We start from the raw sequence: 70,000 nt of genomic DNA on the forward strand, positions 1-70,000 counted from the left end.
ATTGGAACATAAGTGTGAGCCACAACCTGTATCTAATACCCAAGAAGTTGAATTAGCAAGTATACAGTCTATAACGAAAATACCTGAAGATGGAACGACTGTTCCGTTCTTCTGATCTTCCTTTAGCTTCAAGCAATCTCTCTTCCAATGCCCCTTCTTCTTGCAGTAGAAGCATTCGGATTCAGAAGTGGGTTGACTGACCTTCCTCTTTGCAGATTTGGCGCCAGTTTGCTTAGTTGGGCTGGCCTTGTTGCCACCTTTCTTAGCATTCCTCTTCTTTCCAGATTTCTTGAACTTGCCCCCACGCACCATAAGCACATCCTGCTTATCACTTTTGAGCGTCTTTTCAGCGGTCTTCAGCATACCGTTAAGCTCAGTGAGCGTTTTGTCCAGACTATTCATACTGTAGTTCAGTTTGAACTGATCATACCCGCTATGAAGAGAATGGAGGATGGTGTCTATAGCCATTTCCTGAGAAAATTGCTGATCCAGCCGACTCATATTCTCAATGAGTCCAATCATTTTGAGAACATGTGGACTTACGGGCTCGCCTTTCTTAAGCTTGGTCTCAAGAATTTGCCTATGAGTCTCGAATCTTTCGACTCGAGCCAGATCTTGGAACATGTTCTTCAACTCACTGATGATTGTGAAAGCATCTGAGTTGATGAACGTTTTCTGCAGATCCGCACTCATGGTGGCGAGCATTAGACATTTCACATCCTTGTTGGCATCAATCCAACGATTGAGGGCAGCCTGAGTGACCCCGTCGCCAGGAGCTTCGGGCATCGCCTCATCTAGGACATACTCCTTTTCTTCCTGCATAAGAACTATTTGCAAGTTCCTTTGCCAGTCAAGGAAGTTTTTCCCGTTCAACTTCTCCTTTTCGAGAATTGATCGAATGTTGAATGAATTGTTGTTTGCCATATTAAAACTACAATTGAAAAGAATAAACAAATAAATAACCATTCACAGTTTCTCTTAATAAACTTAAATTCTAGCATACATGCATAATTCAATGTTTATTAAGCATTTTATTCAAGTTATGTGTTCCGGCAGGTGTGAATAAAATGATACCAAGATCCTAAAATCATTGAAGAACTAAGCACAGTTTGTCGACTTAATCCTAGAACATTTTAGGTAAGCAAAAGCCTTTTGCTAATAGTCTAGAAACTATTCTTGGTTGATAGGTACGTCTAAGAACTTATTAGGTAAACCTATCGAATTTGCCACGACATAAAAGGACTCCTTACTTATATCGTTGAGTTTCACCAAAACTAACATGTACTCACAATTATTTGTGTACCTTGCCCCTTTAGGACCAATAAGTAACACCTCGCTGAGCGAAAACTATTACTAGATTGATGTAAAGGATATCCAAGCAAGTGTATATTTTGGAATGGCACCTTTTAACTCAATTTTTAAGTTTGGAACTTAAGGCTCTTACTATGTTGGTTAGATTTTAAGTGAACTAAAATCCTTAATCATGCAACATAATCAAGCTTTTGATCTCATGCATTTTAAGACATATTTAAAGCAATAAATAACTTAAAACATGCATAAGATATTTGTGATCTAGTATGGCCCGACTTCATCTTGAAGCTTTGACTTCAAAGTCCGTCTTGAAAATCTCCGTGGGAGGCACCATTTTCTTCAAATAGGATAAGCTATAACTAATTACAACTATTTGATGGTACGCAGACCATTTTGAATTGAAAAATAACTTTGGTGCTTTAGACCAATTACATTCAAATTAATGGTACGCAGACCATATTTTCTATCCTATTTGGGCCATACTAGTCACTTCATAACCTGCAAAACAGTACATATACAATATATACCATTCACCCATTCATTATCATGAATGGCCCACATAGCTGGTTAGTAAAACACATTATGCATCACGTAAACATTTGCAGCAATTAATCAAGGGCACCAATAATCTACCAATTATTCAGTCCTTATTAATTCTAATCGAGTTGTTTTAACCTTAAGGATTTGTAGACCTAATCAAGAGTTTATGACTAAAAAGCGCTCCCACTCAAACCAATAAATTCATATGCTTTACTAATTTTAAACATAAAATTGTATTTCTAGTCTAACCGGAAACATACAAATTTAATTAAAATTTAAAGCTCATATAAATTTATAATTGAATCCAAAAATTTAATTTAATTTCAGTCGCATTTAAATTAATTCATGATTTTAATTTTAGTAAAATAATTAGAATAAATTCCATTTATTATAATTATAATATTCAAAATTAAAATCCAAGAAATTAATTCAAATTATTAATTTTAAAATTAATTAAAATTACGTGAACTGAAATTTTCAAATTAAACATTCAAAACGATCTAATCGTAACGCAAACACCCTACGCGTTGCACGCCCATGGGCCGCACGCACACAGCCATTGCTGGCCATGTGCGCGCAGCCCATGCGCTCGTCGCATAGCTGCTGCTGTCCTATCGCAAGCCTCCGCACAGCGCCCCATCGCACGCGAGCTATCGCTCGCAGTGCGCGCGCGCGAGATCGCTCGCTGGGCGCGCTGGCTCGCTCGCTGTGCGCGCGAGCCATCGCTCGCTGGGGCGAGCGACATCGCGCGCTGCGCGCGCGAGCCATCGCTCGCTGGGGCGCGACATCGCTCGCTGGGCGAGCGACATCGCGCGCTGCGCGCGCGAGCCATCGCTCGCTGGGGCGCGACATCGCTCGCTGGGCGAGCGACATCGCGCGCTGCGCGCGCGAGCAGTGCTGGGCGCAGCGCTCGTGGCACGCGAGCTTGCGCTCGCTGCGCGCGAGGCTGCGCGCACTTGTGCGAGGCAGCGCGCGTTGTGGCGCAGCTCGCTTGCTGCCCACACGCGACTGCCTTGGCTCGCCCTTCGCCCATGCCCATTCGTTCATTGCTCGTGGCACACGACACAAGGCAGGGCTGCTGCCTTGTGCTCGTGCACTACGCCCTTGCTCATTGCATTCGTGCCGCACGGGCGACGAGCTCCCTTGCTCGTCGTCGCATGCCCGCATTATACAACACCCCTTAAGGGTAACACGAAGCGTCCATTGCTTCGTGCGTGCAAGTTATTTGAACGAATCGCATAAAATTTTAAAATTTATATTTAAAATTAATGACAAATTAATAAATATTATTAATTTCATAATTTTAGGGCGAAAAAATCGAAAATTTATTATCCAATTGATTTCCGATTGTTATGGATTCAAGTCTAGGTCATAAAAATTTAAAATTTATCGTAAATTTACAATTTTTATGGTGGTTTTTAATCATAGGTTTCTAATTAAATTACAATTAATTATGAAAATCAAATTAATTCTAAATTATTCTAATTTTCAACAAATTAATCATAATTACAAATTAGATTGCATAATTAACAAGACTAGGCATTCAAACTTGTTAAACATATGCAGTAGGTCAATCAAAAATTCAAGATTTATCAACAGGAATCGCAAATATTTAATTTAACATCTTAAATTTACGAAATTTTGCATTCGAAAAACTAAAACCTTCGAAAAGTCATAGTTAGGCTTCGAATTTGAGAATTCTGGGTTCGGCAGAAAAAAACTATTTTTGTCAAAATTTTAGAATGCCTTTTACATGCGGAATTGACACAAAAATCACTCAATTCGGATGAGTAATGAAGAAACTGCCGAAAAACTGCGTACATATAATTAAATAAACGCAATTTGCAATTAATTAACAATTACGAAAATTAATCACCCCTTTTAATTCTTGCAAATTTGTAATATTTAACCATGTTCATGCAATTTAGATTATGAAAATAATAAGGGGCTCGTGATACCACTGTTAGGTTATGATACATATGACATTACATAGATCATGCGGAAACAACCATTAACCCAGGACAACATATTATTTACACATAATCATATAGCATAATTTAGATGCATACTCTTTGTTGCGTGCCCTCCCTAGCTGCGCCCGAACCGAACAAGAACAAGTCTTTAGGACTCCAAGTGTCGTCCCTCCGTAGATAGTCCACAGCACGTCCGGATCCGCCTTAAGATTGACCAACTAGAATCGCCCTTAAGGTACTAGAAAATTTCGGCACTTTATGAGCAAGATGTGTGTTTTAATTTTCTCTCAAAAACTCACTTTTGAATACTTTGAAACTTGTGTATAAATTATGACCCCTAGGCTTTTATTTATAGAGTTATGGAAAAGGAATCGTAATCCTAGTAGGATACGAATTAATTGAAATTAGAATCCTACATGAATTCTATTTAATTAATTTATCCAATTAGGAATAGAAATTTAATCATACACTGACTCTTGTAGATTCAGGAATCACGCATGAGCACAAACTCACACACACACGGCAGCCACAAGGGCTGCCCATGCGCGTGCGAGCAGCAGCCCGCGCAGCACGGCCCACGCAGCCGTGGCCCTTGGCGCGCGCTGGGCCTGCCTTGCGGTAGGCCTGGGCGCTGCCTTGGCTGGGCTTGTGGCGCGCATGCTTGCTGGGCGATGGCCCCGGCTTCGTGCTGGGCCTTCGTCCGGCAAGCCTCGTTCGATGCTAATTCGTACGATACGCTTCCGATTAAATTTCCATTTCCGGAATCCATTTCCGATACGAACAATATTTAATATTTCCGATTCCGGAATTAATTTCCGTTTCGAACAAATATTTAATATTTCCGTTTCCGGAATTATTTTCCGATTCCGGCAATATTTCCTGATTCTGACAATATTTCCGTTTCCGGCAATATTTCCGATTCTGGTAATATTTCCATTTCCAATAATATTTTCCGATACGTACCATGTTTCCGTTTCCGGCAACATCTACGACTTGGATAATATTCATATTTCCGATACGATCCATATTTCCGTTTCCGGCAATATCATCGTTTCCGGAGTATTCATTTCTTGCCTGTGACGATCTTAGCTCCCACTGAAACCAAGATCCGTCGGTTCCGAATATTCATAGATGGAGTATTTAATGCCATTAAATACTTGATCCGTTTACGTGCTATTTGTGTGACCCTACGGGTTCAGTCAAGAGTAAGCTGTGGATTAATATCATTAATTCCACTTGAACTGAAGCGGCCTCTAGCTAGGCATTCAGCTCACTTGATCTCACTGAATTATTAACTTGTTAATTAATACTGAACCGCATTTATTAGACTTAACATAGAATGCATACTTGGACCAAGGGCATTATTTCCTTCACCTAGAATTTGGCTCCCCTTTTAGGGGTGGGATTGAGAAGATCAAGTCAAATATAGTCGATCACACACTTGAAAAATTGAACAAGTTAGAGACATTGGTGAGTCTTAAACAAGATTCATTAAACTCTCATAACTTACATACAAAATTCAATGTACAAGCTATACGAAATACGAAAAATACCATTATAAAAAGATAGAAAAAAAACCCCTACAACAGTGGACCTAAACTAAAACAAATTGACATAAATGAAAAAATATAACTAAAGCACCCTATTTCATAACTAAATGCAACAAAAGTTTAACTAAAGAGCCCCAAATCACCGCTGGAATCGCAAAAGTAAATAAAAATATTTAACTATTAAAGACTTTATCATAACTAAAAAAACTTAATCCTAACTAAAACAAACTTTATCATAATTAACTAGCATGTTTATTTTACAATAGCACTAACAATAAGCCAAATGAATAGAAGTACAATCACTTGCAACCAGAATCAAGCAAACACTGCAACGGTCAAAAGGACTCAAAAGCTAATCATCAAATACAATAAACACCATCAAAATCACAATACAAATTTGAAACCAAAATTAATAAAACCACATAAGCATACATTATCAATATAGTACGGATATTGAACAGTAATTCAAGTGACAGTTTCAAACAACATATGAATGCTAACGAACCAGTAAGTAACGCCTCGTCCTCCTCGGTACAATAAGCAAGGAACGCCTCAATGGAACAATCTCCTTGAACCAGAGGTGTTGCTATGCTTCTGCACCTGTTCTTCCTACGCTCGCAGCTTTCAGTCGGTGTTTGCAATCTAGATCTGGCTTGTGCAACTATTCTTCCATAGCCAACCATCTGTTCGATCTACAAAAGAGGATCTTCTCCTCGCGTCTCCTCGACGATCGCCGCCAATGTCCCTTCGTGCCTCCTCAAGGAGAACCACCACCTATATTCCTTCGTCTCTGTTCAGCAACCTCGTCGGAAAACCAACAAAAAAATAAATAAAACTCAAAAACCTAAGAGCAATAAAACTTGAAGTAGAAGAAAGAGGAGTGAGGCAGCCAAAAACCTGGATCCATGTCTCTCATCCCTCCGCCTCGACCCGCGCAACGCCGCCAACAACCTCACCACCACCGCATCCAAATCCGTACAAAATCGAAAACCTGTGAAAATTTTCTTCTTCGGCGCCATGGGAGAAATCTTAGGGTCTCAAAAGCATAGTGTTGGAGGAGAGAGAGGTAGATAAGAGTATAACCAATGGATGACCCATATTTTTTGGTCATCAAATAAACAACTATTATCTACTCTTCTACTCGCCCATGACCAAACTGTATGACAAACAATGCCCAAACCTCCCCAATGGTTGCCCAATTTATTTTTGTCACCATTTTATCTCTCTTACTTTTAGCCATCCCTGCCATAAATTATCTATCGTCTATTCCATCATTTAACTTAAAATAATTATTAATAAATGCATAAAATATCTAAAACCTTATTCTTAATTAAATTAATGACTTGTATTTAAACACTAATCGACATTAGATACATATTTAATTAAAAGTTAATAAAGAAAAGTTTTGTAAAAGTACTTCAATTTTGGTCTCATTTTATAGAGGAAGAAAAAATAAAGCCGTTGGTATAAATTTTTTAATTTTTTACTTTGTATTTTTTGAGATATTGTTGTTTAAAATATTTGTAACCTTAATATTATTGAAAAAATAAAAATAGTTTACAACCATTGATCTTTGAGATTATAGCCGTTGAAATTTGCAAAAAATTTGGGAGCAATTTTGATGTGTGAGATTGTTGGATTTTTGCTGCATTGTAAGTTACACGCGGCAGCCTCAAAATTCATGCTATGAATTTTATTTGGGTCGTAAGGACGAGATCATCACCTATTTTCTCCATACTTCATCTCTCTCTTTATTTTTTATTATTTTTTCCCTTGTCTCTTACCTCACGCCACGTCATAGACTACCGCTGGCTTCACTCTAAGGAGGTAAAGGAGGGGCTTCTCTAACGCCGTCATCGCCATGGATGAGAACTCGAAGGACGCCGAGGAGGGCGACGTGCTTGAGGAGAGGCGGGGAGTTTGAGGGGAAGGGAGAGAAAGCCCCTCTACATTTGATGGGAGAGAAATGAAATGTTGAAAAAAATAAGTTTTATATAACCCGAACATAAAACCCGTGACCCATATCTCCGTTAATTGACCAGCGAATATTAGAAATCCAACCCGTGGTCTGACAGGTCAGGCGGACTTTTTTAAAATCTTGTACTTTGCATTAATTAATTAATTAAACAAAAATTATAACGACTTTTTTTTATTTTTGATAAACAAATTATAACGACTTTAAACAACTCAAAGAGACGAAAACAAACTTAAAAAGCGCGTTTTTAATCCAACTCAAAGCAAATAATTATTTAAAGATAACGTAAAAGCCTATTTTGGACTTTTTCCTGACATTACCAATTCATAGTAGAGCTGGAGATCAAATCATGGATAAGATTTCAACCATGGTTTATCATCTAATTAAGCTTAATTATACGGAGTAGTTAAATTTATCAATGGCCCCACGTATCATGGCCCCATTAAATCCGGAAACATTCACTATATAAACCATGCATTTGTGCTACTTCAACACTCATCTTTCTCATTTTTTCATAATACTCATCCGTAAACTCTTTATTCATTAATTTCTTTTTATTTTTCTCCTTTGAGGAAATTTAAATTCACCCATTATTACCCGGTAAGTATTAATTAGCCCTGGTTTTTTTTAGTATACGTATTACATTCCGTTCGAAATGTAGTTGTCAAATTACTACTTATTCAAAATAATATAATGGTGTATTCTTTCTCATTCTCTTTCTAAAATGCATTCCTCATTTATGATTATAATGTTATTGGGTGTTTTTATTGTTCAGAAATGGAAAACAGAAACGGAAATGCGGGAAAGCCGGGGAATGGGCTAACGAAAATACAAACAAATGGGAATGAGATATGTCATGATGATAGTTCGGGGTCGGTGAAGGCGCAAACAATCGACGAACTTCATTCCCTACAGAAGAAGAAATCAGCGCCTACAACTCCTAGTACAGGTTATCAATTCGGTGCATCTTTTGCTAATTTGTCCGAAGAGGATCGCCAACGACAACAACTCCAATCCATTAGGTATTTATTTTGGACCCTTTTTCAATTTCCTCGTTACTTGATTGCATTTTGCCACGTTAAGCAAATTTGTTATCTTTTGAATTGTGATGATCCTTAAATTTTGGAATCTAATTTTAAGAGTTGAACGGATTTGGGACTTTGCCGCTATTTGTATCTAATAGTTTTAATGACGGTATGTCGAATTCTTATTTGTTATACAAATGGCCGAATTAAATGAGAATTGACGTAGTTGCCCCTAGCAAAATACTCCAAAATTAGTCCAGCTTTGGCATTTTGCGTAGTTTCGGTGATGATAAAGGTAGCAAATTGCGACAACATTTAGTTGTCGCAATCTTAGGTGTCGGAGTTTAATTGGTACATATAGGCGCCACGTAGGCTATGAGTCATCATAATATTTTACTATCAATGCAAAATTTTTACTATGAAAATATGTAAATAAGGTAATCGATATAAAAAAAGAAACAAATTAGAATATTAAGATTTTCCTACCTTTATTTTAAACATGTATAATAGGATATATAAGTTAAATATTTTAGATTCCAATTTAAATCATGATACATAAGTTTGTCATGTCATCATTGTTGACCTTTATCATTTTCGTTTTGCGTAAATTTAGTTGTACAAGTTTGATAAATTTGCAATGCGAATGGATCTTCCTTCAAACAAGCCGAAAAATGAGGAATCAAAGGTTTACAACTATTATCATTGAATACATTATACAAAGGTTACCGTATTATACTTCTTTCATAGAAGACGGAGTATGATCAAGTTAACGTAAACTCATTTTTAATGTATTAAGTGTCGTCAAATTTCTTTGCTATATAATGTATATTCGAGTTAAATAACTTTCATTTTCATTTTTATTACTCCTATCAAATCTCAATACGGGAGCTGGTTTCCTATCTGACAGACGACATTCAATTGGTCTAAGCAAACAATTTAAGTTTTGCACGCATTTGTGTAGAATATATTTATCATTTTTTTTTGCTAAATTCATTTTTCTAACATTTTATTTTATGAAATAATTTTTTATTCATAAACTTTTTGAAGGGTTATATGATTATCTTTATATATTTTAAGCGATTTTAAATAGATACTTTTTATAAAAAGAAAAACTTTGTCACTAAAAATAACTTTTAGTTGAATAATGGTAATTTTTAAGCATTTTAAGGTAATTTTTTAATATTTTTTTGGATGTAAGATAACTTTATAACATTTACCTGGGTAAATAATTTTTAAAACAAGATCACACATGAATATATTTTGAAATACGTATCGAAAAGAAATTAGAAGATTTTATTTAATTATAAATAGTGTCAAGATACCTAAAATGACTAATATTCGAAAATGGAGCAAGGGTTGAGTAGGTATAAAAATCTTTTAATTCGGCAAAATATATGTAAATATGCCAGAAATGACCGAACCACCAAGAAAAAGAAGTTGTTGAGCAGCCCATATGGACGTGGCGCCAGCAAAAAAGATGGAGAGTTTGTTTTATTTGATGGGTGCGGAAACTGAAAACTGTATTGACATGTAACCAATGTGGGCCCAACAAAGAAAGGGCCACAAATCTTGGATTTTGTATGGTCCATGGACCTAGATTTATCATTTGATTTAACAAAAAGGGAAATGATTTGATAAATTAGCAAGGGAGAATTTTGACAATTGTTACTTTTTAGCATTTTTTTAAAATAACACGTTATTATTCTTTTCGTGTCTTTTTAAGAGATACACTTTGATTATTACGTAATTTTTGAAGGGTGAGTAGAATTTATTAAATAGGATGAAAGTGGACTAATTTTTCTTTTTAAGCCTCCGTTTGGTAGGGCGTAAAACGTTTTCATGAAAAACGATTTTTCTCTTTTCAATCATTTTACGTTGTTTGATTGGGTAAGGGATGGAAAACCATTTTCCATGTCTCCCTCAAAAGTGGAAAAAACTTTTTCTATTTGAAAGGGAGGGAAACCACTTTTCCTTCTTTACTCCTTTCCTCCCTCTCATTTCTTCCCCTCAATCTTCACCATCTTCTCCCATTTTCCTTTAAGATACCAAATAAAGGAAAATTATTTTTGAATTGTGTTTTCCCTTGAAAAATATTTTCCATAGAAAATCATTTTACAATGAAAACATTTTACGCCCTACCAAACAAAGCCTTAACGTTTTACCCTCATCCTACGTTGTGTGCTTTTATGTCATTCAACCCGTTTCGTCTAGTTAAATGGCTCTAATACCAACTAATTTCGACATATTTTAGATTTCACCTAAAAAATTTCATATTCCAACTAATTTCACTTTTCAGCTATTTTTGTTTTGAAATTTAATCTCATATAATTGACTAGGGGTGTGTAAAAATTGGTCCGGACCGACCCAGACCAGTTCGGACCGAACCGAAGGCAATCGGTCCGGTCTTCGGATCGAGAAATTTAAATTTTCGGTCTTCGGTCCAATCTGGTCCAAAATTCGATTTTGGACCGGATCGATTTTTCCTTAATAAAATAATAGAACCTATTTAAAAAATTTATTCTCTCCTGTTGTAAATATTACTATATTGTGATATACGGAGTATTTTATTTTAGCTTCCAAAAAAAACCTTAAACAATTAGTTTTTTTTAATATATATATTTTTTCTTTTTTACCATAATTTTCATAAAAAATAAAAAATATATAGAAATAGGTCTATAACCGGTCCAAACCGGTCCGGTCCGGATTTTGGACCTGATCCTGGTTCGGTCCAAGCATAACCGGTCCGGTCTTCGGGTCTTGAATTATCAAAATTTTAGTCTTCAGTCCGATCCGAGTCGGTCCAGTCTGGTCAGGGTTTGGACCAATGAACACCAATGCACCATTGTTATGTTGACTTTATAAATTGCAGCAATAAAAATAATAATTATATTATGATTGACTTGTTTATGTTTAATTGACTTGGAAAAAACAAAATAGTGCGTCATTGGCGTCTTCAGCAAGAGAGACAGGGCCGAAGGTGGTGAAAGGAGACCCAGGAAAAGCTCACAAGCACGTGCATCATCACCCAGTTGTTCCAACGATTAGCGTTAGTGACAGCGCTCTCAAATTTACTCATGTATTCTACAATCTCTCCCCTGCTGGTACACTTTTCCAACTCAAATCTTCCTATACTTTTTGCCTACATCATAATTTATAAATCTAGTTTCTTGTACGAGCAATTGATTAGGGTACGTGATTGTTGCAGAATTGTACGAGCAAGCAATCAAACATGAAAAAGGGTCGTTTATTACATCAACTGGTGCAATGGCAACATTGTCAGGAGCAAAGACAGGGAGAGCTCCAAGGGATAAGCGTGTTGTAAGGGATGAAACTACTGAGGATGACCTTTGGTGGGGCAAGTAAGATTGCCATCTCTTCGTTTACCTCTTACTTTTGTGACTTCAGTACTTCTTTTATATTTTTATCATAACTTTGGTGCAATCATATTGTTGCAGAGGTTCGCCCAACATTGAGATGGATGAACATACCTTTATGGTTAACAGAGAAAGGGCTGTTGATTATTTGAATTCTCTGGACAAGGTTAATTGCTTTCCAATTTTCCACTTTTTTTTTTTTTTTTTTTTGCAAATTTTCAGTATTCATGTGGAGGATTTGTCAGACAGCATGAAAAATGAATTATTTTTGTCACTTATAACCAAGATGATGATGACAGGATAACACATAATTTTGTCCACCTTCTAAATTGTGACATTATTGTGTGAAGGGAGGTGTGGAGCGTGGGAGGAAAACAAATTGGTGATGTAGTTGGAGGGTTGGATTTTGTGTGATAAATGGGGAAATGAGGCATGCAATTTAACGGTAGTTTTAAAATTATGTTTTGTCATATTTAAGCAGAGGTGCTTCTTCTCCAGAGTCCCATCCTTAAGAATATCATCCTTCTTTTGTCCACTTTTGTCTAGTATTGTGCTAAATTTCTTGGAAACTGAAATATGGTTGTATCAAACGACTTCTATGTCGTGTCAGATGCAGGCTAATTCGCTTTGTGGGATAGTTGGACTGCCTTTGTCCGAATTCAATAATTTTGCATGCTTTTAATTCTCTTGTAATTAAGAGTTATTCTCCATGGAACCGGTTTTTTAATAATCAAGCTTACTATACAAGTGTAGAATGAACCATCTCTGAATTCCTAGCATATGAAGCATAACAAGTTAATGTATTCTGGATGAATGTTTTCCAGGTATTTGTGAACGATCAGTTCCTCAACTGGGATCCACAGAACAAAATTAAAGTCAGGATTGTATCTGCTAGAGCTTACCATTCTTTATTCATGCACAACATGTAAGTATCCATTCAGTAGTCAGATTCACATACATTTGTTATTTTCCTCTATTCGTTTGTTTTCTATTAAGGTGTTTATATATTTTGACCCTTTGTATAGTTGGTAAGGTCAATAGAAGTATATCATTAATGTTGGGGTTTTTTTCATTAGTTAGTTTTATAAAAAGCGTAAATATGTGGAATAATGGTGAAAGTGGGTGTATTTAGCCCATAGTATTTGTTCAAATTCAATAACTGGATGGGTGGCAGGTGCATCCGACCTACACCCGAAGAGCTGGAGGATTTTGGTAGTCCAGACTTCACTATATACAATGCTGGACAGTTCCCGTGTAATCGTTACACCCATTACATGACATCCTCAACTAGCATAGACCTTAATCTTGCTAGAAGAGAGATGGTCATCCTTGGCACTCAGTATGCCGGGGAGATGAAGAAAGGCCTTTTCAGTGTAATGCATTACCTCATGCCTAAGCGTCAAATTCTATCCCTCCATTCTGGCTGCAATATGGGCAAAGATGGTGATGTGGCCCTCTTCTTTGGTTTGTCAGGTATAGTAATAGTACTACTTTGTATTCGTTGATTGTTTGATCAATGGACATTAGAGATCTGAGCTATCTTGTCACACTGTCATATGTCAAATATTCTGCTATAAAATGTAGTTGAATATGATGCCATGTTTTCTGCTCTCAGGTACTGGGAAAACTACTCTGTCAACAGATCATAACCGATACTTGATTGGTGATGACGAGCATTGCTGGAGTGATAATGGTGTGTCAAATATCGAAGGTGGTTGTTATGCTAAGTGTATTGATCTCTCAAGGGAAAAAGAGCCTGATATTTGGAATGCCATCAAATTTGGAACTGGTATTTTTTTTTTCCAACTTAAATTCCAACTAGTATTGTCAATTTCCTAAATGAAAAAACTTGCTAATTATTTTTGTTCAAAATGGATCAGTGCTTGAGAACGTGGTGTTCGATGAGCACACTCGTGAAGTGGATTACACTGACAAATCCGTTACAGGTTAGGAAAAAAACTTAGGGAACTCTACGTAGCCACTCATATTTTGGTAGAGTTGGTTTGATTCAAACCTTTGTTTGTGTGTTTCAGAGAATACTAGAGCAGCTTATCCTATAGAGTACATTCCAAACGCAAGGATACCATGTGTTGGACCACACCCGAAGAATGTCATACTTTTAGCTTGTGATGCTTTCGGTGTGCTCCCACCTGTGAGCAAGCTGAATCTTCCTCAAACCATGTACCATTTCATCAGTGGCTATACCGCTCTGGTAAGATTAAAGAAAAAACAGTCTACAAAAAATGCAGGAATATGCAGTAACTGAATCGGTAATTTGATGATCTTAAAACTTCAGGTGGCTGGTACAGTAGATGGCATAAAGGAGCCAACAGCGACATTCTCAGCCTGCTTTGGTGCAGCTTTCATAATGATGCATCCAACAAAGTATGCAGCTATGCTTGCTGATAAGATGCAGAAGTATGGTGCCACTGGGTGGCTCGTCAACACGGGTTGGTCTGGTGGAAGGTATTGTCTTAAGATTATTTATTATTTGGTTACAGTACATATATAGATTAGAAGATTTTAATCCTTTCTGGGTTTTGCAGATATGGTGTGGGAAGTCGTATTAAGCTGCAATACACACGTAAGATTATCGATGCCATACACTCAGGCACCCTTCTGAATGCAAACTACAAGAAGACAGAAGTCTTTGGACTCGAGATCCCAACTGAAATCGAGGGAGTACCTTCGGAAATCCTTGATCCTGTTAACGCTGTAAGTTTGCTTATCCTCAGTAATTATCTTCTTCTATGCATTTGTATAGCTAATAATATATACTGATGATTGCTTATTTTGTTGGTGTTAAGTGGCCGGATAAGGATGCGCACAAGGAGACACTGTTAAAATTGGCTGGGCTATTCAGGGACAACTTTGACGTGTTCACCAACTACCAGATAGGCAAGGATAACAAGCTCACACAGGAGATAGTTTCAGCTGGTCCAATCTTCTAATTTGGTACAATTACTAAGAGAAAATCCGTTGAGGGATTGAGGTTTATGTATTGGGATAAGATTTTATGCTTTAGACCATTGATGCATATCATCATGTTGTGTCTGCTATAGAGTTGTTTGTCATTGTATGTAACATTGAAATGTATTTTCCAATTAACACGGAGTAGTAACTTTAGTAGTTCATCAGTTGATCATATTCATTTATTCATCAATATTTATTGATATCATATGACTTTTTTTTATCGGAAATGATAAAGGTCGCAACATGCGACCTTTAAGCCGTGTCACAGTGGTGACATGGCACGCCTACGTGTCATAAATATATTTGGAAACTAAAATATTTAGATTATATAACCTATTATTCACGTTACAAAAAAGGTAGGAAAATCTTAATATTCCACTTTACAAATTGAGTAATGTAATTTTTTATTTCAGAAAAATAATTCTAATTTGTATAGGAAATTAGAAAAAAAAATACTTTTAATTATTTATATGATATAGGAAATTAAAATAAAAAATACCTTTACTAATTTGTACTTAGAAAAAAAAATACAGGTATTGCTAAATGCAGGATTTATTTATTAGGGAAATTCCCATTAGTACACTCTTACTATTGACTTTTGCCAATAGTACACTCACTTCTAATTATATTGCCAATGGTACACTTAAACTATTTAGTTTCTTATTATCCTTACTATTTTCATTAAGTAGCTTAACCATAGTTAATTATTAGGATTAAATATAAAAAGATAAAAATAAATAACTTCATTATTTGAAATGCCGCATCACAAAAATAAAATGGCACCTGAATCCTTCCTTTAAAATTGCTTGTACAAACCGAAAATAGTGCGCCCAAATACTTTAACAAAGTTGTAAATAAAATTCATAGATCACTTGCAGCTAGGAATTTCTCATAGTTGATATTACAACCAGCAAATAGAAATGCAGTGTATAACAAAAGAAAACTACAAATATGTGTTAGTCATTAATCTGTATAACTACTTGTAAAAATAATTGTCTCATAAAATTGTCAAAATCAGTTTTGTGGTTGGGATAGTGAAGCTTGAGTGCTTGACTGAGAGTTGGGTTGTCGTGATTCTCTTGTTGGTGTCTTCCCCCTCCTAGAACCAGTAGATGATGTTCTTGCTGCAATTTCTGCTGCTCTGGCTATTGATGCTGCAACTTCAGCACTTTTTGCTGCTTTCGCTGCCTTTTCAGCAGCTTTAGCCGCCTTTTCAGCAGCTTTTGCCGCCTTTGCTGCATTTGATTGATCTCTAACTCTAGGATTTTTTGTCACAATTGGCTCATCTGTTTCTCTCATTTCCTTTCCAGTCAGACCTCCCTTACAAGTCCTAGAATTGTGCCCAAAACAACCACACCTCTGACATTTCACAGTTTTTGATCTTTTCCCTGGCTGCTCTTCTCCTTCTTCTCTCCTTCTGTTTCTGCTAGGTCTTCCAACTCCCCTTTTCATTCTGGGTGGCTTGATTGATGGTAAGTTGTCATACACTGGCCATTGATCTCTGTTAGGCACCGGATTAATGCTAAAGTTGTAGATTCTCCTGTAAGTTTTTACAGAAAACCAAGAGCTAACAAATTTGTGTGGATCCAACTTTGCATCAATCATTGCCCTTATGGCATGCCTACATGGGACACTAGAAATTTGCCATGCTCCACAAGAACAAATTTTGTCATTTAAACTTAAAGGGAACTGATATTTACCCTCGTGTATCTCATACTCTCCCGGCCTAGACATGTATGCCCTACAACTACTAGCTTCCTTGCCAATTTGTTTAAGCATCTTCACAATTTTAGGGCAAGGTCCATCATCATCCCAGTCCATTGAATTATGATATCTTGTTGATAATCTAACCATACATACCCTTCTAATTCCTATAATTTTCAGATAAAATCCTAAATTAATAAGATATAAAACAATAATGTAAACGCATATAATAAATCAGTAATAATTTAACATTTGATTTCCTTGTAAAGTGAAATGCATTATATATAAGAGATATATTACCTTCAAGCAACGTCAAAACAGGTCTGCATCTATCTACTCCAAGAGTGGAATTGAAACTTTCAACAAAGTTTGAAGTGTTTGAATCACAACACACATTTGGGTCAAATTTGTGTTTGCTCCATTTCTCCTGTTTGCCTAAATTTGCAAACCAAGTCATCACGGGTTTACCCCCCACCTTTTGCAACCTTTCCATTGCTTTTCTAAAGCTGTATGCAGAAGTAGCATTGCAAGCTCTCCAAAACATAATATACATTGCAGGCCCAGGAAATTCTCTTTTGTAGTTCCTGCTTAGATGCCTACAACAATATCTTCTTTTTGCATTTGGCCACACATCCTTCAAAGCAAGGTCAACTCCCTAAAATACACATATTGCATGTCCGAAAATATCATAATTTAGATACGAAAATTCAACCAAGATAAAATTATAAATGATTAAAATAATACAACTTATACCTTCTGTCTATCTGATATAACCGTCCAGTCTAATCTGTTTGAGTCCTTCAGTATGTTGTACAGTTGCCAAAAGAAAAAACTCCAAGTGTTGTCTTCGATACTCACAATAGCAAAGGCCAAAGGGAATATTTCATTGTTGCTGTCTAAGGCAACTGCAGACAACAGAATACCACCATAATTTCCCTTTAAATGACATCCATCGACACCTATCAAAGGTCTGCAACCACCCAGAAAACCCTTCCACTGAGCACTAAATGAAATGAATATATTGCTGAACAAAAGCTCCTTTGGCAAGCTTTCAGACTCCACAATTGTACACCATGCCTTTGATTCCGGGTTAGTCTCTCTTATAACCTCAACATATGCAGGTAAATGTCCATAAGACTCATCATGACCTCCAAACAAAATCTCAATCACATACCTCTTCATTCTGTATAAAGTTGTTTGCTTCATGAACAAACTAAACCTCTTGAAGAGCAATTCATTCAATGACAACCCAGGAATATCAGGGTTTGCCCTAATATCTTCCATTAGCTTGGAAGCAGCCCACTTCACACTACAAACAGGATTATGAGTCTCTAATCCTCTGCAAGTGTGTTCATTGGGCATAATTTTCTTAATAGCCCATGTTCTGCAATCTGGTAACCTACTAGCATGTAATCTCCAGTCACATTTCTCTTGAGCACAAGTGACAGTATATCTTTTCTTGTCTGCATACAACACATTGATGGCAAATTTTTCTTGGATACAGTAATCCTTCAAAGTGTCCTTCAAATGATCCTTGTCAATGAATATCATCCATGGCCTAAGTGAAATCCTTCCAAATTCTTTCTCTTCATACATTTCACCATTTTTATACAACTTTTGGAAGTAATCATCGTCATCATCTTCATCAATAAACCCAAACCACTTACTAGGCTTCCAGTTATCTTTTATTTTGCTTACTGTAACAATGTCCTCCAGTTCATCATCAGGGATGTCACCATCTGGTATAATCTCACCATCAGAGTCATCGATCTTCATCCTCAAAAATAACCTTTCTTCTAACAGTAGCTTCCCTTTCGCTAGATTCACCCCTAATTGGTCCACTTGCGGTTATAGGTGGGTTTTTTACAGACTTCCTAACCTCTCCTGTCCAAACACCTTTCTTAATTAATGTGGTCCTAGGCATTTTTCTAGCAAACACTGCTGGGTTAGTGTCTTGTACCTCAGGTGCAGTGTTAATGTTATGACTGGCTTGAGGGGAAAACCTAGGACTCCTCCTACATTGTAAGGTCTTGAATACAGAGTTAGGTGATTTTGGAGATGGTGGATATATGCCTTTTGCTGCCTGATCACTCTCACTCACAAGGGATTTTCTTTGTGTAGCCAACTTCATTTTTTCATAAGCTTTTCTACGCTTAGTGTACTCCTCCTGTGACTGATGGACCTCCCCAACTAACTCTATCATTTCATTCCAATTGTACTCATTATCAATGTTAAATTCATTCTCATTGTGTATGTCAATGTCATCAAGTGAAGGGTTGACAACTTGTTCATGTTCTGGTTCAAGCTGAATGAACTTACCATTGGCTACATCAATGGGTGCTACTACCGTCACACCAATGGGAGACAATCTGGCACTTCTTCTAGGAACGAGTTTTCCCTTTTTTGGAGTGTCTTTTGAGTGAGTTGGTTGAAGCGGGGCTACATTTTCATTGGTTTTGGATCTCCTGAAGTTACTCACCAACAAGTTCAATGGAGTAGGTTCTAAAACTGTGCCAACCCGTATATAAATAAGTCTGTCACCACAAAACCTTTGGAACATGGTCATTAAATCAACATCTGTTAGCAGCTTCCATTGTTGCGTCTTCCACACATAGGAAAATGTAGGGTAATGCAAATCTGAAACAGGTCCTAAATTATTCCTAGATATATCTTCAAAATCCATAACTAGATCTAGTAAGTTACACTTGTCCTCATCAACCTTGATGTCACAGGTCAACTCTAAATTAGAATTCCAATTTCTTTGTTTACTATATGGCAAAGTAATTGAGAGTTTGTATTGGTGGGATAGTTCGGATAAGGGGTTTGCATCCTATCTTTCCTGAAATAGGTACTATCACACATATAGTCAAACACCAGATTTTTTTTCCTGAATTTGGGACTTTATCTCAAGCATAAATTCACTTACCTAAGAGATACTGCTGCAGAATTATGGTATAATTATAATTCCAATGCAACTGAACAAGTCTTAGAGTTAGAGGTTAACTAATATTACTATTCCTAAGTCTTAGTGGTTTAGTTAGCCTAGATTAAAGTTACGTAGGCAGTAGTATTATTATATAGGATTCATTAGAGTTCAATACCTAATTTTTTTAGGATTGTCTTGCGTCAACTCTTGTACTATAAATATGAGCATTGCTCAATCAATACAACTCAAGCTTTTATACACATACCGGAAACAATGTCCTGACAATCTTATAGTTCCATGGTTTTATAACACAATTCAAAACCGATTGGCATACCCATGTTAACCCGGAGTAGCTAATACAAGAGCAAACAATAAACTGAATGAAAATATGGAGCTGGCAAGAGACAATCAGATGGATGTTGGCTACTGTTAAGATAAGAGTTAGACTAGTCTTAAACTACAAATGTTAGTATAATCCTAATATTCTACTATTACGTTATTAGTATGGTATTAGAATGTGGTCATTTATTAATACAAAATTGGAAATGACTAAAATACCAAAAAAAAAAAAAATGGTAAATGTTTCCTACCAGAAATGACGCTTAGTAAAAAAAAATACGGAGTATTTTTTTGACAAGGAGTTCCATTGTGACCTATGAAGGAAGAACATGTTAATGGCAGATGATATAAATTATCTCTTCGTATTGATCCCTTGGATTTGAGACTTTATTATTTCGGAATCATAAAAAATAATTACAAATTTAAAACTCAATGCTTTTGAAATTGTCATTGTCATGTAGAGTTACAATCTTCATCTTCTCCGTCATGTCATGCTTTTGAATTTTAATATGACTTTTTTTTATAATATATTTTAATTTCTCTATTATAATTTATAAACCGTACAACTTTTGGTTGTTTTGTTTGTTGTGGGATTTGGTTGGGCTGAGATTTGACAATTGGGCTGAGATATTAGGCACCGTTTAGTTCACCTTATTTCTCCTTATCTGATATGAAGTTATATGATTTGATCTAATCTGAATTTACTTTTTCTGATTTGATCTGATCTGAACTTATATTTTCTGATCTTATCTAATTTTTAAGAATTAAAACTTAAATAAAAATCTACAATTATTATTAATTTAATAGGTTAAATGATTATACATCGTAGTCGTAATCAATATTACACGTAAAATAAATTGTATTCAAATTTAAAATATTGATTTTGTAAATTACAATTATTGATTGGCTTTGTTCATGATTTAACTACTTTTTATTTAGGTAGACTAGAGTTCTTCATCTAAATATTCTTTTTATTATAATTATGCATGTGCACTAAAAAAATAATAAGTAATAACATGAAATATTCTATTAATTTTAATGAACAAAATGAAAAAAAGACGAATTTTTTTACCTATAGTATTAACATCAATTATTGTTTGTTCTTTCGTTTGGAATTTTATGTTCTTTTTTATATTGTTTGTTCTTTTTGTTGAATTGTTTGTTCTTTCTTATTTATTTGTCTGTTCATAATAATCATCTGGTTAATGTTCATAATGAAATTAAGCTATTCATTAATCTTTATGTTTTTACAAGCGTTTGTATTATTTGTTCTTTCTTGTTGTATTGTTTGTTCTTTCTCGTTGTACTGTTTGTTCTTTCATGTTGCTTTTTTAAATTCATCATAAAATTGTTCATAATTTTTTTACTGTTTGTTCTTTCTTCTGGAATTTTATGTTCTTTTTTAATATTGTATGTTCTTTTTTGTTGAATTGTTTGTTCATAATAATCTTCTGGTTATGGTTCATAATGAAATTGTTCATACTTTTTGTTTTATTTGTTCATACCTTTTGTATTCTTTGTTCTTTCATGTTCTATTACTGAGCATCTTTTAAACCCTTGTTCTTTCTTTTAAACCTATTTATTTTCTTAGCATGCTCATTATTTTCAATTAAGTAGATGTTCATTTAAAAATTAGTTGTGTTCATCATATCAAATTACTTACTATTTTCATTTTCAGCCTACAACAATGAGGAAATTGTAATCGTGAAAGTCAATATCGTGTTCAAATCACACTTCATACACACATTCAAAAGTATAAGAACCCAATACTACATCAAAAGCAAGATTCGAGATTGAAGCTAGATATAGAAAAATAAGTGGATGATTTCTACCAATATTTTGTAATTTAAGTACAATTTTACATAGGCAATGCCTAAAATGTTCATTTTTTTGGTAAAATATGTCACTTAACATGTTTTAATTGCTCAATATGTGTAAATATATGTTCAAAGGAATAACATAACAATGCAATAACTATGTTCATTTTAAAATTAGTAAATACTTGTTTCACAATCAGTAGATACATGTTCACTTCTAAATTGGTTGAATAAATTAGGATTGCCAAATAATTAGATAAACGTCCATATTCGAATGAGTAGATAAATGTGTAATTCCAAATAAATAAATAAATGTTCATTTCCAAAATAGTAAATGTTCATTCCAAATAAATAAATAAATGTTCATTTTCGAAATAGTAAATGTTCATTTCCATACCAATATATTAATGTTCATCTTAAACAACACAAAACGACTAGGGATGAAAATATCCAGTGGATGATCCATTAACTCGGTTACCTGCTATAATTAAACGGATGAAAACCCGAATTAAATGGATGAAAAGCGGGTGATGGGTGAAGCGGGTGGTGGATGCAGGTCGGATGCGGGTGATGTTTTTTTTATCCATCACCCGATCCATCACTCGTTTACCACCCGATCCGTCACCCGTTTACTTTAAATATATTATTTATGTCTATATTTAAACATAAAATGTGTTGATAAATCCATTACTTATTAAAGTTAGTGCTTGTTTTATTTTTTTTAGTTATAAGTTATGCGTACTTACAAGTTTCCATTTATGTTTTTGCGCTTATTAATATACAAGCTTACCTTTTATCAAAAAAAAAAAAGTTATACGTACTAAGAATAATTAAATGTTTCGGAGATGAATGTAGGTATATAATTTGTTTTTCTTTTGGTTAATTATTATGCATATTATTAGGTGGTGATTTTTTAATGGTTTACCATTTTTACCCGAATATCACCCGATCCACCCGGTTCACCCGCGGGTGATGAGTAAAGCGGGTGACGGATGGAACGGGTGGAGCGGATGGATGCGGGTGATGGATGATGGTGAAGCTCCACCCGATCCAAATCCCACCCATTTCCATCCTTAAAAACGACATTGTTTTGGATGGGGGTACAGCCAAAAATTTGCGCCCCACTTTCCTTATAAAATCGTCCCTTAATATTCACCCTGTTTCTATAAATGACATGCTTTTACTATTGATGCAAGTGATAATTAAAAAAAGGTTAAAATTAAATGGTTTATTAAAAAATTAATCCAATTAAATAGTAAGCTAGTTTGGTATATTAGCTTGACATTGTGACACAAACTCGCTAGAAAATAAATTAGCTTTAAAACGTAGATGCCATGACAAGTGTACGGGATCCTAGTCTTTGCCTGATTGGGATTCTGCTTCCGAGGCGATCAAGAACAAATCCTCTGGTTGCCGCAAATCGGACTGTCTAAGGAGGGGTGATCGTTGGGGGTGTTGGACTTCTTCCTAGATTTAGCCTATGACGCAGAGGCTGGTGCGCCGTGTTGAGTCGATTTTTAGAGTGGTCTGCTCTGCTTCGTGAAGGAGTTAACACTGTATAATAGTTGGCATACAGGGTTGGCGTGGTGTCCTTAACCCTGTTTTCCTGAGCTACACATCGTTGCATGACTTCTATGGTTACTACGATCCGCGAAGCGGTCGGGAGTATGTCTGTTCACGAACTGGGTTATTCTCTTCTAGTCGACCTGGTGTTTCTCGTCCTCGTGCTTTCAGAGGTTCAATGAGCCGACGGTTCTAGGCTTCGTGATCTGGTGGATTCCGAAGATGAGCAACGTATTACACGGGGTCTGGCCATTGTTTTTTAGTATTTTCCACACTGACGGCACCAAATTATTTCAGGTGTAAACAATCCCTAAGAAGGTAAATTATGTCGTAGAGGAAGTCTACTAATATTGGGTCTGTCTCGGTGATTAGCCTTGATAATCTTAATTAAGTAGAATACAACAAGTAGGTAATATGATTAGTATGTGTAATGAATGTCAAATGTCTTTTACAAATGAAATGGGGAACAATTTGTATTTACAGGAGCATTAAATACAACATTTGGGTTGCTTGGCTGTTGGGCTTCGGAGGTCATGTGAATCCTTGGAGTTGTGGGCTTTAGCCCCAAATTCATTGTTTGTCCATTGGGTTGTTGGCTCATAATGTTTGAACCCCTGGCCTGGAGTTTAAATAATAAATCTTTTGTCACTAATCTATTACTTCCCGTCTCTTTTTGTTTTTTACGTTTTTCTTTTTGGGTGTCTCAAAATATTTTTTACATTTCTTTTTATATCATTACATAAATGATTTAATATTCTATCAAAATTTATGTCAATTGATTATTTTAACTAATTAAATACATTAGGTTATTTAATTTCTCACATCTTTCTATTAGGACATTAAATTTATCTCACATTCTCAATATCAGAATTTTGATAAAAGTGAAAGTGTTATAAATAAACGTAATTTTCCTTGTTTAAATAAAAAAAATAGATCAATCTCAATGCACATTAAATAGTCGTTAATAAACGTGCAAAATACCAAACGTAAAGAACAAAAAGTGACGGAGGAAGTACATGTTTCATGTTATCATCGGAAAAAAAAAAATTGTGTAGTAACCCGGGGCATCATCCGGACGCAAAAATCAGTTCTAATTCAATCAGGGTCGTGTATAGACTTATTATTGGGTGGGGTCTCCGATTTGCGACCTCCGGAATCCAGACAAAGACAAAGGCGTGAAAATTCCTGGTGACATCGTTCCTTCTTGTTGATGATGTATTGTTCTGCCGTGTGGGGTCTTTACTTTCACCATTGCTAAAGTTTATACCTCAACATCATCTTTCCTCTTTCTCTGCGGAATCCCTTCGTTGTTGATCTTGATCTGGTAAACTCTTCAACCAATTTTCCATTTGTTTTTACTTCCAGTTTTAGACTTTTCACTGATATTAGCATACTGCTATTATTCATATCTTCTGGAAACTCAGAATTTTTCGTTGATTTCTATAATTTCTCCATATTTCTTAATTATCTGCTCGTATTTTAATCGGAGAGATTGCTTAATTTTTGTTTTTTCAGCAATTGTTGTTTATTTTTTCGTTGAATTAGATTCGATTAAAATCGTAAACTGCATTGCCCCAATTCAATTGGAACCCTGATCAAACTAATGATTCTTTTTGGAATTTAACTGGAGTTGGTTCAATTGAGCTTTCCAAGTGCCCTAATCAATTGCGGAGTACCCAGATCATTGTATAATTGGTCATCTTTTCTGAAATTTTTAGTTAAGAGAGAGATTGATTGATGGAAAAAGTGAAGAATTTGTTGGGCGTAAAACCGAACCCTCAGCAGTTGCTTAGGGATTGGCAAAGGCGCCTTCGTCAAGAGAGTCGTAATATTGAGCGCCAAATCCGAGGCACGTTTTCACTTTCTCAGTTTGTTAAGCTTCCTGCAGTTGAAAATAATGGGAACTCTATCCTTATGGGTCGATTTTTTTGTTGTTGGAACTTTTAGATATTCAAAGGGAAGAGAAGACTGTACAGAAGGCAATTAGAGAAGCTGCCAAGAGAAATGATATGGGTTCTGCAAAGGTATAATCAATGTCATTGTATTTTGAATGATCAAACCTAGAAGTTTGCTTTTAATTTGATAGTTTCTTTCTTTGTGATTTTTTTTTGTTTTGATTTTGTTAGTTAGACAGTCAAATAGGCAATTGAAATTTGATAATTTTAGTACGATATCTTTGAATTTCTTCCTATCTTCTGTATAACGTATCCAGGCACTTGCGAAGGAAATTGTGATGTCAAGAAAAACTGTCAACCGTCTTTATGAGAATAAAGCTCAACTAAATTCAGTATCGATGCACCTCGGCGAAAGTGTTGGTATGATAATGCCTCTTACATCTTATATAGATTGAGTAGTTTATAAGAGTTCTTCCTAGCATTCTCTTTTGCTGTATGATTGAATTTATGTATCTCCCTTCCTTAACATCTGGGGTTCCGGTGAAAGTAAAGGATCAGACCTTCCCAACTCGAATACTTGATCTATTGTTCTGAAAGGTTGTTTGGGTGATTGACATGCCCATTAATTACATAGCGATAAATTTCTGCCAGGTTCTGTGTGTTTTATACTGTTTCTCTCTCTGGTTCATGGTCCTGCAGCTTTTGTTTTTGTTGTAAGTGTACTAGGGACTTGTTTTGTACTTTGACCCAATGCCCACAAGTATTTACTAGCATATTTCTTTTACATTACATGTTGTGATGCTATCTATCATTCATCACCTGATGAATCTGCTCTGTGGTATCATTTTTTCCTCCTATCTCTCCGCCTACTGAACATAGGTTATGTCATACTCCCTCCGTATTTTTTTAAGAGATACACTTGGCCGGGCACGGGTATTAAGAAGAATAATTGAATGAAATAAAATAATAAAGCAAGTGGGGTTGGATAGATATTTTAATAATTAAATATGTGGGACCATGTCATTTTGGTGGGTGGAGGGTGGGGTGGGTTTATGAAAATATTTGTTTAATAGGATGGTGGGTGATAGGGTATATTAGATGTATTATTTAATTAGATGGTGGGGTTGATAAGTTACTAAAAATAGCAAGTGTATCTCTTAAATAAATACGGCCGGAAAAGGCAAGTGTATCTCTTAAAAAAATACGGAGGGAATATTCTTTTGTTTATTATCTCATCATCTTAGGCTGGTGTAAGAACTAAACAGCCAAGGAAAGTATTCATAAATTAGATGATAACTCCACAGTCAACAGATCTTTGGCATTCTACCTTCCGAACTTCTTTGATTTTTACTACAGTGCACTGTTTTACCCCAGTATAGATGTGAAATACCAAATGAATTGGCCTGAAAAGGAAGATGAAAAACTCATCTCAGCTGTAGTACACAATATTAACGGTAGCAAATAAATTTTGATTCTTGAGTTCTCCCCGCTGCAATGGTTTAGTTCTGACACATAGAATGGCACTTTCACAGGCCAAAGGCTACCATTTTCCATTTCAACATCTACAATTTATGTCTACTATTTATCTTCATTATATGCTCTATGTTGCATCACGGTGTGCCCTAAGTTCTGTTTTTTATTCACATCTTGACTCTAGTATTCCAATTCGGGTCTTATTGCAGCTGTTGCTCGTACAGTGGGCCATTTGCAAAAGAGTGCAGAGGTGATGAAACTTGTCAATAACCTCATCAAAGCTCCACAAATCGCTGTTACAATGCAAGAATTCAGCAAAGAGATGACCAAGGTATTTTTCTAATTTCCAAACAAAAGAGTGCAGAGGGGATGAACTTGTCACTTCAACTTGTTCCCAGTTTTAATACACAGTCAATTGAGCCTGATACATAAAGTTGTGTGCCTTTTTTCTTCTTGTTTATGTGCAAGGTATCATAAGAAATTAGGAATTTGATTTGTTGAGCAAGCCTTAGATGACGTGGACGTAAACTTGTGATATTATTGGGTGCATTACCCGTTGTGTGAAGGGATATATTAATGTTGTTTAATTCATGCATTTTCTTTCATGTTTTAAGGCTGGGATAATTGAAGAGTTTGTTAATGAGGCTGTTGACGGTGCGTTGGATTCTGAAGACATAGAAGAGGAAACAGAGGAAGAGGTTGACAAAGTTTTGACAGAGTTGGCCAGTGAGACTGCTGCACAGCTTCCCGTGGCGGCAAGGAAAGAAAAGATCAAAGCACCTGCACAGAGCACGAGCGTACAGGTGAGCTTGAAATTTCATTCACCTGAGTTTTTAGATCTTTGGTGCACTATCTGAAATTTTGGTTGCTTGGCTTTGTAGGATGAGGAGCCAGTTGCTGAAGGTATAGATGACGAGGAAGAAATGGAGGAAATAAGGGCACGTCTAGCCAAAGTCAGATCATAAAATATCAATCTTGCCAAGAATTGGTACTGTAGACGTGCTTGCATGTAGAGAGATTTGGTTGCAAGGAGACAATGGTAATGTAACCTCCAAATCGTGTAACATTATTTCAGATTACTTGATCTTGGAACCTAATTTCCTTCTCTGGCCTATGCTAACATAATGATAGACAAGCTAATAGGTTCTTCAGATCGATTCATCACATTTTTCAGTGTTTTATACCAAACTTTGATGTAAATAGTATGGAACTCAGCTTTTGCGTAATGAATTCGGTCTTTTGCAAGTTTTCTGCCATATAATGACTATGAAATCTTCCCAAGGGTCTTAGCTCGTGTAAGGCATAATGACGGCTCCTTCCATGCCATTAAACTAATTTTCCATCAAAAAAAAAAAACTAATTTTTTTTCCATGCCATTAGATGTATGAAGTTTGCGTTTTTAGATGCCAAAGCAACAATGAATGTCTCTCAAATTCCAATTCAATAACAAAAATTCTTGGTTATCTTATGTTTTTTCTTTTATTTGTTCTTTTGACGGAGAAATCTTGTGTTATCATAGATGAAAGGAGTAGTTAAGAAGAGGAGCAATATAGGTTTTCACCAATTATGTGCGTCTTTGTGTTGAAACCAAATATTGACCCTTTCAAGTGTACTGAAACGCGGAAACATAACGATGAGTCTTTTTTTCTTCACTTGAACAATGATGCTCCATAGAGCAATACTCTTAACAATATGGACTTCCGGTTACTGGTAAGCCTTGAAATTACATTAGTATGTGCTTCATGACTATTTCAGGAAACGCTTGAAATTTTAACAAGGCAAACAAGGCTTTTCTGTATTTAGTCACTGAAATATAAAACTATCACCAGAACCAGAAATTCCCTTGTCACTTTTTCGGTACATACTGTGACAATGATATTACAGATAAGAGGCTGAGAGCCTGAGACCTAATTGAAAGTATACAGTCAAAATTATTGTAACTTGAAAGAAAACAACACTCTTCTAAACACGCAGCAGCGCAGCTAAACGAAGATTTTTTTTTTATTACTCTCGTACAGCTAAAAATGAACACGCTGACTCTGATTAAAATAATGATCTTTATTACTCCGTACAGCTAAAAATGAACATGGTGCCCCGTTCAGTCTGATTATTATGACTTCTACAGATACAACATTTCATCAGATCAAACGGGGCATTATTTGTTTAATGAGGTATAGATTCCAAGGCTGTAGCTTCACAAACACCATCATCACCAACGTTCCAACCTCTGCTAGCAACATTTAGAGATTGCCGGACTTGAAAATATATTATCTGAGGACAAGCCTGGAGTTATTGCAAACCAGAGCATACACAAAATCCAAAGCCTGGGAAAAAGCAAACAAAATTTTGGGGTAAGCAAGAGGCATAAATATCTATCCCAGCTAACTTCTCTGACAAATCAATCTCAACAGAACTGTCTACTGAAAGCATGTAAATATATGCATTATATCATCAACAAAAGCACTCGTAAAGACCCGACTCCACATTTCTGTTGTCCAAGAGTTTCCTGAACAAATTCTTAATACAATTTCATGATCATGTAAGGTGAAAACTGAAAAGTAGTTAGTTAGTTGGAAACACTAGGGTAATGAGCTATTTTCAGCCGGGAAAGATGGAGCGATATTTGTCCAGCTCAGAAGCAAAAGTGGACAGAGAGAGAGATACTGATGCAAAATACGGCAGAAAAAAGAACATACAGGAGGCTCACTCGACGATGAAAATAAAGCTTACAATATGAACCACTTTAGCTAAAGGGAGTAAACTGGGCTGTAAATCAGGACATTAACCTGATTCAATGACGTTTTCTTGAAAATCTAACTGAGATAGATCTTGTCCTAAGTTTCCAAGAGTCCTTCCAATGTCTCCTGAGCTTCCCACTGCCTATTGACACATCCTAATGTTTTGATGAACCCATGGATGTGTAACGAATTCAATTAGGCCCAAGCCAGCTGCAATTTACCTACTCCACCTACTCCAGAAGAAGACAAACAAAGACACTCAAAATGGGGAAACGGACAAGCAGCCAAATCAGCCTCCAAATCAGACGTACAATCATTAGCTGGTATAAAAAGGAATAGAGAGGAATAACAGGGCAGGTCATGTATTGTGAATCAGATCCTTTTAGAGAATTGCGACCTAAAGTTGCTGCCTCGGAGACTAGTGGCCTGAAGTCATCCCTTTTGTAATCTTTCCTGTTCAATCAATCAATCGAATCCAACAATTTTCCCTTAAAGTTACTGCCTTTCCAATTTAATCTGCATTAAGCTGGAGTATATTGCAGGTTTCTCAAAGGTAAACTCTATAATTTTTGGCTTGAAGATCTAATTATATGGTATGGTTTATAAAACCCTAATCCATAAAGCCATTTCCCATGCGATTGGTTGTTAGCCAGCTCATATCCAAAAAAGTCCATCTCATAGCAGCTGCTTCCATACCAAAGCACATTACTCGGTCACATTTCCTCAAACAAACACGGAGATTAAAAATTTAACTAAAACATATAAAAAACAAATGTCATTACGTAAAATGTTGTTAGATTGGTCTCAATACATAATATCGACCTTTGGTAATTCTTTCTAATACTTCGTATAAATTAAAGCTATTGATGTTCAAAGTTAGACGTTGGAAAGTGTGGCAGTCAAGCTACTGCATCTACGGAGTATTTAGAAATAGAGGAAGTAATATTTAGTGAATAATCTTGAAATAAAATGTGGGGAAACCTCTTAGGTTCACTTTCAGATAGTCTTGTGCACCCAAGGTTACAATGAGGTCAGGAAATGGTCAGCAAAACTGTTCCAATAGCTATATGATTCTCGTCCTAAAACGTGTGACCAATATCAAAACCAAGCTCGTGGCAATCAGCTGGTGCATATCATCCCACTGGCCCTTTGTTCTCTTTGCTTAGTCCTAACAAAAGCAACTGGAGCCAAGCCTATCTGACAAGATACTCAGATCTATGAGGGTCCTAGTTCCAGCATCAAGACTTGACAGGAAGAGAGGAAAGGTCTGTTGTTCGCCCAAGAGTGCTACTGGCCCCATGGATCTAGGTTACATAGGCTGTTTTAAGACAAGACTATGACAAATTTTGAACAAAATCCAGGAAGTCCTTCCAATGTATCCTGAGTCACTGCCTATTGACACATCCTAATATTTTGATGAACCCATGGTTGCTCAAAGGTAAACCACTAAACCCTATACTCTTTGGCTTGAAAATCTAATTATATGGTATGGTTTATAAAACCCCTAATCCATAAAGCCATGTCCCATGTGATGGTTGTTAACCCAGCTCATATACAAAAAAAAGCCCATCTTATAGCAGCTGCTTCCATACCAAAGCACATTACCCAGCCACATTTCCTCAAACAAAAACGGAGATGCTCATATACTCCGTATATGCCATTATTAAAATGAGAGCAAATCTGGAGTTGTAGAGGTAACAGTGGAGGGAAAATAATTTAGAAAAGTGAATGTTAAATTCAATCCAAATCTCATACCCAAAAGTGAATTATTTAGTACTCCGTATTTGGTAATCAGAATGAGTGGAAAAAAGAACTGAACCATTGCAAAGGTTGATAGCTAAATGTTCAACCTTTGAGTAAACTATTGTTACAGTTTATCTAAGCACATAACCTCACTTAGGAGGTATATGAGGTCAGTTTCGTGCAACTAGATAAATAATCGTTAATTGATGTTGGTATTAATTGGTCAGACTGTCAGTATTAATGTAAATGAATTAGCCAAAAGAAACATGTCTGTACCAATACTTTACCAAAATATAAACTTGACAATAACAACAATGTTTTGTAAAAGTCGTTGTCCCCACATTATTCTTAAACGCCAAAACTCAACTAAAAACAACAAAAAGGAAATTCCCCTATAACCTACGGGATTAATGAGGTGCGGCAAGAATATTCCACGGACACTCTCTCTAAAGTTACCAACAGCAAATTATATCTAAAGACTCAAGGTGCTAAATACCACAGCAACACACTCATACAACATTTCATGCACTGATCAATTCTTCACTTGATTTGGTACAGTTAAATTCAAGTACAATATGCAAACCTAAAGTGCTTACCAAAATTGGAGTTTGGATATGTATCAAGGTTCTGACTTAATCAGCTCTTCAACAGAACTTTTATAATTGGAAATCAAATCCCTGGCATTAAACAAAGATGTATGTTACATGCAGCACAAAACTGAAATTTAAATGCAGGATAATTAAATCCCTGGCATTGAACAAAGAAGTGTTTTAAAGTGCAGCACAAAACTGAAACTTAAATGAACATAATTATGAGCATCATCATACCTCCTTTGAAGAAGCAATCGCTCGCTTTCTTCAAGCTTGCGCTTTTGCCCTTCTACAGTCTGCAGGTCATAATTAAATGACCAAGGCAAATCCAAGAATTTTCAATCAATAGGAAATAATGAGACCTTATACAAAATCATGCGAATCAATTATAAACAACTTTAAAAAGCAGGAAAGCAAAATAATTTCTCTCGATAAAAAGTTTACCATGGCTTTTGAATTAATTGTCCCCGCAATAGAGTTCAAAAGTTGTTGGCACTTCTCAAAGCGGCTGTTCAGCTCACCAATCTACACCCAGAAGAAACACACACACACCCACACACACACAGAAAACACACCAGTTAGCCAAATCAAACTCAGATAAAAAGCATCAGAAATCCCTAATGCCAAATAACAATGAAAATATAATGAACTACAAACAAAAATGAAATAAGAAACTCAGATGGGAAATCGGGGCAGAGAGAGAGAGATAAACCGAAGTATTAGCATGCTGATCCCGATTCCCGTTCTCAATTGCATCAGCTAGATTTTCCACCAACTGCATTATCAATTTAACAGGATCACAAATCTGAAAGAAATTATGTGAGGGTTAGGTTTTTCTTTTAAGAAAGAAAAACTCACGTTTAAGAGGTGGAAGTGAGAAGCAAGCGACTGATGTTGCTGCGGCTGTGACTGTGACTGCGACTGCGACTGCGATTGCTGTGGTGGTGACTGCAGTTGCTGTTGCTGTGATTGTTGTGGTGATTGATGCACAAATTGTTGTTGTGGTTGTTGCAGCTGTTGTGTTTGCTGCTGAAATTGTGATGGTTGCTGAAATTGTTGTTGCTGTTGTTGAGGAGATTGCTGCACGTATTGTTGTTGCTGTTGAAACCTCTGTGTTTGTATTTGCGACGGCTGCTGCTGTTGCTGTTGAGGAGATTGTTGCACAAATTGTTGTTGCTGCTGTTGGGGAGAAGGAGGAACAAACTGTGGCTGCTGTTGGGGCGAAGGAGGAACAAATTGTTGCTGTTGTTGTGGTGAGGGATGAACAAACTGTTGCTGCTGTTGTTGCGGCGAAGGTTGAACAAATTGTTGCTGCTGCTGTTGCGGTGAAGGATGTACATACTGTTGCTGTTGTTGTGGTTGTTGTTGTTGTTGTGATTGTTGTTGTGGCGAGGGATGGACAAATTGTTGTTGTTGTTGTAGTTGTTGTTGCGGGGAAGGGTGAACAAACTGTTGCTGTTGCTGGGGAGATTGTTGAATGAATTGTTGGTGTTGTGGTGACTGAAACTGTTGCTGTTGTTGTTGATGATGAAGGCCGAATTGTTGTTGTTGTGTTTGTTGTTGCTGAAGATTAAATTGCTGTTGGTTCTGGGGCTGCGAAGATAGAAAGAGAGGATCTTGCGTGGAGGGTGTAGATAAGTTGGTATGGGTAGGAATATTGGGGATCATACTCCAGCTTCCTCCTCCATATTGATGATGATCCATGATCTTTGCCTGTAACTTAGGTTTATAAAGAAAGAGAATGAGATGACAACTGTGATGCAGAGGTTCTAAGTGTAGAGGGAGGGTAAAAATAATTACACCAATTAAAAGAAGATATAATTTAGCACCACACCTCAAAATACCCTTACTAAGATTGAACAATTAATCCCAACCATAAAAGCCTAAAAGCAAATTTACAACTCTTTTGATCTTAACACGTGTATTGAATCCCATTTCAAAAATTAAATTAGCACCATGTTGATCACAATATTATGAATAGAATATGAAGACATAATAGAAAAAAAGATAGCTCAAATAGCATAGAGCTATTGTTATTGTTGAGCTTCTGCAGGAAAGATCAGGCATCAAAAAACATTAAATCGATCTTCCCATCTAGTAGTTTCTGATAAGTTCTCAACACAACAAACATTTTAATTGACAAATAAACAACAACCACACAAACATGTCTAACAAGTATAATAAACAACCATTGATGATACACAATTATGAATTATCAATGGCTCCATCTAATATCAATCCATAAAACTCAAAATCTGAACCAAGAAGAAACTGAATCATAAGTTTTCTGCTATCCTCCTCTCCATCCCTCTTTCCAGCCTCTTTCTCACCTTCTGGAGGAAGAATAGTTTCCTAACAAGGGCAGTAATAATAGCAACCTTTTATCTAATTCACTGCAAAGATGACTAAATTAACACTCCTTGGTACGCAAACAGCAAACAGCTACTGTTGTTATTTGAGCTTCTGCAATGGGCCGCATGAATAAAACATACAGTAGATTTGCTCTTCCCAATCATATTTTCCGGGCTACCTCCTTTCTCATTTCTCAACACAACCAATAGTTCGAACTGATGAAAAGAACAGCCACACAAACACAACTAACAACAACAATGAATAATCCCTAACCTGAAAACACACAATCTGAGACAAGAAGGCACCGAAAGCAGAATTATTCTGTGTTACAATATAATTAAAATCCATCATTGTAAAAAACTAGTTCATAAATTTAATCATAATAAAACCTCAAAATAAACTAATTAAGGCCAAGATCATCAATAAAAACGGCACTGCATACAGATGTATAACTAGCAACTCCATTATAAAGGAAAGTACAATAGTCTGATAAAACATTTATTAATTAATCATGGTTATCAAGTTATTCAGCGGTTGTGATTGAAATATCAGAAAACAAATTAAGGCCAGTATCAGTAATTAAGAACAGAATACATCAATTCAATAGAAAATGGTCGATCCAAAATGCCCACAAATTTCGACAAAATATAGAACTGAATGAGAATTTTGAAGAAATTTTGATTGAAATTAATACCTGCAACCCAGTTTGGAGAATAATTGAGGTGAGATAATTTAAAATTTGCTCCAAAAGATTGAAGAATTTGAGAAGGGGGAGACTGAAGATTTTACTTTCCTTCTAAGTTCCACCGGTAGAAGAGAGGATTTTATTTTCCTTTTCTTTAGTTTGCTCCAAAGTTAAACGGCAGCGTTTGAGGTGGTTGGTCCAAGACCAACTTCCAACTTACTCCCTCCGTCCCAGATTAGTTGTTACAATTTCCTTTTTCGTCCGTCCCAGATTAGTTGTTACACTTCTAAATTAGGAATGACCCCACAATTATTATATTGTCTCTCTCTTCCCACTAAATTTAATTTTGTCCTCACACCCTCTCTCATTCAATTAAACAAATACCCTACTAACTCCTATCACATCTACTTTTTCAATAAAAAAACAATTGATAACCAAACAACCACTTATCACCAAAGTTGACACATATCCCTATCTATATCAAAAAAATACCTCACTATCAACTACCATCTAATTAAATAATAAGTCAATTAATTTGTATTAAACTCCGTGCTGGACAAACCTGTTCAAGTATTCCGTGACGGAGGGATTATTGTAATAACACAAATAGGGAGTAGTTATGAAATTAATAAATCAGGATATATCTATGTCGGTCTACATGAGATTTTTCTTTAATGATGTTAGACAATTAAAATGTTGGTAGATGACTATGTAAATTAATTATAATAATATAGCGTAAGTTATAAATTGTATTGTTTAACCATTTAATTGAAGTACCTACTTTTTTTTTTATTAAACTGATTAAATATACATCAAATGCAGAATTAAAAAATGACGTTTTCTAAATTTGTTATGATTAGAATTAATTTTCAATTAATTTCATAATTTTGAAGTTTTGTTTTGAAATAGTTAGTCATTATATCATTTTAAAGATATACAACACTGTTTTCCCCCCTTATTTATTTGATACAAAATTTTCTATTTCCTTTTTTGTAAATGGTTATTTATCCTTTTATTGCTAATATGAATTCTCCTTTTTTTTCTTGCTTGATTAGTGCTTGATTGAAGCATTAAAGTTGTGAATTGATTAGTTGCCTCTTGAGTGGGTATGACGTGGCCATTGACGTGGCATATGTGAAAAGGGAGTATTGAGGATTTGCTCACCTCTCAATAACCATCATTCTGCGTTAATAAAATAGATAGATTGAAGTGAACTGACTTGAACTCAAATTAAAAGTTGCAAGCACGTTCAAAAGTACAAGGCTTATAATGGTGAGATATGTGCAATCTTGTAAGATTTGGTAATTGTTTAGTTTTAAATTTTCAAAATCTCAACCCATACTTTTACTTGTTTATTTATAAGATAATTAAAGGCATATTTGTACAAAATTAGAAAGAGAGATTATTTCAAACCGTCGAATATGGACAAGGGTGTACAATAAGCATGGTGCACCCAAAGACATATTTACATATGGAAAAGAACATGACTATTATTTCACTTTATTAAAAATATCTATTACTATATATATTAAAACAGACATCAGAAATGACACATGTCATTTTCTGGTGTAACTTTTTCCCGCCAAAAACATATTCCTAAAATATATTATCTCCGTTTCTGAAAGTTTTTTACGCTTTCTGTTTAGTCTGTTCCTGGAAGTTTTTTACACTCTACTTTATTCTACTTTTACTCTCATTTGGTCCACCATAACTTACCCACTCACAATACTTTAATATTAATTTTCATCCACTCATATTGTTGGACAATTTATAGCCACTCATTTTTCATTTGTTACCCCACCATCACATGTTCACCAAAATTCCTTAATTACCTTGCAAATAATAAGCGTAAAAATCATTTAAGAATGGAGGTAGTACTATGTATCTTATTTATTTATTTTCTTGCATTTCTTATAAACGATTTATGTATGAAAAAATATATTATTATACTAAAACAGACACCAAAAATTACACATGTCATTTTCTGGTGTAATTTTTTCCCGCCAAAAACATATTCCTAAAATATACTACGTATCTTATTTATTTATTTTCTTGCATTTCTTATTAACGGTTTATGTATCCTAAATACATGTTATTTATTTTCTTGCATTTCTTACAAACGGTTTAAACAAAAATATATATTTTCTTGCATTTCTTTTAAACAAAAATATTTTAATAATTTGTTTAAAATTAATTTTGAAATATTTTAGTCAAATCGGTATATCATTAATGGCAAAGATAGTTTCTTATTCTTTTAATCAAATTAGCATATTAAACTTATAAAATATGTGTAATGAGTAATAGGAATAAAATTTTATATTAGATGATTAGATGAGTATGTTCAAGATTTGTTAATTACGCATGAGCTTCAGGGCATAATTATTTAATAAAAAATATGGTTAAACAATAATTTTAGAATAATCGTGCGTGCACGGGATATAATCTAGTAAATAATAAGTAGGAGTATATTCATGTTCTTTTCATGTAAGGTAATGGATTATCTAAAGAAATTGTTTGAATCTAACTTTAAAACAGTGACAATATCTTTTTTCTTTATTTAAACATTCCAAAAGCTATTTATAACACCACCCCTCACCGACGTCTTTATTACTGAATCATGGTCAACATTTTCTCTCCTCTCTCCAATGATCACTCTTTAAGTGTCACTCAACTTTCCTGGGTACTAAATTTTGGGTACTTCACATTCTTGATCAACTCTTGCGGTACTAATTTTTCAATGTTTTTGGGTAAAAATTTCAAAGATTAATGACCAAATCAAGCATTGTAGTTGTTAATTAGTGCTTTCCACCTAAACTCATTTTTGTACTTCCACTAAACTGCATTCTCTTGCTTTTCCACTTTAATTGCCTCATCTCTTTCTTAAATTTTCTGGGTTTGTCTTGGAAATCAAAGTTCTTTCTTTGAAATTCTTTCAATACCCATGTTATTTTTTAGATTTTTGGTGCAATTTACACTTTTATTTCTTGAAATTGTACTAGTTTCAATTGTGGGTTTAAGAATGAGATGAAAATTTTGAGTTCTAAAGTCAAGGTTTTGAGGTGGGAGATGATGACTTTGTTGGTGCTCAGAGTATTTGTTATTGTGTGTGCCCTCGCAGCTCTTGGATCTGCAGGTAATTGGGTTTTGCACTTTCCTAATTTTTTTTATTGTTTATAGTTTGATTTGAATAATTGATGCCTACATTGTTATGTGAATGTGGTTGAATTGTGAACTTGTTGTTGATTAGGATCAAAGTGCTAACTTCTTCTTGTGAGGTTGTTGAAAAACCCAGTGCTACATTGACATAATGTGCAATCTTTCATTGATTATTATTATTATTAATTTTTTTTTCTTCCTGTTTTTCGAAATCGATTTTAGTGATCATTGATAAAAATGTCTTAGCTTTGCAGTTTTAAGTTCAATTCTTGCTAGACGATTGATTATCTAGCACTCTGATACGACTGTTATACTGTCGGTTAAATCTGATCAGTTGGTGTAAACAAATTTCTTTATGCTTCTTTTGGCAAGAATGTAGTGGAAAGTTGAGCTAATTTCTTGAATTTCATGCTGATATATTTAGTAATTGTGATGGACAGCTAAATGTGTATTCCCTCAGCACTCATTTGGTAAATGTAACTATAGAAGTCTGTAAAGCATTTTGTAAATTTGCTTGGCAATGAGTAAATAACTCAGTGAGTGTAGATCATCGAGTGTAATCTTTTTCTAAATGGTCCACAGCAATTAATTTACTTTATTTTGTGTCTGTACTTTAGGTTTCAGTGAATACTTTGGATTCTAACATCATACCTATGTGCACGTTTTCCTGTGGACGATTTGGCGATTTTTTTTTGTTTGGTATGGGCTGCATTATTTTAATCGTATCAGTAGTTGATTAATACTTAATAGAATTCCGTAGCATAATCGAACGTGGATTGAATTAATTACTCTCTCCTTTCCTTCTAGGTTCTGTTGTTTATTTGGTATATATATGCAGTTTACGTGTACTAATTCTTGTAAGAAATGTTTAATAACTAACTTTGTCTTTAGATCCAAGAGACCACGCCGCAGGTGATGCTGTATCACCTTCAGTTACGCCTGACTTCAGAAGCGACAGACATGGATATCCGTTTGCAGCACCTCCTAAAATCGCATTCAATTATTTTTCTCATAGAAGTCATTCTAATAGCAAAGGTACACAAAGAAGTATCCTTTTACTCAAAACTGTGAGTACTGATTTGGGCATGAGTATATTGCCTGTACATTTTGTGGAAATAACCATTATGTTATTTCTTTTCGCAGCTCCTACCGTGCACGGTTCTAGTACGCTTACATTTGCCTCACCTGCACCTTCTGTATCACCTTCTCGATATGTCTCATCTTTCAAATCACCTTCTATACATGTCCCTAAACAGATCAATTCTGTGGGATCTTCCGATGGAAATACGTATTCTTTGCATCATCATGGTCATCATCATCATTCAAAGAAACAATATGTAAAATCAGGTGCAGGACCATCATACCTGCTTTCTCCTCCGCCACATGGTCATCAATGTATGTTTCTGTAACAGTGCTGCACGGCTATGGATTTTTTTGTTGCATAACATTGTAGTGATTTTTACTCATTACTATGCAAATCATCTTCATTCTAATGTAAAATCCCTATATGATCAGTGGAACCAGTTGTTACAATCGTCAAGGAGTTCAAATAATTAGTTGTGATAAACTGTTAAGACACTCATGGTGAATTAGCTTAGTTTGCAATATTTGAAGACACGAACTCAGGGATTATGTGGTTACCGTTTGGCTGATCTGATTGTATGAATTTTTTAAATACATTGGTGCTGTTTAATTTAATTTGTTTATTAATTAGTAATAGATTTTTGCGTCTTATCTCAATTCTTTTGACAGCTATGCACCCAGCGCATGAAATCTCTCCATCTCAGTCTCCATCTTCTTCAACCTCAAGCCAGAACTCACCTATGTCTACACCATCGTCAACAGAGTGGAAATGTTAGTACAATTTCCTTCATTTGATATCTATGAAGTTGTGCCTTGAATTGAGAAATGAAGTACAATTTTGTTTTTAGGATTTAGCAATAATAATGTGCTGACAGTGTAACATTAATTTATTGTGTTGACTAGTGCCAATCCATTCACCCTCAATCTCTCCTTTGAGCCCGTCAGTAAAGATGATTCCTCCTCCATCTTCAACATTTGTATTACCATCTCCACCTCCAAATCAAGGTGACTAATGTTTCTTCTATCATGTCATTGTTACTTTTCATAACTATTCTTTTGGTATATATTTCCACTTGTCTAGGTAAAATCTTACCTTCTTAATGGTGAATGTCTTCACCGAATTTGCAGATTGTACAGCAATAACATGTACAGAACCAATGACATACACAACATCTGGATTTCCCTGTGGTTGTGTGTGGCCAATGCAAGTAAGATTGCAACTCGACATTGCTCTATACACATTTTTCCCTTTAGTCTCTAAGCTGGCTACAGACATTGCATCAAGCCTTTCTCTTAACCAAAGTCAAGTTCGCATCATGGGAGCAAATGCTGCCAACCAGCAGCTAGACAAAACGATTGTTCTTGTAAACTTGGTTCCTTTACAAGGAAAATTCAAACACGCAGCAGCGTTTTCACTGTATGACAAGTTTTGGCACAAGCAAGTTCATGTAAATCCGTACTTCTTTGGTGCTTATGATGTGTTAGACGTTCACTATCCAGGTTAGACATCAAATATTCACACTGACCTATTTTTCTAATATTCATGCTGTATATAGTTTGGATAAGCTGCGACATGCCCTGTTTATTGTCTCACTTTTGTCACTTTCTTTATCCCTCCTCTACAGGTCTTCCACCTTCTCCACCTTCCCTTTCTTCAAATCTTGCTGCTATAGATGACCATCCTTATCCGGCTAATTATAAGGGCAATAGTGGGAGTTCATTAAAGCCTATGGGGGTTGATATACCAAGAACACAAAACAATGGTTCTGGTCGAAGCATGGGAGCTGTGATAATAATATCTGCGATAACAGCTTTCTTAACATGTGCTGGTATTGCATGGATCATCATAACCAGACGTAGATTTTCTGCTCCTCATCCTGAAGAAGCTCTAACAACCGCATTATCATCCTTTACAAAGCCATCAGGTACCAGAAATGACAGTGCTTTTTTAAGACCATGCTGAAGTTTCCAAAACATATATTTACTGTTGCGTCTTCCTGTCACCAATTCAGTTTGTTCTGTTACAAGTTCAGTTTTCATGTTTGTCATAGTCATATTGTCTGATTAGATCATTCTCAAAGATGGATGTGATAGGATTTATTGAATTAGTTCTCATCGTGTACTTTTTCTGTGTTATCCTTTGGCATGCTTTTCATGATATATTCTCAATCTTTTTTTTTTTACTTCGTATGTTTGCTCTTGTTGAAATCAGGGCACTAGCATAATGTTAGATAACTTTGGTTTTTGTTTTCCATGAAATGAGGTTCTAATCTGATTTGGAAATAAATGTCTGCTTATAATAGCAAGTTTAATATGGAGTAATTAACTAACAATACAAATATACAATATGTTGTTATGGAAGCTTGAGTAATTTTTTTCTTCTTCTGGATTCTTAATGATGTATGCCAAATTTGAGTAATAGTCATATTGTAGGCAATTGTTTTAAAATTGCCACTGGAATATAATAGAGTTTATGGATCTGATGAAACAGGAGGTGCTAGGTCTCTGGCGGTAGGCAGCAAATCTCTTTCTAGTTCATTGTCTTTTGGTTCTGGGATGCTAAATTTCACAGGTTCTGCAAAAGTCTTTAGTCTTGTTGACATTGAAAATGCCACTGATGGATTTGACACTTCAAGGGTCCTTGGAGAAGGTGGATTTGGGGTTGTCTACAGGGGCATTTTTTCTGATGGAGAGCAAGTGGCTGTGAAAGTCCTGAAGAGGGACAAACGCGATGGGATACACGAGTTCTTATCTGAAGTTGAAATGCTTAGCCGTTTGCACCATAAGAACCTTGTTAAATTGCTAGGTATATGCACAGAAGACCATATTCGGTGCCTCGTCTATGAGCTGGTTCCAAATGGAAGTGTTGAATACCACTTACATGGTAAAAGCAACGTTTTCCTTTTGACATATACTTATTGTTGAGTTGAGATAATCTTTTATATAAAAAATGATTATGTTGATCCCAGGAGTAGACAAGGAAGTTATTGCTCCTCTTGATTGGGCAACCCGCATGAAAATCGCCCTTGGGGCTGCTCGAGGTTTGGCTTACCTACACGAAGATTCAAGCCCTTGTGTCATCCATCGTGACTTTAAGGCCAGTAACATCTTGTTAGAACATGATTTCACACCAAAAGTGTCTGACTTTGGTTTAGCTAGAAATGCATTGAACGAGGGAAATCAACCCATCTCAACTCAAGTTATCGGGACATTTGGGTAAAAACTCTTTCTTTAGTGGTCTTATATTTGCTCTTATGCTTCTTCCCTTTGATAGAAATTGTTATGAAATTAAATCATTTGATTATTATTCTAATTTGTTGTGTACGTTCTCCAGTTACTTGGCTCCTGAATATGCAATGACTGGGCATCTTCTCGTGAAAAGCGACGTTTACAGCTATGGTGTAGTCCTACTGGAGCTGTTAACTGGAAGAAAACCGGTAGACTTTACAAAACCAGCAGGTCAAGAAAACCTAGTAGGATGGGCTCTCCCAAATCTTATCAGCAAGGAAGGATTGGAAATAGTAATTGATCCCTTCCTAAAGTCAAGTGCTCCATTTGACAGTTTCTCAAAAGTAGCAGCAATTGCATCTATGTGTGTACAACCAGAGGTATCCCGCCGCCCCTTCATGGGAGAAGTTGTTCAGGCCTTGAAACTTGTTTGCAGTGAGCTCGACGATGCAAATGAACAAGGATCAGGGAGTGATTCCAACCAGCCAAATGATGATAACAAGAGTGGACAAATCCCAGAAGACTTTCAAGTTTTCCTTGGGACTCATTATTCTCCCCTTACGTATGAATCGAGTTGTGATGTTAAGTTACCATCACCGGCCCTGGATTTGGCAAATGTTTCAGCAGAATTTCCACACAGTGAGTGTCAATTTTCAGGAAGGCATTGCAGCTCTGGTCCTTTGGGATCGGGAAAGAAAAAATCATTCTGGCAGAGATTTGGACGGTTTTCTAGAGAGAGCATGAAGGAGCATCTTTGGCCAGGAACCCATTGAAATTAAGAGAACTAAGCTAATTATCAGTTTAGCTAATGCCAATATATAAGCTGAGAAGCTATATTATCTAGAAGAGATAACCTGAAGTTTATAGAACCTGGTTTGGACTTATAAACTTGTCAGATGGAACAGAGTTCAGATAATATTTTAACTCCGGGGTCATACTGTTGTTGGAGGCAGTGTGAAAACGTTGTTGAGAATTATTCCGATTATCAGCTGAAATTATTAAAATCAAGCTCTACAGAATGAGACTTCTGCATGCTGTGCCTCTCTCGGCTGCTGTGTTCTGAGGTATGGAGGTTTACACTAGTTCTTCAGCATTTCATTGTCCAAATCAGATACGTTTACGTTGGGTTATTTATGCTTTGATGAGGAATAATTGTGAATTATGTATCCTGCCTTCTCAATTGAGCACTAGGTTTGAGTTTCAACTTTCAAACTACTAAATGTATGGATATCTGCTTCTCTCTAGATATATGTTGAGCAACAAATGAAGAATTTGGTGAAAATCTGTTTTTAATTTCCGATTTCATCACCTTCTAACTTTGTTCTCTTTCTTCATGTTAATTTAGAAAACGAGAATATTAACCTATACTTTGAAACTAAAGAAATAGTAAAAAAGAATTCTGTTTGATGTATGTAGAAAAAAGAAGAAGAAAATACAGGACATGTTAAACTCAAAGTTGGGTAAGAGAACAAGTGTAGTTCTTATTGACTACAGCCTTTCTCTGAACTCATTTCTATACATTAATTAAGCACCTTCCCCGAGTCTTTCCATGACGATCTTCATTCCCATGTACCTTCCCATCATCATGACAGTTGCTTGAGGGTTGGTTCCTGGGGACTGATCGAAGGTGGACCCATCGATAACACGAAGGCTGTCAACTCCAAGAACTCGATAGTCAGGTCCTACAACCTTGCCCATGTGGCAGCCTCCATGGTAATGCCACATGGTAATCACAGTGTCTTTGCAGAACTGCTGCAAGGACTGAATATCATTGGTGTTCTTTGGGATGAGGTTAATATTAGCTTGAACACTCATATTCAGCAACTTCTCCATGGTTAGATGGTCAGAGTTAATGTAGTTAGCGAGCCGCTTGGATTTGACTATCTTCTCTATCATTTGTATACTTTTAACACATTTTTGCAAATCTCTTGGGTGACTGAAGTAATTGTAGGTGAGTATAGGATTATCGTCGATGTTAGTGGTGTTAAGCTTTAAATGGCCTCTGGATATGGGTTTGGATACCTTTCCTAGGATAAACCCACCCATGAATGCCTCAAAGGGTAAGTCTTGCTTCATGTCTCTGTAGGCTTGGATTGCCTCAAATGTTCTTTCCTCTGGAGGAATTGTTGATAGCTGCCCAATCTGTTCAGATGAAGATCGAAAAATGTTAATAAAAATCCGTCTTATGATAGCAGTTGTGAAAGGAGGTGAGAATGAAGACAAACCTCAGCAGAGACGATACCCTGGTGTCGCTTGATGCTATTACTGGACTGACCGTAGCCATTGCTAGCTTCGATGTAGACACCAATCTTGGTTATCCCAACAGTTTGAAGCAAAGACTGTGGTAGTTCCTTCTTAAACGGGACGAAAATAGTGTTGAGAGGATTATCTTGCACATCTCTTCCTACAAACTGGTTGTCAAGGATTACAGGAATGTTGTTGTTTTTGAGATCTTCTTCGGGTCCGATACCACTTAGAAGAAGCAACTGAGGGCTCCCAATTGCTCCACTTGACAAGATTATCTCACTTCCTTGTCTTTCTGATAGGAATGCTTCATGTTGTTTCCCATTTTCATCTTTGAAGATTACTCCCACTGCCCTTGGCTTTTCTCCTGTATTTGCATTTTCAGTTATGGAAACTTAAATATGATAATAAAAAGATTTGACCTATAATTTAAGTAGTTAAGTATATGTTATGTACCTTGAGTGTCAAATGCGATCTTATGGACGGTTGCATGGATGTAGAGGTCGAGATTTTCAGGGTCAGCTGAAGCCAAGAGCTCAGCGGCAGTGTGACGGCGACCTTGTTCGTCGAAAATTGAGCCGCTGATCTTGGTTCCGTACTTGTGATCGAAGGTGAATCCATTGAATGGTGACACCCCAACCTCCAGAAGAGCATCTCTCACTGCTGCTTGCCATGGCGCAAGCTTTGGCGCGTGCACTATTTGATCCTCAACCCAAGGGTAGGCTTCGTTTACTAGCTCTGGATCCCACCCTGCCCTCTTCACAAAGCTACACCATTACAAAACACACAATCATTTTTGTAATCTATTTCGTACTTTTGTTATATAGTCAATCCATTTATTACTGCCTACCAAACTGACTATCATGGACATACAGTAGTTGATAGATGAAGTACGTAGAAAAGAACATACAATCATTTTTGTAATCTATTACGTAATTGTGTATATTTAATCATTTTTATTATCGCCTACCAAACTGACTAGTATATACTCCCTCCGTATTTATTTAAGAAATACACTTAGTCGGGCACGGGTATTAAGAAGAAAAGTTGAATGAAATAAAGTAATAAAACAAGTGGGGTTGTGTAGATATTTAATAAGTAAAACAAGTGGGGACCATGTTATTTTAAGGGAGTGGGGGGTGTAGATAGATTATTTAATTAGATGGTGGGGTTGATAAGTTACTTAAATAAATATGGAGGGAGTATGTAATGTACAAACCTTGGACTAGCCCTAGAGTAGTAGCCAGCATTGATGCTAGTTCCACCACCTAAGACTCTAGCCCTTGCATTGATAACACCATCCATGGATATAAACTGTTGGGCAGCCGAGTTGGGAGAAGTATCAGCCAATGATATGTGGAAATTCTCCATGAAGCTCACATTGAACTTGTCAAAGGGAACACCTCCTCTTTCCAAGAGTAGTACACTAAAGTGTTGTGAAAGTGTGGCTGCCAACGGACAACCTGCTGTTCCACCCCCTATTATTATGTAATCATAAGCTGCTTTCCCACCGTAAGACGACGATGACAATAAGCCTCCTCCTCCTTCATACGGTGTTGATGATGATGATCCAAACGCGCTCGCCTCTTCGATGTAAGGGTGCGGGTGCGGGTGCATATACTTTGGGTTTTCTGCAATTCATTAACATGCACATATATGTTAGTTAATCATCCTATACTTGAAGATTAATGATTGATTAACGCAAAATCGGCATTAGAGGGAGAAGATTAGACCTTCATAGAAAGAAGTAGAAGCAAAAGATACGTTAAGCAACGAGACGAGAAGGCATAGAAGAAAGAAGGGGTTGAAGAATGCAGCAAGAAGAAGTGAACAAGGATGTAATAATCCCATAACTTGAAGCAAAAAAAAGAGAGGTTAATTACTTAGCTTAATTGGATAATAATGATTTAGATATGTAAAACCAAGAAAGGTATATATGTATAGCAAAGCAAATGTGGCTCTTTCTCATTTGTCCGCTTCTCAATTTATACACACACCATTTAAAATGACTGATGCATGCATGATGCATATATCTTTCATTTAGATTTTTCGATTAAGATACTTTAATTTATTTTTATTTTTCTATATTAGAGCCGTAATCTTAATTTAGTTGTACTATTTGTATTTTACCTACCACCCTGAACTTTTCTACTTTAATAGAAACTTACTACCTTCGTATCAAAATGATATTTACATTTTCTGTTTTAGTCCGTTTCATAATATTCATTACACTTTATTTTATTTTATTTGTGGACATGAAAATTTAACACTTTATCCTTCTTACCCCACAATATTTTATAATTTTCCACTCATTTTATTTTACTTTGTTTTTTTTCCCTTCTTATACCCACCCACTTTTTTGAGATTTTTTAACATATTTTTCTTACTTTATCCATATTTTTATTATATTCAACCAACTTTTCTACTTTTGCATGTCTTAATATTCACGAAAGCAATAACTGTAAAGATCTTTACGAAACGAGGTAGTATAAGAGAAGTTTTCTAATAGTTTTGATCAGTGTAATGTAGACTAATTGTAAATACAATTATGCTTTTTTATTAGATGGATAGGAGAAATAAACACTAGTGCATGGCATGTGAGTAGTGATCTAATTAAGTAGCAATTTGTTAAGGTTGTTGAATGACGAGAGACTGTAACATAAAGATATGATACACAAAGTCAAAACATTTGAACCTTTACCTCTTAATAATAATTAAAATTATTGATATATAGTCTCCATTAGTGACATCTTTGGTTGATATTAATTTTTTGGATGGTGTTGATGATGAGTATTTATTCTTTGAGTGTTGTCTAAGAAATCAAACAAGTCTCACTTTCAATAACATTACAGATTTGGTATAAAATGTCCTCAAATCCTCTTGAAAAAGATAGTATTTCAAAAATACTACGGATGTGATATGCAAATATCTTTTGAAAAATATTGTATCAAGAGATACTCGGATGAATTTGTAGAACTATCAATTTAAAAGATACGAGTAGTTTTTTTGTTAGAGTAATATAGATGTGTACATGGAGTACTTGTTAATTCATGAAGTCATTTTTCGCCTTTTCAAATAAATCATTCTCATCAAAACAACCGTAAATACAAAATTCCCTAATTTGACAAATTGACAATGCATATAAATTAGAATTTATAAATAAGAATTATAACTTGACTACATTAAATAACAATTGAAATAAAAAGAATGTTCATCATCAAGACATCATCTAACGGTCTAACCTACTTAACAAGGATGGTGAGAATATAAGAATCAACCAATTTGGTATTGACAAATCAACCAGAAAAAACATAGGAAAAAGAAAGAAAAGGGTAAGACCAAAATGTGAAGACTAAAGTAGTAAATGAAGAGATGAACAAACTTTGAGACTAAGAGAATAATGGAGTCACCAACCAATCTAATTCCTATAGATCGATCAACTAACCCACTTACGAGGAGACATGAGTGAGATTTTGGCACAATCCTACTCCACTTTTTCTTTGATCCTTTGGGTTTCAATACATTGCATTATTGTTAAGTCTAAGTCATTTTTTAAGTTATGTTTTATGTTATATTGACGTGTACTCTCTCTGTCCTTTTTTGTTTGCGTTGTATGAGTATGTTTATTTTATTAAGTTTTGGTTAGACAGAGTTGACGGGAGATAAAATAAATGGGACCAAAATTAGTATGTGTAGGAATAAAAACAATAACCCCTATGACTATTTTTCTAATGCATCCCAAATATCCTTAGCATGATTATAACATGATCAATTATCGCATCCCAAAACTTTCAAAAGCACCCATTTGAAGCTAGGGCTCCCTGATCCATAAAAAGATTCTGAAGCTAGACAATCGTTTGAAAGATATAATTCACAATCGCTTCACGAGTTCACGCTACATACTGGCCCAGTGGCCCTAAGTGAACAACATTCCCAGAATTCAACAACTTAAAAATGGTAAATGCATGCCCTTTTTTCATGAACAAAATCACCCATGCATGAATTCAAAACTGTCAATAGCAAAATGGGAAAGAGTGTTAGAGTTATGGTATATCTAGGAATCTAGTATATTTAGAAAATTAGAGTTGTGTTAGTTTAGGAAACTAAGGTTTTCAGCTTAAGCCTTTGGTTGAGTTGGTCCTTTGTCATGGTATCAGAGCTATCCTTTGATCTCAGTTTGTGAAGAAGTGACAAGCTAGCATGTCCAAACCTCTTATGCCATAATAGTGGATCATCTTCAATGGCACTGAGGCAGGTTAAGTTGTTCTTTTGAACTGTATTGAGATCAACAGTATATGTGTTCCCTTTACGAGTTCCTTCCAAAATAACCTTCCCAGTGTCATTGCTAATGATTTGACAGTTTTCAAAAGTAAAATTTACAGAGTTTCCCTTGTCACAAAATTGGAAAATACTTAGCAGACTGTGCATGAGGCCCTCGACCAAAAATACATTTTCAATGGCATGGGAACTTGACCTTCCAACCTTTCCTATAGCAACAATTTCTCCTTTCATGTTGTCACCGAAGGTCACAGTTCCTCCATTGTAGGCTTCTAGTGAGAGAAACTTTGATTTGTCTCCTGTCATGTGTTTGGAACACCCGTTGTCGAGATACCACGAGCTGTTCCCCCTCACTAGAACCTGTAAAAGAATTAGTGATTAGTTACAGGAACTCGGGTTTCCTTGTCCTTTTCAACTACAACAACTGACTTATTAACCCAATTTTAGTTCACATAGTTTGAATTCTTTTCATCTTGTTCTTTTTTCTTGGAACATTCAGTACTGACATGATTACCACTTCCAATGGAGAAACATACTTTTACACTAGACCTTATTGTGACTGTTTTTGTGGGTAAAACCTAGACATTTTGTTCGTTTAGATTGAGCATTCTCAATCCATTTGGGGGGATCCTTATGTGGCTATTTCTGAGCCTTGGAAATGGCTAGTTCCCTTTCTAGTTTTTCTTTCTGTTCCTTTGCTGTAATCAGGTCTTTGTTTAACTTCTCTAGGCCGACATTAAAAAATCCCATATTAATCCCCAGGGATCTTGTGGGATCAAGACTCAAATTAAACATCTTACTGACCGAGTTCTATTGTAGAAGGATATTTTCATTTTTAACCTTTTCAAACGATTCAATAATGGAGGTGTTCCTATCTAGCAATTCAAAGAACCTACCATGTACATCAGATATAACATTGTTTAGGTAGGTCATGTGTCCCTTACTGAGTTCCAAGGCCGTATCACTTTGACATTTTAATATACTAAGCTTTTTATAGTCTTCTAGTGTTTCTAGCAACAATTCAATTAATTTAGACTTTGAAAGGCAGTGAAGAGAGGAGGAACTTACTTCATCTGAAGGAACTAGTCCAGTTCCATCCATCTTTGCCACGAGGCAGAGATTAGCAGTTTCTTCACTTGGTTGTTCCTCGTCATATTCAGAGTCTATTGCTTCACCGCACGCAGCTATCATGGCTTTCTTGAAGTTTGGTTTGGCAAAGGTGGACTTATTGTAGCGTTCCTTGGATTGTTCCTTGCCTTTTCCTTTCCCTTTGTCATTTTCCCACTGAGGGCATTCTCGAATTTGGTGATAAGTTTCTCCACATTTGAAGCACCCTTGTTCAGCTTTGGAACTTGCAGTTTTTCTTACAAAGTTCCTTCCTTTCTGGTTCCCTGACTTGAAATTCCTGTAGAGCCTTTTCATCCTCCTGACCAACATGGAAGCTTCCTCTTCATCTGGTTCTGACTCGTTGAGTTCCTCAGCCTTTAGGGCTAGCCCTCTGTTTCTAGAACTCTTAGGAACAGCAGCCCCAAGATGAAGTTCATGGGTCATCAAGGAGCCAACAATTTGTTCGATGTTGAATTTGGTAAAGTCCTTAGTCTCGAACAGGGCAATAACCTTGGTTCTCCAACGATCGTCCTGTGGCATGCTCCTTAGGATCTTTCTCACCTGTTCATCAGTAGGTATAATTCTTCCAAGAGAAACCAATTCGTTAGTTATGTTAGTTGTTGTGGGGTTTTTCCGGTGAGATACCTTGGAGGTTTCTTGGTAACTTTTACAGATTAAACAAGATTGTATTTTTATAGAGAGAGAAAGTAGAGAGAAGGCAGAGCAGCAATTGCTCTAGAATGTATTGATTGTGACCCCTTTTTCTAGGGAAGTGGGAATATTTATAGTACTAGGTTTTTGGGGGAATGACCTAATATTCCCCTTACATGATTGGCTGGGGAATGGGAGGAGGACACGTGTCCTTTCTCCTTACAATTCTCTGGTCTCTTTTGGCAATAGTGGGCTGTTTGGGCCTATTGTGCTTAGTCATTCACTTGGGATACATACTAATTGAGCCCCTTTCCAGGTATATGTTTTATACATACATTTATACACACTTAAATACATACATTGTAGATACCTAGATTAATACTCATGCCTCGGAGTAGACTTCGTATGATTTCTGCTTAGGGGGCGCAATACGTGCCATGTGTCACGTCCTCATTGGTACACGAAGGCACGGTAATTTTGCCCACAACATTTGCCCCTCAAGAAGGGCATTTCTGGAAACACATTCCGGGTATCGCTTCTTGACTCTTGTTTTGCATCTTCATCTTTGGGTCAGGTGTTGAGATGGTGACACGTGTCACCTTTCTCCATTTTGCCCCTCCCTATATATAGAGGTGAGGGGGGTAAATTTCATTTTTTACATTTCGTTTTCACAGAGCTTTCATAGGCGATTTCCGGCGTGTTCCTACCACCATCAGGCGATTTCCGGCCACCACGAGACTCATCCTTTTCCTCGTCACACTCATCCTGTTCTTCGCGAAATTCATCCCGTTCTTCGCGATACTCATCCTGTTCTTCACCAAGTACTTCGCAGATCTTTCAAGGTTAGTTTTCGCCATTTTTGTTATCCTCTTGTCATTTTTCTCTTTGTTAGCGGCCGACCTCTTAGTACTAGGTAAGGGTTTAAAGGTTTTATTTAAGATTTTTCCGCCGTTCATCTTTTGTCGGGGCGGACGTCCAATCGCGTCTTTTTCTTCATTGTTGGTCACCCCTAAGCCGTGCTTCGTTCACTATGCAGAAGGCATGGCTAGAACCAAGCAAACGGCAGATCCTACGCGCCTGCGCTTGCGGGAAGAAGCATCGACACCTCCTAGGGAGAGATATTCTTCCACCGCCTCGGCAGTCGACGAAGAATTTGCCGAACTCTTTCAAGAGATCGACGAGTACGTCGAGGCGGGGGAGCAGGCGGCAAGCTCGTCGGAGGGTACAGCGAGCCAGGCAGTGGGGGAGCCAAGCGTCGCTCCATTGTCATCGGCCGCCGAGGAACAAGAAGCTGCTCCCCAGCTTATTAGGCCCAGGGGACGGGAGGAGGCCCAATTGCTTCCGTCAGAGATTCACCCAGACGTGGGCTGGATGCGGTGGCTAGACAGGCACGGAGCCAAGATGAGGGATGACCTCTGCGTGGGGGAAGGGTACCAAATGCGCGTGCCGGCCGGTCTGGATTCGACCGTCAGCCTGCTTGCCGAGGGAGAATTCCCTGTGTATGCCGCGTCAATCAAACTCGGCATGAGATTCCCTCCACACCCCTTCGTTGTGGAGGTGTTAGATGGTTTTAATATTGGGGTGGCCCAGCTGACCCCCAACTCATGGGCGGATATCTTTGGCTACATTGCCAAATGTGCACTGAACGACGTGGAGCCGTCCTTCAACGCCTTTCTGCATCTGGTCTCCCTCTCTCGTTCCCCCAGTGCCGCCAAAGGGTGGTTTAATCTGAGCAGCCGTGGTACCTACCAGACAGTGGTCGGCAAGCTCAGCAAGTGGCATATGTGGAGGAAGAGGTGGGTCGTGTTTTACACTGACGACCAGGAGATGTATGAGCGAATGAGCCGTTGGAACTGTGACGCCAACTTCATGGATCGTGACGAGCCCCTTCCCCCCCTTACTGCCGAAGAGTGGGATCAGATAATGGTCCTGTTCAGGGCCAACACTTACCACTTAACAGTGGATAAGAGTTTCCATGTGCCGGCCGAGTGGTTGCCGCACATTAGCCAGTTTCGGAATGAGGCCTTTCTAGCGGCCGTAGGCTTAGGATATTCCATGACTCGAGGTTGTATGCCAATTTATGTGCCGTTCCGCGTTGGTCTATTCATTTTTTCTAACTTTGGATTTCTTTTGTTCACAGAGGAAGGAATGAGCAAGTTATCGGCGGCGGATATTGGGAAGGGCGATATGACCGATTGGATGGCGGACATCTATGAGGCCAAGATGCAGAAAGCCAAGGCCGAGTTGGAGGAGAAGGTGAGTATTCTCTTAGGTTGTTGTTTTTTGCAAGTTAAACTTCTCCCGTCCAGCGTCTACAGTGGACGTCTTTTTAGTGACGAGCCGATATCCTGATATCTGACCCGTGTTTGCTAAGGTAGGCCTCGTCACTTTTTATTGACGGGCCCCTTAGTTAGTGTTTTTTCAAGTGACTCGTGATTGATAGGGTACGCCTCGTCATTTTTGAGACGGGCGTCCTTTTTAATGACGAGCCACTTTTCTGCGATTGACTTGCACTTGATAAGGTACGCCTCGTCATTTTTAAGACGGGCGTCCTTTTTAATGACGAGCCACTATTTATTGAGTGACTTGTGATTGATAAGGTACGCCTCGTCATTTTTAAGACGGGCGTCCTTTTTAATGACGAGCCACTATCTTGTGAGTGACTTGTGATTGATAAGGTACGCCTCGTCATTTTTAAGACGGGCGTCCTTTTTAATGACGAGCCACTATTTATTGAGTGACTTGTGATTGATAAGGTACGCCTCGTCATTTTTAAGGCGGGCGTCCTTTTTAATGACGAGCCACCATCTTGTGAGTGACTTGTGATTGATAAGGTACGCCTCGTCATTTTTAAGACGGGCGTCCTTTTTAATGACGAGCCACTATCTTGTGAGTGACTTGTGATTGATAAGGTACGCCTCGTCATTTTTAAGACGGGCGTCCTTTTAATGACGAGCCACTATCTTGTGAGTGACTTGTGATTGATAATGTACGCCTCGTCATTTTTAAGACGGGCGTCCTTTTTAATGACGAGCCACTATCTTGTGAGTGACTTGTGATTGATGAGGTACGCCTCGTCATTTTTGAGATGGGCGTCCTTTTTAATGACGAGCCACTACATGGTGAGTGACTTGCGATAGATGACGAGGCCTAATATTTGACTGTCCTTTCTTTTTTAGCAAGCTAAGGACGCGGCTAGGGCGTCAGGGAAGAAGAAGGGGACAACTCTGTCCCAGCTGAAGAAGAGAGCTGTGCCGGCTGGCTCGGAGACTCCGAGTACCTTCAAGAAGCCAAAACCCCTACCTCGCCGTCTCGTGAAGAAAGACGAGTCGAAGGTTGCTGAGGGGGTATGCCCTGATGACGAAGAGATGGGCGTGGACAAGCCGTCTCTGGTGGTGGACTTGGTGGAGGACCCTCTTTCGGGAATCCCGGCCGACGTCCGCTCTCAGATACCGGCGGAGGTGGCCCGCCGAGCTAGGTCTTCGGGCGGTAAGTATTATTCGAACGTCGTTCAGACGTATCGAGCCTCCTCTGGCAGTTCTTCTTACTCTCCGCGTCATCCTAAGGCCGTTGTTTTTCCTATAGCCAAAGACAAAGGGAAGGATGCAGCTGCTGCCGAGGATGAGAACGTACCTGCTACTCCCCACTATTCTTCAAAGGACAGGGTGGCTATATGCCGCAAGGTTTTTAAGGCCGTCCCCGCAGAGTATGTTGCTTCTCTTCCTGGCCGCAAGACTGACGCCCAGTTTGGTGCGATCCAGGCCACTCTTCTCGACGTAAGTCTATTTCCAACTTGCTTGTACTTGTCTTCCCTTTTAGAGTCATTTACTAATATGTAGCTTCTTCTGCAGTTGTTCTGCCGCATGGAATTCTGCAAGAGCTGGAAGACCCGCACTGCTGAGGAGCTCAAAGCTCAGGTGGCTGAGTCCACCCACCATGGTGATTATGCGTTCAAGTCCATTGAAGAGGTCCGCCTGCAGATGCAGACGACCATAGACCTTCAAGCGAAGGAGGTGGCTGCGTTGAGATCTGACAAGGCCGAGCTGCTTAAGAAGATCTTGGCGCAGGACAAGGACATGGTGGCAATGGTCGAGGAGGCCAAGACAGCGGCGGCGGAAATACGGGCGCTTCAGGACCAGTTGCGGGAGTACCCTCAGGTCAAAGAGGCGGCTGAGGAAGCCGAGCATCTTCGTGGGGAGCTAGAGACGGCCAGATCGCAAGTTCGCACCTTGCGTGAGCGTCTTCTGGAATCCTATGATCAGGGGGAACAAGCGACCAAGGACGCTGTTAAGCACGCCTGGGAGAGCCACATGTCAGAGTATGATCTTGGGTGGTTCCAGCGGCGAATGGAGCACAGTGCCGCTGTGTTGGCTGCTGAACGTCTTGGTCAGCCGCCCCCTGAGTTTGTATCATCTGATGACGAGGACGATGCGGCCGCCCCCTGATTTGCTTCCTTTCCTATTTTTTTTAAAATTTTATTCAAGCGTTCCCGTGCCTAAGGGAAAAAACAATTATGTTGTAAAGTTTTGGCGCTGATGGCGTCTGTATCATTGTGCCTGCTGAGCACACAACAATTCTCTTTCTTTTTCCTGGTCAAGAATTCTGAGCTACTTTCACACGCCTTTCTACGGGCGTTGTTTTATAAGTAAATAGGTTTTTTGATGTTTCTCCTATCTCGCATTTACTTGCTTAATCAATAGGTATGATTGCCAAGGTGCATCCGAGTGTACACTAAGCACGTTAATGCCGCAGGCAACTGAGTAGGCGCTAGGCCCTACTTTGGTCGTCACTTTCTTTGGCGAGCGTGTCTATAACGATACTGATTGGCGCAAGTCAATCAACAGGTATGACTGCCGCTAGACATGCTCGTCAAATGGACTGTACAGCCAAACGTTCGTGCCGCCTAACTTTGAGCAAACAACCTTTGTTTCGAAGTTAATCGTGCCGCTGAACTTTTGAGCGGACAACCTTTGTTTCCAAGTGGTTGGTGCCGCTGGCAACTGAGCATGCGCTAGGCCCTACTTTGGTCGTCACTTTCTTTGGCGAGCGTGTCTATAACGATATTGATTGACGCAAGTCAATTAATAGGTATGATTGCCGCTAGACATGCTCGTCAAATGGACTGTACGGCCAAACGTTCGTGCCGCCGCGCTTTTTAGCAAGCAACCTTTGTTTCGAAGTTAATCGTGCCGCTGAACTTTTGAGCGGACAACCTTTGTTTCCAAGTGGTTGGTGCCGCTGGCAACTGAGCATGCGCAAGGCCCTACTTTGGTCGTCACTTTCTTTGGCGAGCGTGTCTATAACGATATTGATTGACGCAAGTCAATCAATAGGTATGATTGCCGCTAGACATGCTCGTCAAATGGACTGTACGGCCAAACGTTCGTGCCGCCGCGCTTTTTAGCAAGCAACCTTTGTTTCGAAGTGGTTGGTGCCGCTGGCAACTGAGCATGCGCTAGGCCCTACTTTGGTCGTCACTTTCTTTGGCGAGCGTGTCTATAACGATATTGATTGACGCAAGTCAATCAATAGGTATGATTGCCGCTAGACATGCTCGTCAAATGGACTGGCCGGCCAAACATGCGTGCCGCCGCGCTTTTTAGCAAACAACCTATGTTTCAAAGTTGTTCATGCCGCTGGGCTTTTGAGCGAACAACCTATGTTTCAAAGTTGTTCATGCCGCTGGCACGTATTATGCTGTACTGGTCGGCCAGCGGCTTGCTTATATTAGGAGGGGAGTTGGATAGGTGATCAGCCTACAACTTGGTGCTAATCTGGGCCACTTCTTAGGCTTCAAACAATTAGTCTTGCTGAGTTTTTGCTAATCTGGGCCACTTCTCAGGCCGTCATACAATTAGGCTTTGGTTATGCATTGGAGTGTATATGTTTATATTCATTGTGCGAACAATAAATATTACGAAACAAATAGAGTAGTATTATTTATAACTTTGCAAGGCGAATTTAGCCGGTTACAAAAGTAATTACTACCCTACTATGACCATTAGAGGCCGCCCCTTGGGCAATGGATCGTGGTAAGTAAGACAAGGCTTAGCACATATCTAGAAGAAATATTTCTTGAGGTTGTCGGCATTCCAAGTGCGTGAAATAGGGCGGCCTTGCATGTCTTGAATGCGGTAGGTTCCATCTCTAACTTCATCATAGATCTCGTAAGGTCCCTCCCAAGTGGGCGTCAGCTTACCTTGTTCATTTGCTCGTCCTGTGGACTCCATTTTTCTGAGGACAAAATCTCCCACTTTGAGCACTCTATTAGAGACTCTCTTGTTGTATTCTCTTGCCATCCTTATCTTGTACAGCTGTTGTCTGAGCGCTGCATTTCCTCTAACCTCGGGCAGAAAGTCCAAGGCTGCTTTCATTGTCTCCCAGTTAGCATTTTCGTCATACAGCATGACTCTCAACGTTGGCTCACACATTTCTATGGGTAGGACAGCCTCGGCGCCATAGGCTAGCAAGAAGGGTGTTTCACCGGTTGAATTCTTAGCCGTGGTGCGGATGGACCATAAGACATTTGGCAGCTCATCAGCCCATAGACCTTTGGCTTCGTCAAGCTTCTTTTTAATTCCTTCAGAGATAATTTTGTTGAACGCCTCAACCTGACCATTGGCTTGGGGTCGTCCGACTGATGCAAAACAGGTGTGTATACCGTGATCTGCCAGCCACTCTTTCAGCTTAGGCGTCTCAAACTGGGGCCCATTATCGAAGACGATAGCCTGTGGAATCCCAAAGCGAGTCATGATGTTCTTCCAAATGAATGCTCTCACATCAGCAGTTTTTATGTTTTTGAGCGCTTCTGCCTCCACCCATTTGGTGAAGTAATCTACGGCAACGATGACATAACGCCTTCCTCCTGGTGCGGTCGTGAATGGGCCTAGGAGATCCATCCCCCATTTAGCAAATGGAATTGGGCTTATAATGGGCGTCAGAACTCGTGCCGGTTGATGTATTAGGTGAGAAAAGCGCTGACATTTGTCACACTTCTTGACCAGTGAGATTGCGTCATCCTTAAGGGTCGGCCAGTAATAGCCGGTTCGAAGTGCCTTTTCAGCCAAAGCCCTTCCACCAATATGCGAGCTGCACAACCCCTGATGAAGGTCTTCTAAAATTTCCTGCCCCTTCTCAGGTGTTACACATCTTAACAAAGGACGGGAGTAGGCCTTTTTGTAGAGGGTGCCGTTCCACATTTCAAACCAAGAACATTTCTTTTGAAGTTTTGCCGCTTCCCTTGAGTCTTCGGGCAAGACTCCATTCATTTTGAAGTTTACTATGTCATCCATCCATGTGGACGTTCTGTCAAGAGTTTCCACTTCCATTTGCTCAACACTTTTGTGCTCTTTTACCTCCCAGAACACGTGCCGAGGGGTATCACAAGACGCGGAACTTGCCAATTTTGACAGGGCATCAGCTTGGTTATTTTCCGAGCGAGGGACTTGCCTTACTTCAAAACTTTTCAGTGGCTCTACTTCCTGATGGACGGCCTGCATGTATTTGACCATAGTCGGATCCCTAGCTTCGTAGGTCCCATTAACTTGGCTCACAATCAGTTGGGAGTCAGATAGTGCTACAATCTCCTCGGCGCCTGCCGCCTTACACATTTTAATGCCACAAAGCAGGGCTTCATATTCGGCTTCATTATTTGACGCCTGGAAGTTAAATCGCATAGCATATTCAAAAGTATCTCCTTCTGGGGAGTGACAGATTATCCCTGCTCCACATCCATTCTGTGTGGATGAGCCGTCTACATACACTGTCCACACTGTGCTTGTATTCTTGGCAAAGTCTGGCCTCGTCATTTCAACAATGAAGTCGGCACATGCCTGCCCCTTGACAGCTTTCCTCGGCTCATAGGTGATATCAAAGGCGTTCAGCTCTATTGCCCAATTCAGCATTCGTCCTGACGCCTCCAGCTTTGTGAAGGGCAGTTTGAGCGGCTGATCGGTGTAGATCACTATTTTGTGAGCTAAGAAATAAGGACGGAGCTTTTTGCTGGCCATGAACAGAGCTAAGCCAAACTTTTCCACTGTAGGATATCTAACTTCAGCATTTTGAAGAACATGACTGACAAAGTATACCGGCATCTGTATTCCCTCCCTCTCTGTCAGTAGAACGGCACTCAACGAGTGCTCGGACACGGCGAGATACATGTACAAAGTCTCTCCTAGCAAGGGACTAACAAGACGAGGCAAGGTGTGTAAGTGCTCCTTTAATCTGACCAATGCCGCCTCGGCCTCGTCCGACCATTCAAACTTGGCCTTCTTTCTGACAGACCTAAAAAAGTAGTGGCACTTGTCTCCAGCCCTGGAAAGGAATCTGCCCAGGGCGGCCAAGCAACCTGTGAGCCGCTGGACCTCCTTCACTGTCTTTGGTGAGCTCATATCAATTACTGCCTGGATTTTGTCTGGGTTGGCTTCAATTCCTCTTTCATCAATCAAGAAACCTAAGAATTTGCCTGCCGTCACCCCGAACACACACTTCTTAGGATTCAACCTCATGTTGTAAGCTCGAATAGTCTCAAATGTCTCTCTGAGATCAGTTATATGCGCCGCCCTCAGCTTACTTTTTACGATCATATCGTCAATGTAAGCTTCAATGTTCCTGCCGAGCTGCTTAATGAACACAGTGTTAATAAGACGCTGAAAGGTGGCCGGTGCATTTTTTAACCCAAACGGCATCACCTTGTAGCAGTAAAGGCCTTGTTCAGTAACAAATGACGTTTTCTCCTGGTCGTCAGGCCACAACAGAATCTGGTGAAACCCTGAGTAGGCATCCATAAAGCTCATCATGGCATGCCCCGCTGTAGAGTCGACGAGCCGGTCAATCTTGGGCAATGGGAAACTGTCCTTTGGACATGCCCTATTGAGGTTGGTGTAATCAACACACATTCTCCAGGTACCATTAGGTTTTTTGACGAGGACCACATTAGCAACCTAGTCGGGGTACTGACTAGGCCTGACGAACCCAGCCTCCATCAACTTCTGTATTTCCGCGGCTGCCGCCTGATTTCTATCTTCCCCATGGTTCCTTTTCTTCTGACGAACCGGTTTAAAGTTTGGGTCCACATTCAGCTTATGGACGGCCACAGCAGGGTCAATACCCGGCATTTCGTCCACCGTGAAAGCAAAGATATCTTCAAATTCTCTCAAAAGGTGGACCAATTCTGCCGCCAGCGGGTCGTCAGGAGAAATCCCGATGGGCACTACTCTGTCAGGTTTGTCTGTGTTTAAAACCACATTGAAATGGGCCCCAACAGGCTCTGGGCGTCTCTCTTCCATGTGCCCTGCTGAGATAGTTAATGTTTCTTTGACGACCTTGGGTTGCGTGTCGCCACATTTTCGTTTGTTGCTCGACGTCCCTTTCTCTTCACCCGTCCCCCATGCTTCTGGACTCAAGGTGGTTAGGTAGCAATCTCTAGCTTGTTGCTGGTCACCATGTATAGTGCTGACGCTCCCATCGTCACAAATGATCTTAAGAAGCATCAGATGAGTCACAATGACAGCCTTTGCCCTGTTCAACGTGGGACGCCCCAAGATGATGTTATATGCCGTCAGATCTTTCACTATGAGAAAACGGACATCCATTTGCCGAGATTCCTTTTTATTTCCCATCCTCAGAGGAAGGGTAATTATGCCGACTGGGTGGATGACACTACCTCCGAAGCCTATAATGGGATAGTGGATTTTCTCAATTTTTGAGGGATCATGTTGCAGCCGATTCAAGCACTCTAGACTAATTATGTCCGACGAACTTCCTGTATCAACCAAAATACGCCTAACCCTTAGGTTAGCAACTTTTAACTCAATTACCAAAGGATCGTCATGCGGGGTGGAGATTTTCCCACGGTCGGCCTCGCCGATTTCAACTTTTGGAAACGGGTCAACTGTGGCCTTGCCGGACAGCATCACTTGTCCCAATCGCTTGGCATAATCCTTCTGGCCCCTCATGGTCGGCCCGCCGGCGGCCAATCCTCCTGAGATGACTGCCACGCACTCTGGGTCGGTACGATTCCCATCTTCCTCCGAGGGAGGGGATTTGTTTTTCTTGTAGAAGGGTTTGCCAGAACCTCCCGTGTTCCTGCTGATATAACTTTTTAAGAACCCCTTGGTGGCTAGGCCATCCAATGCCCTTTTCAAGCTCTTACATTCATTGGTGTCATGCCCAATGTCACTGTGAAAGTGACAGTACAGTTTGGGGTCCCTACTTTCTGGTGGTGACTTCATGGGAAATGGACGATCAATGTCATATTTGGACCCGACGTCCATCAGGATTGTGTACATGTCTGTGTTATACTCGAAACGCTCCCGATCATAAGTTCTGGGCCGTTTCTGACCTGCCGCTCCGGGGGCCCTGTCTGATTCTTTTGCAATAGCCCACGTCCCGTTAGGCCGGTTCTTCTTTTCAAATTTCTCCTTTTTTGCCGCTAGCTCGGCGGTATCACTTCCTCTGGGGTCTTTCGGGACGCTGCAAATCTCTGTTGCATGAATGAAGGCCTCCGCCTCATCCAGCACTTCTGCCATTGTTCGGACGCTTTTCTTTACCAGATCAAACTTGAAAGAGCCCTTTTTAAGCCCTCGAATGAAGTTATCGAATGCAACACCATCTGGCAAATCCGGAATTTGCCCTGCCTCTAGATTGAATCTCTTCACATAACTCCTCAGGGACTCGTCCTTCCCTTGCTGAATCCTACTCAGATGCATGCTCGTCTTCTTCTCTTCCTTGTGAGCCATGAACCGAGTAGAGAACAATAGCTCGAGCTCCGAAAAAGAGCGAATAGTTCCGGCTGGAAGTCTCTCGAACCACTTAGAGGCTACTCCTTTGAGTGTGCCCGGGAAATACTTACACCAAGTTGAGTCAGTTGTTCCTTGGACATACATGTGATGCCGGTAAACCAAGAGGTGCATGTCCGGATCTGTGGTACCATCGTAAGCATCAATGTTGGGCGGCTTGACTTTGGGTTCCCTCGGGGCTCTCATGATGGAATCTGCAAAAGGGGTGGTGTGCCCTAGGGCCATGTTGGACACCCCCTCCTGAATGTGATATACAGGGTCTTGACGCCTGGAGTAAGGTAGCCGCAGGGAGGACTCGCGTCCGCGAGTTTGACGGGTTGGACGGGTGGCCCCTGGACGTGCCTGGCTCAGATGCGTATAAGTTGGATGAGGGAGAGGTCTATCCGGCATGACGGGGGTTGACCCAGTGTCAGAAAGTTCCGACTCAGAGTCGGGCAACTGCTCTGCGCGTGGCTGCTCACGTCCTCGGGACGTTTCTCCGATCAGCCGCCGTGGCAGGTAAGACATGGTCTGATTTGGCTGACTTGTTGGCGGCTGTCTCCTTAGGTCCTCGCCTGTCAGCCTGGTCCAGACATTTGGGGGGCGCAAAGAAAGTGTTGGCCTATTGCTTGCCGGCCTCTCATGATTTGCAGCCACAGCAGTGGTGTAAATCAGCATACTCTTCTGTACCTCAGCATTAACTGTCTTCCCTACATCAGCTTGGAACTCAGCCAAAATAGCCCGAAGAGCACCCACAGAGACAGGCATATCAGGGTTCTCCTCTATTACCGTATCCACCCGAGGATCCAGGTGTCCTCCAGGAGGGGTGCGATTGGCCTGGTCGTCCTCCTCGCTGAGCACCTCTACCTCGGCAGTGTGACGAGGGGTGTGCCCGGCCGCAAATGTACGTGCGGCATCTTCAGTGATTCTTGTGGCCGGCGTATGATGTTCAGTCGGCATTTCTCTTTCGAGGGGTGGCCGCTCTACGCGTGTAGGCCGCCCAGCATCGTTGTCCTGTCGTTGATCTTCCATGTTACCGTACCTCCCCACAGACGGCGCCAAATGTTGTGGGGTTTTTCCGGTGAGATACCTTGGAGGTTTCTTGGTAACTTTTACAGATTAAACAAGATTGTATTTTTATAGAGAGAGAAAGTAGAGAGAAGGCAGAGCAGCAATTGCTCTAGAATGTATTGATTGTGACCCCTTTTTCTAGGGAAGTGGGAATATTTATAGTACTAGGTTTTTGGGGGAATGACCTAATATTCCCCTTACATGATTGGCTGGGGAATGGGAGGAGGACACGTGTCCTTTCTCCTTACAATTCTCTGGTCTCTTTTGGCAATAGTGGGCTGTTTGGGCCTATTGTGCTTAGTCATTCACTTGGGATACATACTAATTGAGCCCCTTTCCAGGTATAGGTTTTATACATACATTTATACACACTTAAATACATACATTGTAGATACCTAGATTAATACTCATGCCTCGGAGTAGACTTCGTATGATTTCTGCTTAGGGGGCGCAATACGTGCCATGTGTCACGTCCTCATTGGTACACGAAGGCACGGTAATTTTGCCCACAACATTAGTAAATCGAGTAAACATTTCCTGAATAGTTTCTTTGGGGAGCATTTCAAATCGTTCATATTTGGACATTAAAAGATCAATTTTTGAACGCTTAACTTCATTAGTTCCTTCGTGAGTAACTTAAAGGAGATCCCAAATTTTCTTTGCGCTCTTGCACCCTATGACTCTATTGTGTTCATGTGGTCCATGGCCGCAATGCAGAATTTTAACAGCCATGACATTGATTTCATATTTTTCAAAATCTTCTTTTGCAAATTCAGACATTGGTTTAGGAACTACCTCGTTTTGATCATTGGTTTTTGTTACCTCGAAATCTCCAACTTCAATGACACGCCAGACCTGGTAGTTTTCTGCCTTGATGAACATCTCCATCCTATTCTTCCAGTATGTGTAGAATTTGCCGTTGAACATTGGTGGCCTTTGCGTGGAGTATCCTTCCTCTAATTTCTCGTGTGTGTTCATACTTTTAGGAGCTTGACTCAAACAGGGTTTCCTGTGTTTTTCGTGAGTACTGGCTCTGATACCAACTGTTATTCCAGTAGGAACACGTACAAGAGGGGGGGGGTGAATTGTAATTGGAACTTTAGTGAAGTTTCTTGCGGAACTTAGAAACAATAAAGGAACTGAGAAACACAGAGGCAAAAGATATACAATTAAGGATACTTCTTGACACTAATCAAGAAGAGAAAACCTCAAAACCTCTTTATATTAAAGTAATGCCTCGATTACAATAACGCAACAACTCGAGTTCCTCTCTTACTCGAGTTCCTCACAGTAACCAACTCTGATTACAGCTCTCTTTACTTCTCTTTCTCTCAGACTTAACTCTAAGTCTTTACAGGATAACTTAATCCTCTCACACTCGAAATACAATTTAGTTTTATGAGAACACTAGATATTAATAAAGCTTAGATATATTAGGAACTTAGGAACTTGAATTTAACTAGGACACAAACTGATTTTATGAAAAACTCTTTAATACGTTTTTAAGAAAATAAAAGACTCTTGGATTGTTTGTGTAATCTTAACTGAAAACTCACGACCCTTTTATAGAGATAGATCATTAGAGTTTGTTCCCTTCAAATCTCAACTGCCAACATTCTACACTCCTTGGTCTCCACGTCCCTTGTCTTGAGGAACAAGGGAAGACCACTTCCCACGTAACTCCTCATAAGCTGGGCGTGGCTTTAGATCAGTTAAACGTTAAAAGATTTTCTCAAAAACTATTTGGTATTTAATCGAATCTTAGGAGAAGTTTTAGGGATTATAAAACTGTTTTTACTTGAATGAAAATTTGATTTTATTAAGTAAAGCAAAAACAATAATTATTTATTTAAATTTAATCCTTAAAAACTTGCAGCCATATATTTGATAAAATCGTTTTAATAAATTAAAATCCTTAAGTTCCATAATATATCATCAGCTAATATTATTATCTTACACGAATACTAAGAGTACTAAACTACCTAGTTTCGTGTCTTCCTTTTATTGGAGCTGCGACTCAGAAGCTTCAGTTGTTCCTACTACGGAACAGGTCTTAGGAACTTCACCATTCTATGAGAACATGGAGATATTGTGAGTGCAATTGTTCCTCTAGCTGGTTTGTGTCAGCTTGGTTGCTCCAGCTTTGCTCAATCCAACTCAGGAACTTCAGCAGCTATCCCTAGTTCCTCTCAGGAACTCGAGCACTTTACTGTAACCATCAAGTAACAATATTAGGAAGTTTGCCTTTTGTCATCAACCAAAACTAGGGTCAACAAGATCCAGTCTTAGCGTACGACCTCCTACCGCTACGACTGCGGGGTGTGATAGAGATAGAAATCTATTAGGATTTAATTTCTTAGGATACTTGATGTATATTAAAACTCATATTGTAATTCCTATATATTTGATCAATGGAACACACTCTTTCAAGGAGTTTCTCATAATCTAGCAAACAATAAGAATCAAAGTGAGGTTGGTTGGTGAGCCTAGTGATAGGAATTTACTCATTATTAATACTCCATTTGTGTCTTTTTTACTGCCCCATAGGAACGGAGCAAATTTTACTGGGTATGGGGTAAAATTTGTAGAGGCACCCCCAAAGAACAATGCGTGACAATACTTCTCCTACAAACAATGCGTAGAAGGGGTGGATTGAGTATCCTACAAATTAAGAAGAAGAAATTAAAGGGGAACACATAGGAATTCCGGCCAAGAGATCACTTGTCGATTTTGATTAGGGAAAGATAGGAGCAATTTTCGCTACTAACACAAGTAGAGTACTAGTATGGTAGTACAGAGTAGTATTTCATCCTCACCATATAAACACACCACAATCGACAAATGATATATTTATCTAATTAAGAATCGGCAAAGCCTACATAAGTATATTTATACATGTTTTAGTGGTTGCCAAGAATTACAAATATTGTAACTAACAAATAACAAAATGAAATGCCTGTTAATCTAACTTAACCAATCTTCCACAACGTACTGCCAACAAAATCCACGGTTACCTCCCTAAATAATGATGCTCATTTCCTATACAATTTTAGCTCCTCGTCCTAATCTTCCCTTTAAGATCTTGATTCCCATGTACCTACACAAACAAGGCGAATTAAAAGAAAGTAAGAAACAATCTTGGTTCATCATTGAAATTAAGGGTTTGGATATTAAAATGTTAATTTAGTTAATTACCTTCCCATCATCATGACAGTTGCTTGAGGATTGGTTCCAGGGGATATCCGAAAGGTGGATCCATCAATAACTCGGAGCCTATCAACACCGAGAACTCGGTAGTCGTGGTTCACCACTTTGCCAACATGGCACCCTCCATGGTAATGCCAAATGGTAATCACAGTATCCTTGCAAAACTGCTCTAAAGACTTAGTGTCATTGGTTTGCTTAGGGATGAGATTAATGTTGGCCTTAACACTCATGTTAAGCAATTTTTGAGTAGTTTCCTCATCACACCCTGTGTTGTTCATGAAGTGTGCAGATTTTATTAAGCTTTCCATTATCTGAATGCCCTCCACACAGCGTCGTAAATCTTGGGGGTGGCTGAAGTAGTTAAAGGTCACCGCGGGGTTGTTGTCGACGTTAGTGTCGATGAGTTTAAGCTGGCCCTTGGACTTGGGTGCAGCTATCTTCTCTAGGATGAAACCACCTTTGAATGCCTCAAAGGGTAAGTCTTGTTTCCTGTCTTTGTAGGCTTGGATTGCTTCTTGTGTTCTTCGCTTTGGTGGAACTGTTGAGAGTTGACCAATCTGTCCATGTAAAATATGCGTACCAACAATTACCTTTTAGTTTACCAATTTTGCCAACAAATAAAGAAAGTTGGTATAATATATAAAGCCAAAACTAACCTCGGCGGAGGCAAGACCATGGTGGCAGTGGATGCTGTCTTCCGCCTGGCCGAACCCACTGCTAGCTTCAATGTACACTCCCTTCTTTGTTATCCCAACTGTTTGAATCAATGACTGCTCTACGTGATTCTTTAAAGGAACGAAAATTGTGTTCATGGGGTTATCTTGCATGCCTTCTCCTACATACTTGTTGTCATAAATTAGAGGAATGTTCAACTTTTTAAGGTCTTGTTTGGGTCCAATACCACTTAGAAGAAGTAATTGTGGACTCCCAATTGCTCCACTTGACACAATCATCTCACTTCCTCTTCTTTTTGATAAAAATGCTTCATGTTGTTTCCCATTTTCATCTTTGAATATCACCCCTACCGCCTTTGGCCTTTTTCCTGTTTACACATACATAACACCATATTTGATACATTAGATATACGCACTGATGATTAATTCAAATAACGTGACAACTAATTCTAGACAGGAGAATGAAAATTTAGACAAAATTAAAATACTCATACTAGCTTAATTGTGCTTATTGACTCTTAATGTATATGTGTAGGGTAATTTGGTAATTCAAACAAGAGAATGCATAAAAAAAATTCAAAAAGGACCTTAACTTTTCAAAGTTGGACACAAAAGTATAAACTTGGTATACCTGTAGTGTTAAAAGTGATTTTCTGGACGGTTGCATGGATGAGAACGTCGAGATTTAGGGGGTTGGCGGAAGCCAAGAGCTCAGCGGCGGTGTGGCGGCGGCCATTCTCCTCGAAAATAGTGCCACCGACCTTGGTTCCATATTTATGATCAAAGGTGAATCCATTGAAGGGTGACACACCAACATCCAAGAGGGCATCCCTAACTGCTTTTTGCCAAGGTGCAAGCTTAGGCCTTTGCACTATCTGTTTCTCTACCCAAGGGTAGGATTCATTCACTAGCTTCGGATCCCAACCTGCCCTTTTTACATAACTGCAAATATCATTTCATCAACTTAATTATTATTGTCAGTTTGAAATTAAAGTGATAAAGGTCAGTAAAATGTGTATTGAAATCCCCCAATTAACTTTCTATATTCATATAAAATCTTGTTCATGTGCTGACTCGTTTCAATGTGTTATTATTAAATTTTCATAAATTAGGAAATATTGATTATTTTGACGACGTTGGTTGGTCTTATCCGATCTTATTCCTGTTGTAGGAGGGAGGCGGTTGAGCCACATGCATTACAGCATTAGGAAGAAAATGTAGGTTGATGAGTTGAATGTTAGGTATGTATTAGTGGTATGGTGGATGACAACAACTAAGCGAGAATAGGACTGAAGTAAATGCTCTCTTCTTTCTATTTTTACGATTAATCACGATCAACATTCAAAAAAAACAAATGTTTTAGCTCTTTTTTTTTTCTCTAATTTAACTCGTCCGGACGGGAGTGAAGAACAAGTACTTTTTTTTTTTTTAGTAAGGTATATACTTCCTCTGTTTCATAAAGTTCTTTACAGTTACTATTTGCACGGAATTCAATGCAATATTTAACTACTAATATATCTAATTTCGAACGTGAAAAAATTATGAAGTACTTCGTATATAGATCACCCCACAAACACACACTTCCTACCAGCCAAAGCCGGGCTTAGGAAAGGAGCGTACGTGGTGGTCTATAGACCATTATCCAAACCCCAATACTCCGTACGAAGTATTAGTTGTATTAAGAGAAGATAGAAATGTGTACCATAAAAAGTGGTAGATGAAGGTTGTAAATGGTCTCATAAAGGGTGAAAGATGTATATGGGTCATTAAATTCTGGCCTCGTGATTCCCAAGCCCACCCAATAGCTCCCTAAGTGAGAATTTCATGAATATTGTCCTTAAAAAATAAAGGGTGAACCTATATTATGAGTTGTAATTACTATATTTGGGTACCTGAGATTCAGAGATATGTAACAGAGGGTAGTATGTTTCTTGTCTTTCTATGAGCATTTCTTGAGTGGAATTCTCATAATCTCATCATTCATACAGAGTAGTAGACCTACAGTATATTTTGTCCAGTTTTCTTAAATTTAGAAAATGTATTAAATGTGTTTACAGCCTGGCAACGTTAATAATAGTCATGTATAATCATCATCTATTGTATTTCAAGTTTTAGTTACATTCACAAATTCACAATACGAAGTGTAGTATAATTTTATGGTTGACTGGACGGATAAGGAAGTCAACGCAATGCAAGACACAAAATGGTTGACTGATCGATGTAATCATCTCCCAGTCCTTCCAATATTTACCCCTTTCAAAACAACAAAATATTTACCCTTGTTTGATGTTGTTCTTCTGTTTCGATATATATTATTATTATGGGTACGTATAAAGTGAAGTTACATTAAAAAAACCATATTACTTTAAGGAAAATGATATTAGCCGGGCAATATTAATGAGAGGTCACATCTGTTATAGTCTTATTAAACGCCGGCCTCCTAAATTGTTAATAATTGCTAATCATAAAATACACTAAACATTTCAATTGAGGATGACAAAATCGAAATTGACCGAGAAAACACGACAGCGCATGAGATGTATACGTACTCTTAGTTGTGCCAAGTTAAGTTGATATAATTTAAAAGGGGAAAATGATGGATGGAATACATACCTGGAGCTAGCCCTAGTATAGAAACCAGCATTAATACAAGTGCCACCCCCTAAAACCTTAGCCCTTGAATTGAAAACTCCATCCGTAGAAATAAAGAGTTGAGCAGCAGAGTTTGATGAGTTGTCAGCCAATGATATGTGGAAATTTTGCATATAACTCACATTAAAGTTGTCAAAGGGTACACCTCCTCTTTCTAAAAGTAATACATTAAAGTGTTGTGAAAGGGTTGTTGCCAATGGACACCCTGCCGTGCCACCCCCGATGATAATGTAGTCGTACCCTCCCGATGATGTCGACGATTTTCCACCGTACGATGGCGATGACGACGACGACGATGATGATGATGATGAAAATGTGCTCGCCCGTCTTATGAACGGGTACTTGTGCTCTGAGGTTTCTTTTGTATCTGCAAATCATTATTTTTCATAATAAATGAGTGATAGATGAAAATAATCCAACCTCCCCGGCCCATTCTTCAAAAAGGAGGCGTTCTCTTAGACCGTTTTCTTAGCCTAAGAGAACACCCCGATCAGGAGAACGGTCTAGACCGTTTTCTCCTGCCTTCTTTTTATTAACAATTTATTAACAAAAGAAAAATAATACTATTGAGTAAACAATCTAAGTCAAAATAAACCGTTAATTAATTGACAAATAAAACAAAATTCAAATAGAGGAATAATAAAACCATTTATATAAAGAGAGGAGTTGACCTTGAGAAGAAGAAGTAGCAGAGACAAAGGAGCTAGAGGAGAAGAAGAAGAAGAAGAAGACAAGGAGACAAAGGAAGAAGAAATGAGAGGCCATAATTAAAGTTAGAAAGAAAAAGGGCAGAATGAGTGGGCAGAGAAATATGATTTTGAAATCTCAGGAGCGGAGCTGAGCTGAGGGGAGAGAAAATTAAACTAGACTGCAAGCTTTTCTGCTGCTGACTTGTGCCTTTCTCTTATTAGCCTCCTTTTCTACTTATATATATATATATATATATATATATATATATATATATAATATATATATATATATATATATAATATATATATATATATATATATATATATATATATATATTTTTAACGCAAAACGACAGGAATTATATTACTAGGCCATAGCCAATAAGTCCAACAAAATACTTTCCCTCAACAGAGGAGGAAAAACAATGAAGCTCTTAGACATATACACAAAATTTAACCCAAAATAACCTTCCTTACAACCAACATCTCTTAGAATTACTTCTTGCCAACTATATACACCTTCAAAAGAGACTTTTTTCACTTCATACTAATTTATTGTGCTAAATTTAAATTAAATAAATATTACCTTTGTTTCTAAATACTTAGCAAAAATTGTACGGGTATAAAGACTTGCGT

General features: G+C 38.2%; 6 protein-coding genes and 1 long non-coding RNA gene across 10 annotated transcripts; 3 read left to right on the forward strand and 4 right to left on the reverse strand.

Annotated features, from left to right (window-relative positions):
• Window positions 1–5,714: 5,714 nt before the first annotated feature.
• On the reverse strand, window positions 5,715–7,518 carry LOC110785831 (uncharacterized). Its single transcript, XR_002532705.2, has 2 exons — window positions 6,272–7,518; window positions 5,715–6,164 (listed from the first exon to the last, which is right to left on the reverse strand). It is a non-coding gene; the product is annotated as an uncharacterized lncRNA (long non-coding RNA).
• Window positions 7,519–7,796: 278 nt separating this feature from the next.
• LOC110785847 (phosphoenolpyruvate carboxykinase (ATP) 1) lies at window positions 7,797–14,921 on the forward strand. Its single transcript, XM_021990359.2, has 13 exons — window positions 7,797–7,949; window positions 8,125–8,371; window positions 11,312–11,475; window positions 11,580–11,733; window positions 11,830–11,914; window positions 12,573–12,673; window positions 12,923–13,221; window positions 13,364–13,537; window positions 13,629–13,694; window positions 13,782–13,960; window positions 14,045–14,214; window positions 14,295–14,463; window positions 14,556–14,921. The coding sequence occupies exons 2-13, from the start codon at window positions 8,127–8,129 to the stop codon at window positions 14,697–14,699; spliced, it is 1,950 nt and encodes a 649-aa protein (XP_021846051.1). The 5' UTR covers window positions 7,797–7,949; window positions 8,125–8,126; the 3' UTR covers window positions 14,700–14,921.
• Window positions 14,922–24,216: 9,295 nt separating this feature from the next.
• On the forward strand, window positions 24,217–27,683 carry LOC110785849 (vacuolar protein sorting-associated protein 24 homolog 1). The gene is made up of 7 exons (XM_021990360.2): window positions 24,217–24,394; window positions 24,789–24,919; window positions 25,018–25,094; window positions 25,283–25,385; window positions 26,648–26,769; window positions 27,053–27,241; window positions 27,320–27,683. The coding sequence occupies exons 2-7, from the start codon at window positions 24,808–24,810 to the stop codon at window positions 27,401–27,403; spliced, it is 687 nt and encodes a 228-aa protein (XP_021846052.1). The 5' UTR covers window positions 24,217–24,394; window positions 24,789–24,807; the 3' UTR covers window positions 27,404–27,683.
• A 575-nt stretch (window positions 27,684–28,258) lies between these two features.
• Window positions 28,259–34,713, reverse strand: LOC110785850 (mediator of RNA polymerase II transcription subunit 9). 3 transcript variants are annotated; one of them, XR_008923156.1, is made up of 8 exons: window positions 34,556–34,713; window positions 32,368–33,228; window positions 32,222–32,284; window positions 31,954–32,034; window positions 31,747–31,805; window positions 31,516–31,596; window positions 29,225–29,406; window positions 28,259–28,762 (listed from the first exon to the last, which is right to left on the reverse strand). XR_008923156.1 is itself a non-coding variant. In XM_021990361.2 (7 exons), exons 2-6 carry the CDS (start codon window positions 33,211–33,213, stop codon window positions 31,539–31,541), a joined length of 1,107 nt encoding a protein of 368 aa, XP_021846053.1. In that variant the 5' UTR covers window positions 33,214–33,228; window positions 34,556–34,713; the 3' UTR covers window positions 28,259–28,762; window positions 31,516–31,538. The 3 variants fall into 3 exon arrangements, 2 of the variants coding, with proteins under 2 accessions (XP_021846053.1, XP_021846055.1); XM_021990361.2 differs by lacking the exon at window positions 29,225–29,406; XM_021990363.2 differs by lacking the exon at window positions 29,225–29,406 and having other exon boundaries at window positions 32,368–33,222; window positions 34,556–34,698.
• Window positions 34,714–37,144: 2,431 nt separating this feature from the next.
• LOC110785851 (receptor-like serine/threonine-protein kinase ALE2) lies at window positions 37,145–43,318 on the forward strand. 2 transcript variants are annotated; one of them, XM_021990365.2, is made up of 10 exons: window positions 37,145–37,679; window positions 38,594–38,737; window positions 38,846–39,097; window positions 39,455–39,556; window positions 39,689–39,790; window positions 39,914–40,285; window positions 40,411–40,710; window positions 41,277–41,669; window positions 41,755–42,001; window positions 42,120–43,318. In XM_021990365.2, exons 1-10 carry the CDS (start codon window positions 37,571–37,573, stop codon window positions 42,784–42,786), a joined length of 2,688 nt encoding a protein of 895 aa, XP_021846057.1. In that variant the 5' UTR covers window positions 37,145–37,570; the 3' UTR covers window positions 42,787–43,318. The 2 variants fall into 2 exon arrangements, with proteins under 2 accessions (XP_021846057.1, XP_021846058.1); XM_021990366.2 differs by having other exon boundaries at window positions 38,846–39,049.
• Window positions 43,285–46,220, reverse strand: LOC110785852 (protein HOTHEAD). Its single transcript, XM_021990367.2, has 5 exons — window positions 45,991–46,220; window positions 45,477–45,888; window positions 44,714–45,024; window positions 44,239–44,624; window positions 43,285–44,155 (listed from the first exon to the last, which is right to left on the reverse strand). Exons 1-5 carry the CDS (start codon window positions 46,106–46,108, stop codon window positions 43,538–43,540), a joined length of 1,845 nt encoding a protein of 614 aa, XP_021846059.1. The 5' UTR covers window positions 46,109–46,220; the 3' UTR covers window positions 43,285–43,537.
• Window positions 46,221–64,976: 18,756 nt separating this feature from the next.
• Window positions 64,977–69,599, reverse strand: LOC110785853 (protein HOTHEAD). The gene is made up of 6 exons (XM_021990368.2): window positions 69,347–69,599; window positions 68,637–69,042; window positions 66,655–66,965; window positions 66,006–66,391; window positions 65,338–65,906; window positions 64,977–65,239 (listed from the first exon to the last, which is right to left on the reverse strand). The coding sequence occupies exons 1-6, from the start codon at window positions 69,438–69,440 to the stop codon at window positions 65,182–65,184; spliced, it is 1,824 nt and encodes a 607-aa protein (XP_021846060.1). The 5' UTR covers window positions 69,441–69,599; the 3' UTR covers window positions 64,977–65,181.
• Window positions 69,600–70,000: the final 401 nt, after the last annotated feature.

The sequence above is a fragment of the Spinacia oleracea genome, chromosome 6 (genome assembly GCF_020520425.1).
Source record: "Spinacia oleracea cultivar Varoflay chromosome 6, BTI_SOV_V1, whole genome shotgun sequence".
NCBI classification, from domain to species: domain Eukaryota; kingdom Viridiplantae; phylum Streptophyta; class Magnoliopsida; order Caryophyllales; family Amaranthaceae; genus Spinacia; species Spinacia oleracea.

Coding starts and splice junctions, on each gene's coding strand:
- LOC110785851 (XM_021990365.2), top strand. CDS start 37,571: ATGAAAATTTTGAGTTCTAAAGTCAAGGTTTTGAGGTGGGAGATGATG. Junction 38,738..38,845: donor AAGTCATTCTAATAGCAAAG/GTACACAAAGAA, acceptor TTCTTTTCGCAG/CTCCTACCGTGCACGGTTCT. Junction 39,557..39,688: donor ATCGTCAACAGAGTGGAAAT/GTTAGTACAATT, acceptor TGTGTTGACTAG/TGCCAATCCATTCACCCTCA.
- LOC110785849 (XM_021990360.2), top strand. CDS start 24,808: ATGGAAAAAGTGAAGAATTTGTTGGGCGTAAAACCGAACCCTCAGCAG. Junction 24,920..25,017: donor TATTGAGCGCCAAATCCGAG/GCACGTTTTCAC, acceptor TGGAACTTTTAG/ATATTCAAAGGGAAGAGAAG. Junction 26,770..27,052: donor TCAGCAAAGAGATGACCAAG/GTATTTTTCTAA, acceptor TCATGTTTTAAG/GCTGGGATAATTGAAGAGTT.
- LOC110785852 (XM_021990367.2), bottom strand. CDS start 46,108: ATGGGATTATTACATCCTTGTTCACTTCTTCTTGCTGCATTCTTCAAC. Junction 45,889..45,990: donor TTCTACTTCTTTCTATGAAG/GTCTAATCTTCT, acceptor AATGAATTGCAG/AAAACCCAAAGTATATGCAC. Junction 45,025..45,476: donor TACTCTAGGGCTAGTCCAAG/GTTTGTACATTA, acceptor GTAATGGTGTAG/CTTTGTGAAGAGGGCAGGGT.
- LOC110785853 (XM_021990368.2), bottom strand. CDS start 69,440: ATGGCCTCTCATTTCTTCTTCCTTTGTCTCCTTGTCTTCTTCTTCTTC. Junction 66,966..68,636: donor TATACTAGGGCTAGCTCCAG/GTATGTATTCCA, acceptor TGATATTTGCAG/TTATGTAAAAAGGGCAGGTT. Junction 65,907..66,005: donor ATGGTCTTGCCTCCGCCGAG/GTTAGTTTTGGC, acceptor TTACATGGACAG/ATTGGTCAACTCTCAACAGT.
- LOC110785847 (XM_021990359.2), top strand. CDS start 8,127: ATGGAAAACAGAAACGGAAATGCGGGAAAGCCGGGGAATGGGCTAACG. Junction 11,734..11,829: donor GATGACCTTTGGTGGGGCAA/GTAAGATTGCCA, acceptor ATATTGTTGCAG/AGGTTCGCCCAACATTGAGA. Junction 13,961..14,044: donor TCAGTGGCTATACCGCTCTG/GTAAGATTAAAG, acceptor TTAAAACTTCAG/GTGGCTGGTACAGTAGATGG.
- LOC110785850 (XM_021990361.2), bottom strand. CDS start 33,213: ATGGATCATCATCAATATGGAGGAGGAAGCTGGAGTATGATCCCCAAT. Junction 32,035..32,221: donor ATCAGCATGCTAATACTTCG/GTTTATCTCTCT, acceptor TTCTGGGTGTAG/ATTGGTGAGCTGAACAGCCG. Junction 31,806..31,953: donor CAATTAATTCAAAAGCCATG/GTAAACTTTTTA, acceptor TATGACCTGCAG/ACTGTAGAAGGGCAAAAGCG.